This window comes from Cnephaeus nilssonii (genome assembly GCF_951640355.1).
Source record: "Cnephaeus nilssonii genome assembly, chromosome: 20".
NCBI lineage: Eukaryota > Metazoa > Chordata > Mammalia > Chiroptera > Vespertilionidae > Cnephaeus > Cnephaeus nilssonii.
This window is the reverse complement of record NC_137091.1, coordinates 1,606,607-1,670,000: the sequence shown is the minus strand read 5'-3', so window position 1 is coordinate 1,670,000 and position 63,394 is coordinate 1,606,607. Positions and strand designations below refer to the sequence as shown.

Below are 63,394 nucleotides of genomic sequence, written 5' to 3'. Positions count from 1 at the left end.
GGATGGTAAAAGCATTCGAGGCCTTCACATCTCAGCCCCCCTGGGCAGGCAGGACGAGTCTAGCTTCAGCTGTGAGAGGATGGAGCCGAGTAGACAAAAGACTAGATCCTTACCAGATGCTACCTGAGACCCCGGGGAAGTGCTTGCACCCGCTGGAGCCTCGGCGGACACGGCCGTGACCTGGGGCGACAACTTTTGCCATCGCAGTGACACTGTCGTGTGCACTTTGAAGATGATAAGTTGCTTCCACCCCAGCAACCCCAGCAGTGCGTCCCCTGCTCTGCAGCCTGGGGCGAAGTTCTTGGTGCTGTGACAGCAGCACCCCTGGTCCCAGCCCAGCCCACAGGAGAGCCGGGGGTGGGGCAGGAGCCCCCTCCCTCCCTGTCAGGGGAAAGGGCCAGGCTGAGCGGGGTGGGAGGTGGGGGTGTGGACTCCCACCGGTCAGAGGTGTTGAGACAGGGAGCCCATGGCCGCTTCCTCCCACGCAGACCCAGTTCCCCTGTGACTGTTCTAACCGCCTGCGCCTGTTTGTTTCCCTGCCTGTGCCCTTCTTTCCCCACCAGGGGCTCCCCATCCCGGGAGCCCCTCCACAGAGCTCTCCTCCAGGGAGCAGTCCTGGTTCCCCTGCCAGACCTCCGGGTCGCGGAGTCCACACCGCGGCTCCGATCACGGGCCCAGGCTCCAGGACACCACCTGGAAGGTCCCTTAGAAGCCGTTTCACGGCGGGAGGAATAAGCCGGTTAATCCCTGTGAGGAAACCACCTGAAAATGTCCCTGGTCTCCAAGGGAGGCCGAGAGGTGTGCTGGCCTCCGCGGTTTCTCCACCGAGGCCCCTGCTCAGCCTCACCTCCTCCTCCTTCGGTCCCGTGTTCGCTCTGCCAAGCCTCATGGGAAGCCCGGCGCCGTGCTGGGCGCGGGGACACAGGGTGGTGGGCAGAGAGACACGCCCTGTCCTCTCGAAGCTTGCTCTCCTGGGGTCACCTCCAGGCTCTTTCGCCCTCCAGCGTTTCGCGCTGTTTCCCTCGTTTATCTGCACATTCTGTCCTCTCCACCTTTGCTAAGCCCTTTGCTCGTAAGGAACGCCTGGCCCTCCTTCTCTTGGTATAAATCCTCCTACCCACAACGCCCAGCTCAATGGCTTCCTCCTCCAGGCAGCCTTCCAAGTTGTCCGGTAGCATCCTCTCCCCACTCTGGGCCTCGCCGCCCTTTATCTCACCCGCACGTCCCTATGTGGACCAGGCCTTGCTCCTCCAGCCTCACCAGCTTCGAACTCCCCAGGAGCAGGGGCTGCATCTGACCTCTGCCCGCCCCCCAGCCCCGGCCCAGCCAGGCAGACAGCAGGTGCTCCCTGGCACTCTTGCTGCTCTGCCCCTCCTCCCTCCCCGGCCAGGCAGCCTGCACCCGCCCAGAGCCAGTGCAGACTTCAGTTCCTGCTGCCTGGCCCGTTCCCCAGAAGGGACAGGGGAATTTGGGTCCTTCCAGAGAAAAGTTCTGAGTCTTTGGCAGAACAGGGGGACTCACAACCCACTCGGGAGTTTCCCCAGCTGTGAGGGCCGGGGCCTCGCCATAAACAAACTGCTGCTCCATCGCAACAGCCCCTCTTGTCCAGCACAGGGCGCCGGGCACAAAGGACCCGTGTGGCGGTGGAGAAGCCACAGGTGGTGGGCAAAAGCCGCTGGGCAGAGGCCACGGGGAACAGAGAGGTCAGGAGACACTCTGTCCACAGGGCGGCATCAGCAGACAGACTCCCTCTGCCTCCGCGTGGGATCCAGACCCTCCCCACGCACCTCTGCGCTTTCCTGTTTCCTCTGGGCCCAAAGCTCTGCCTCCGGCCCGGAGCTTCCCTCTCCCCAGCCGGGGTCTCCAGGACACCAGCACCCCTTCCCTGTACCCCCCAGCCAGGCCTCCTCTGCTTCAGCAGGCTGGGGACAGCTGGGTGCTCCTGTGCAGGAAGCTGGTGTCAAGCATGAGCACAGGCAGGACTCCCTCCCCTCTCCTCCATTGCATGTGCAAATGGACAGCTGCCTGGGGGACAGAGGCGAGGCCCAGCCAGGCGGGCAGGGGCCAAAGAGCCGGCCCAGGCTGTGGCTTGAGGAGTGGGTGAGCTTAGGGGTCTCTGGCAGGTGATGAGAAAAGCAGAGAAATGCAACCATTGTGACGGGGCCCCTGGGACAGGCCAAATGCCCCTCTACAGATGGTGAAACTGAGGCCCAGGGAGGGTCTGTGAGCCGTGAGACCGAGGCCGGGAGAGGGGATCCTGCCCACAGGAGGCTCTGCCATGGACGGGGCGGCTCCCTCCCCATAGGGACTGAAGCAGCCCCCGCCTCCCAAGGTGCCCTGGGGGGAGGAGCACCTGGCTCTCCCGTCCATGGTCCAGTCCAGAGTCACGGTTTCCTCTCCCAGGTTCACAGCTGAGCACCTGGTCCCAGGAGTGGGGTTTCACAGTCAGCACCTGCCGTTATCATCTCTGGGAATGGAATGTGACTGCAGGGGCGATGCCATTCCAGGGGTTACCACCACTGGGAATGGAATGTGACTGCAGGGGCGATGCCATTCCAGGGGTTATCATCACTGGGAATGGAATATGATTTCAGGGGCAATGCCATTCCAGGGGTTATCATCACTGGGAATGGAATGTGACTGCAGGGCCGTGTCATTCCAAGCTGCCCCCAGTCCCTCAGGGACAGGGTGGAGCCAGGCCTAGGTCCCAAGTGTCAAAATCAAAGTCCAGAGCTGCCCACCTGGAGGTAGGCGGGACTCTCACCTGATTAAGGGGCTGTCATGATCTGGCCCGGGGAACCCTAAGCAGACGATTGGCCCTTTTCTCTGCTGACCCGGTGCACTGATGCTGTGGCCATTGGGTTCCTGGGAAGTCTGCTCCGGGCCTGGCCAGGGCTGGACCCTGACCAGGTGTCCCATGCAGACGTGGCTCTGCTGGGAGCCAGAGGAAAGAGCACCATCCTTTTCCCAACCGGAACCGAGGCATGAAAGGGTCCTCGCTCAGGTGAGATGCTGCATTTGGGGGAAGGTGCCTTCCCAGGAAGACAAATCAAATCTGGGCTAAAGGATGATTAGAAACTGCCAGACCCTGGCCTTCTGTGGCTCAGGGGAAGACCCCGAACTTGAACTTGGGAAAGGAGCCACGACCAAAGTTGTCTGGGCCTCGGGCCTTTCTCAGAACAAGATGGAGCTGGTCCTCCCTGCAGGGAGTGCCCGTGTGCCCGTGCAGCCGGCCGGTCCCCCAGGGGAGGAGCCCTTTGTGCACCCGGAGCTCCTCCGGTCCCAGGTTCAGCAGCCTCTCTTGGCCGCTGCCTGGCTGTCCCCCTCCCAGGGCACCGTGCACACAGGAGGCTCGAAGCAGGACGATTCCAGTCTCGGATCAAGCTTCTTCTGTCCTAAGAGGAACCAAGAAATACATCTACGAAAGGAGAAGTATGTTTCCGGGGCCCCGGATGAATACCCCTCCTCTGTCCCCACTTGAGCCCCTGTTCACTGGAAAGCCACAAACATTCCAAGCCTGGACTTCTACAGAATCATCTCCAGTTCTTCAAACTCCACTGGTCTAGGGAAGGATGGGAGGAAGAGGTGATGGGCGGGGCAAGATCCCAGCGAGGCTAAATAGGTCACCTCCTCCCTGGGCTCCCATCCTGTCTCCCCGGCAGAGAGACCACACGCAGAGACCTTCTCCTGGGCTCCAGCACCATGACCCCATGGAAGATGCTGCTCCTGCTCACCCTCCTCCTGGGGGCTTCCCTGCAGGACGCCCGTGCAGGTGAGAGTGGGGGGACGGACATACGCACACTTGTGTGTTATTTGCAGCTCACTTATTCCTGCAAAGATGTGAGAGGTCAGCAGCAATAGGATTTGGGGGAGGCGTTGAGAGAAAAATAATGATGAAGGTGAGGAGGAGGAGGTGAGGAGATTGGCTGAGGGCTCCCACATCTCACACTCCAATGGTTGTGAGCCGGTGGCTGTGGTTGTGTTTCAACAGGGAAAAGTGAACAATTCTCAGAAGAATTTGTCAGCATATGTTTAATGAATGGGTCTTCCATACCCCGAGGGAATTGGATAAAAGCAGGGGAATCGGTTCCCAGATGTGAAGAGAGAGATTTTTACATTCAGTTGGGAAAGGAAGGCTGAAATCAGACACAAGCTGGCGAGGGCCTGCCCAGCCCACGGGCAGCCTCGGAGGTTATCTTGTCAGGGGCCACCTTCGTGGCCGCTGTGCCTGTTCTCACTCCTGTGAGGCAAGCGCTGAGCACCTCAGCCCTGAGTGCGTCAGACCAGGTTACAGCCCCAGATGGTTGAGGGCAGTCGGGCTTCTTAGAAAACACGCTGGTATGGTGGTAACTAAGCCACACGTCTCCAGCCTGTCTCTGTATGTGCTGTGTCAGATATTTGTCATTGTGCAGAGAAGAGGGAACTGAGCCCCTGGCCTCCGTCTCACCGTCTGTCCAATGGGGGATGAAGGCACCTGTCTCAGGTGTGCTGGGGGACCGTGTGAGCTGTGCCGGGAGGCTCAGCCCAGAGCCTGGCCGAGTCCATGCGTGCTCAGAGCTGGCGTTGAGTGTGCACACACACACAGATGCACACACAGACTCACATACAAGTAAGCATGCACCACTCCCCCAAACACAGGTACACACACTCAGACATATGCACACACACACACACCCTCCCAAGCACAGATACATGCACATACATACACACACACAGACACGTGCAAGCCCTCTACATGCTCCCCTCACAGAAACATACTCACAGATCCCCCCATCAACACACCCATCAACACACAACCCCCACCCCTAACACGGACCCACCCTTGTCCCCCTCAGACACACACACACAGACAGGCACACAGACTCCTCTCCACAGACACACACACACACACACACACACACACACACACACAGGCACACAGACTCCTCTCCACAGACACACACACACACACACACACACACACACACACACAGGCACACAGACTCCTCTCCACAGACACACACACACACACACACACACACACACACACACACACACAGGCACCCTGCCCACAGACAGGTCTCACACCTGCTCCCGCTTCTTCCTCGCAGCTCGAGGGATCCATGTGGGCCGGGAGTGCTGCGTGGAGTACTTCAAAGGGGCCATCCCTGTGCGGAGGGTGGTGCGGTGGTACCGGACCTCGGAGGAGTGTCCCAGAGCTGCCTTCGTGTAAGCCCCCCCGCCCCCCCAATCCTGGGAGCCGAGCGTGGGAGAGGGAGGACTTGGAGCTTTCAGAAGGGCCCCTGGGAGGAAGAGAGGGGCGTGTGGCCTTCGTGCCCCTGTCACCCAGGCCCTGCCCCTGTACCCCACACTGCAATGGCCCAAGGCCCAGGCCTGGGGTCCCCCCTCTTCATTGACCAATGGGAACACTGAGGCCCTGAGAGAGACGGGACAGCCCCACGTCACATGGGCAGCCACAGCGGATGTAGTCTCACCACCCGCCCCCCGCTAGTGCCCCGGCTGTCTGGAAGGGACAAGTCCCCGAGTCACTGAGGCAGAGCCTGATGCTCCAGATTTCCTACTGACCCGTGTGACGTCAGCAGGTCCGGCAGGCGCAGGGCGAGGCTGCTGGGCTGTGGAGCCTTCTGCCCTGACGCCCTGCTTCTCCTGCTGTAGGTTTGTAACCGTCCAGGGCAGGTCCATCTGTGCGAACCCCAAGGAAGCCATGGTGAAGAAGGCAGTCAAATACTTGCGAAGCATCATGAGGTCACATGACCCCAGCATCCAGGAGTCCTGATTTCTCCCTGCACCATGTGGAAACTTCCGGTGCCTCAGTGTTCGCTACCCCAACCCCCAGCTGCCTGGGTCCAGTGGGCGCCGTCCAAGGAAAGAGGACCCCTCCTTTTCCCAACTGGAACCGAGGCATGAAAGGGCCCGATTAAATTCTTTCCTCCGCAGTCTGTGTCAGCGTGTCTGGTCCGCCTGGGCGGCCACACTGCTGGGCCCTCGGAGAACATCTGGTCCTGCCCCATCCGGGTCAGAAAGGGAGCCGAGGCTCAGAGGACCTGGCCACTCAGTGAGGGAGGCCCTGCTGAGAGAGGCCTAGGCAGGGGCGGGGCTGAGGGAAGAGCAGGGGGTGTGTTCGAGAGGCTCAGCAGACCCCCCTCTGCGGTGCATGAGCAGGGAGGGGCTCTAGGAAGCGCTGTCTGGGTTCTCTCAGGTCTCTTGTCAGACCCCAAGTCCCCCAGTCTCCTCCCAGACCAGCCTCTGTGCTCACCTGTGACCTCTTGTCCGGTGAGGGGCTGAGCACACTTCCCATTAAGTGTCTGATCCAATTCCGCAGACGTTCCCAGCTGGGGAGCTCCCTGGCCTGGGGGTTCCTGCAGCCCCACCCCCATCTTGCCCACCTCTCACTGCAGAACCTTTGCAAGACCCTCAATGGTCTGCTCTTGACTCCCAACAGTTGCCTGCAGGCCCTTGCCCGGGACCTCACATCACGGCACTGGAGGCCAGAGAAACCCTCGTTCTCCGGTTCTTCTAAAGGACCAGCACTCAGGCCAGGCCCCTCGGGACACCTCCCTTTTCACTGATGGTCCCTTAGGGACTTCACGCCTGCAAACCCCCTCACTTCCGCCACATAATGCAACCTCGCCATAGCAGTGAGGGCCCACCACGCTCACAGGCCCCGCTCAAACGCAAGGGCAGGCATCCACCGGGCGTGGGGAGCTAAGGGGCGTCATGGAACTCTGCCCATCACAGGGGCTTCGCAGTCAAACTAGAATCTAGCCACACCCGTAACTGAGCTCCACCCGCCGGGACCAGGAGAAGCAAAAGCAAGCTTTGAGCACTAATACCAAAGAACACTTTTATTTATTGGTAAGATAGAACAACCCAGGTCCCTCAAACCCTGACACACTCTCCCAACTATGAGCAAGATGCACGCCAGGTCTGCGAGGGCGGAAATGAGAAGGGCCTCCTGCTGAGAGGTGAGCTGTGGGCTCAGCTCTCTGTCCTGCTTCCTCCAACCAGGACTCTTCTAAAGGGGACAGAGCGGCCCGCTCCCTAGCAGGACCAGTCCCACTGTGCGGGGCACAAAGTCTCCAAAACAGAAGTTCTGTGGTGCAGGTTGAGTTTGCACGGCTGTCAGACACCCCACACACATCCCCTCTTCACAACTGATCTGTGGAAGTACAAGAGTTTAATAGTAACTGCAGATGAACAGAACACAGGTGCAACACACGAAACACGGGTGGGGGTGGATGGGTACAGGGACTATGATCACAGCAACCCCTGAGTGACTGACTCCCTTGGTGCCCTGAGGTGATGAATCACTTGACTCATGTCACTAGGAACTGCATGTTGAGTAAGCCACCAACTCTCTAAGACAAGTAGCAGCACCCGCTGAGCGCAGAGTAGGGGCAGGGCCCTGTCACGGAGTTAATACTCGGGGAGTCTGGGCGCGGAGTGTTATGATCAGCACGTTGACCCTGGGCGGGGGACCTCTACAGGACACATGCCAGTTCCCTAGCATTATGAAGAAACCGGCCCGCCCAGGTACCCGGCCCAGGACACCTCCGTCTTTTGATCCACAGCAGCACTACACACCCTGCACCCCACAGCCAGCTTCCCTCTGCCTAAGCCCCTCCCTGCAGACGGGCTTCCGAGAGAGAGCCGAGGCAGAGACAGGGTCTGAGGCAGAGGCGGCCGGAGGAGCCGTGTGCCGGCGGGTCCCTCCTAGGCGTCGCTGAGGTTGCTGTTGCTCAGGAGCACCTGCTCCCCGGGCTTGAAGGCTGGCATCCCGAGGTAGGGGCAGCTGGCGCAGCGGAAAGCGTCGCCCAGGTAGCACTGTGGACATAATAATATATACAACAGATACAATAACATATCGTGACATACTGGAGAGCCCGCCACACGGGAAGCTTATGCCAGGTTAGGGGCTAGACGGGATCCCTAATTTCAGGTTCCGGCCACAGCAGCCAAAGGAAACGGCGGGGTGCATTTGGAGGTCCCCGGGGGCCCAGACACTGGAGTTGTAAAGAGCTCTGGTCCTGTGAGAACAAGGGCCTGGAGCAGCTCCTTAGGCCGTACTTCTATATTCTCAGCATTCAATACCAGCTGAGCGCAGCCAAAGGGCTGATAACCTCAGGTCCACCAGGAGGTCGGAAGGGACAAAAATAAGAAACAAGAGCCCCCCGTCTGGGCATGAGCATGCTGACCCTCTCTTAAGAGATAACCTTGCTTCCACATGAAGACCTACATACATGTTCTCACGTAACCACCGATTACTGAAATATCGGGCAGGAAGTTCCTCACAGCGGGAGCTAGTGTGTGTGGAGCTCAGGACGGCGCTCGGTACCACTGAGGATCTGGGGAATACTAAGCCACGATATTTACGTTTCCACAAGCCGACTTGGGTTGGGAGCTTGTCTGTGCCCGGGAATTCTCCTTTTCCAGTTCTTCGGCAAGGCCACACGTGCTGGGGAGGCAGTAGCTGGTGAGCGGGACTGGCCACCACCCAGAACCCCCAAACCCGGCAGGACCAAATGCATGCACTTTCCTCTTCGGACCTTCCCACGGACTTCCCGGAGCAAAAGGAGCCAGAGCAGAGGACCCTATCGATCTTGTCCTTCCCTGGGAGCCTTCACAGATATGGAGTGTCCATCTTTCCTTGTCTGCTCAGGTTGGGCTCACCCTTCAGTTCTTCACAACTAAATACTATATTGTTTGGAGAGTCACATGTAGGTGGTTAAACTATCCACCTACATGTGAAAACTGGTTAAGCATCAACCTATGAACCACTTTGATTCCTAGTCAGGGCACATGCCTGGGTTGTGGGCTCGGTCCCCAGTAGGAGTGTACAGGAGGCAGCCGATCAATGATTCTCTCTCATCATTGACGTTTCTACCTCTCTTCCTCTCCCTCCCTCTCTGAAATAAGCATGCAGAGGTGGCTGTTCAAGTCCCAGTAATGTCTCTGGTTCTTAACCTGGTGAGGCGTACTTGGGTGTTCATTTCATTACTCTTTAAAATGCACTGCAGGAAGACTATGCTTTAATTACAGCAGAGCACTGTGACTGCAGACATCTGCTGCGGGCAGCACTCACCAGTTCTTGCAGGCCTTCCTCTTCTTCCCTTCTCCGCATGAAGGGGCCCGCAGGGAAGCTGGATCTGGCTTCTTTAAATCCTCTGGATCCAGCAGCTCATCTGAGTCGATGAGATCCTGGGGAGTGTTGGAAGCAGTTAGTGACATGGCCATACTGTCTGCCAAGGAGAGGCGGAGGTGGCCACAGGCGGAGGCAGCAGGGTTTCCGCCCGTGTAAGAAGGCACCCGCCATCCCCCTTCAGGTTGATGCTCATGTCCGAGCTGAGTACCACAGTGAAGTGACATGCACGAGGCTGTGAGGGGACTGGGAACCGATTTACACTGGGAACAGCTGATAGCTGGTAAATGAGAATGAAATGTATTTCAATAAACACTGCCTTCATAATTATTCAAAGTGTGTGGATACATTTTTGGGACACCCTGTATAAGAAGGCCTGTCAGGTGAAAAGGGGAATAAAATATTTTCTCTAGAATCCCAGAGAAAAGGGCCAATATGATACATATGCTGTGTAACGCTTTGATAAACGTGTGGACAGGTAACCTGGAAGTTCTATGCGGGCACAAACCCTAACCTGCGCTGCCTGCCACTATAACTTGGATAGCTGGAGAAGTGAACAACTTCGTGAGGAAAGCACCGACCAAAGATGGAGAAGTACTGCTTTGAAGACAGTGAGTGTCAGTGACTTGCCCAAAAGAGCCAGTGAAAACATTTCAGCTGACAACTCTTTCCAGGTGTGCACATGCCCACCAGAGTCTTCACTGTGTCACCTGGAGTAAGAACGAGAAAATCTGTGGGAAAAGATGCTGAAAAGAAATGCAAAGGCCACTAGTGGGGAGGTTCCCTCTCATGCAGAAATGCCGGTGACAGGCACAGCCTCAATGCGGGGCTTTAAATACCTTCACACCCACAAGGGCAGGGAGGCCCCTCCAAACCAGAAACACTCACCCCAACGGGGGCCTAAAGGAAAGCCACCGAGTGCCCCGGTGCCGACTCACCATGCTCCCATCCTCCATGTCACTGGCCGAGAGGGTCCAGAGTTGGGCAGCTGCCGGGTCCACAGCAGGCTTCACTGAGTCCAACCAACAGAGAAGAAGAGCTCTACCAAGAAGCCTTAAACAGACTAAAGCGAACCTAAGTGCTTTCCACTGAGACTGCGCAGAGAACATACTGGACTGAGAGTCAAGAGCCATGGGTTCAAGGCCCAGCTCTACCACTTACAAAAGGCAGGGCCTTGGGCCGATCCCCGTGATAGTCACAGAAGCCATCCTGTTTTAAACACTTGCTCTGTACCAGACACTGTATGAAGCATTTCGCATACATCATCTCATTTAACCCTGCTAACGACCTTAGGAGGTAAGCATCTGTCTCCTAACTGTATAGACAGAAAGCAGGTTTGGACACTTAGGCCAGTTACACAAAGCCACAAGTGTGATTCTGTCTAATGCTTTTACTTCCACTCCACACTGCTTTCTCCTCTTAGTTTCCATCCTCAGAACATGGGCTAATGGTACTCTGTACACCTACTGCAGTGATTGAAGATTAAATGAGAATGTGTCAAAAAGCACGATGAACACACAGCTTTAGCCTCACACACGAGAAAATAAGCTCTGGAGCTGATGCTGGCAGTGTAACAAAGGGGTGGCGGAAAGCCTCACACTTCCCGAGTTGTCTACGGGACAGGAGCCCAAGGAAGGGCCAGAAAAGGGCTGAGATCCCAATTCAGTGTGAGGCCTGTTCTCAAATGGGCCTGGGGGTAAGAGCACCCCCTAGTGATCACTGCCACAACTGCATGCTCGGACCTTCCACTGGGCAAACCGCTCATCTAAGCTGTTCCCACCCCTCGGGACTATGAACCCAAAGGTTAGGATTTCCAAGGGTTTCTTGAAGGTGTAAGATGGACAGTCAAAACAGAGCAGTGTGACTGGACCTATACACCTTTGCACACTTCAGAGCTGGGACAATTTTCTCAACTTGGGCATTAAAAAACAGGGACTGGAAATGCAGGGTGGGGAGTGTAATTTTCTGAGCAGAAGAAATGTTTTTACAAGTATCTTAAGATCCTCAAAGGAAGATAAGCTAACTTTAGTGGCACAAAAGCATGGAAAGAGGCGCAGGGCACTCCTATCTATCATGACACCACCATGAGGTCTTCTGAGGATAAATATCAAAATCCTGGGGCCTGGAAAGACTCACTCACTAAGCTCTGTGACTCAGGCCTCTAAAATCCGGAGGGGAGGCCTCGCCCAGCCGGTGTGGCCCAGTGGTTGAGCATCGACCTATGAACCAGGAGGTCATGGTTTGATTCCCCGTCAGGGCACATGCCCAGGTTGTGGGCTCAATCCCCAGTGTCGGGAGTGCAGGAGGCAGCTGACTGATGATTCTCTCTCATCACTGATATTTCTATCTCTCTCTTCCTCTCCTTTCCTCTCTCTGAAATTAATAAAATCTGGAGGCCTCAGTGTCCTCCAGTTCAGAAGGGCTGAACTAATATCTATGCGTTTTTTCTGTTGCGATCTGAAAATGCCTAGGACAATAGTACAATAAGCATTCTTCCATTTTTAGAGGATTAGTCCTTCCTTAATTTCTTCCATTTGGAAATGACAGAAATTAAGGAAGAACTAATCCTCTAAAAATCTATCACACCATTCAGATCTCTGGCTCCATTTCTAGTGTGTCTTTCAGGCCTATTCAGACAAGAACGTCCAGTCTTACCCGAAGGAGAAGACTTCTTGGCAGTAGAAAGCTTAAGTTGACTAGAAGAACCCACTTCAAAGTTGGGTTTTTTGCCTGTAATTTGCACAGAGACCAAACTGTCACTATGGTAACCCAGATGTTCTTGGACAGACTGTATCTCCTCAGGGCTCAAGGATTCTCGATGCAGCTGGAATTCAAGACATCAAAAGGATCAGGCCACACTCCTTCTACAAAATGATGTTCTAAGCCCACCTACCAGTATATGGGTATCAAATCCTAATTTCTGTGTTTTAAGTCAGCAGTCGCCAACCTTTTGGACCTCACGGACCACCAGTTGGCGACCGCTGTTTTAAGGAGTACACAGGATAACAGCGGAAGTAACAGACATCACCTCACGCTCACATCAGTTTCTCACTGATCATAACCCTAGAGTGTAACGTTTGTCTACATTTTTACTTTGAGCCTATTTTACTTTGTTTTAAAACTTTGGAAAGTTTTAAAACATTATCAAATATCTATTAGGCGTAAGGCACTGTGCGATTCATTGTGAGGGTTGGGTGATGATTGTGAAGATGAATCAGACATGGCCCTGTTAAACAGGATCTAAGCCTGTAGCGGGGAGCATGCCCACCATGGACGTAAAATTTAGATCCTGAGAGGAAAAGAGCCACAGCGGGAGGGAAATGCTTCCTGTGTGCCTTGGGAAGTAGCAGCAGACAGTAAAAGCGAAAAAGTGGGTGGGGGTGCTGTGTCATTAAAACAATAACCTTGTGTCTAACAATTATAGAATGGTTAAATGCATCACAGCCCACCTGTAGCACTGACTACTGTTACATCATAATGCCAACAAGGGATGATACACTGAGATGGGTAAATGTCCAACAAGCTAGTGACCTAACAATGTATACATATGACCTTACTGACATTAAGTAATGATGTGTGTGTGTGTGTGTGTGTGTGTGTGTAGCTGCAAATACATAAAAAATGGTTTCCCCTGGGGAGAGAAGTGTGAGCAAGGACTAGGATGTCATCACTTCAAATTCAATATTCTTCAGTATTAACTGAATTTTTGTGAGCATTCCTTATTTTAGAATAAATTAAGGTCTTCAGTCATGTAGCAAATCAGTGGTATAATGGCTCTCACTATATTATTCTTACCTCACACATAAGGAAATTTCAACATTGGAGAAGAATGTAGAAATATAAACACCTCTATTTAATTAAAATATTTCTACTGGACTGTCAAAAATGGGATTTCCCCTCCAACCTACACCAGCCGCCCCCCCAATATCCAAGGATGATCTCGGTGACTGCCCTTCCCTGGGGCCTAGGACTGGTGTCCACTAAGAAATCTGTGCTCCGCTCTGCCGGCTCAGTGGTCAGCACCACTAACCAGCACCGAGACCAGAATATGCCCCCACCCACCTGGGCCCCAGCTGAGCCTCTTCAGGGGAGACTATCCCAGAGGTTTTGTCCTTGTAGCTCACATGCAAAGCACTTCTCAACTTAGTTCCTAGTCTCCCCTTCAGGGCTGGTTTTTCCCCGGTTCTCTCTGTATTGTCTATGAAGATATAGTACTAGGTTAGTGACCCAGGGTTAAGTTCCCAGCAAAGAAGGCTGTCTACCAACATACCTCTTTTACTTCCACAAGACCAGACAGAGTCAGGGCCGAACACAGCTTAGATGCCGTCTTCACTTTGCTATCGTTAACTGCCAAGAGGAAAACCCCAATCAACAGCTTTATAGGTCAAAGCAGGAAAAATAATAAAGGCTCTATCCTGTTTGGGTCAATGGGCATTAAAACAATAATAACCTTTTCTGTTTAATGTATATACATTTTGGTGATATTTTAATTTGACTTGATTATTCAAAATTCTCTTACCAGTACTCTTAAGTTTTAGATAGTAATTCCATTATTGTTTCTTATAGCTCTCTGCTTCTTGGAAATACCAAGCCTTTCAGGGTTGTTAGATAATGATTAGAAAGAGGCTTTAGAAACTTTAACGTAACAAGTACCGTGTTCTCTTTTTATACTTCTGACAAAAGACACTGTGTTTAGTCACCCAAGGTTTACATTCCCAGCAACGTTTTTATATCTCCACATAAACATCTTCATACACTTCAAAATATTTTCATTTCTATTGGTGAAATAAGTCATCACATTTTGATGGAAAGTCTGGTTAAAAAATGCTAAAATTCAGAATTGAGTAACTCGTTGACACTTTACCACTTGAACAAAAAAAGAGAGGTTTTTATTCCCTGAGTTCCATCATAGTTTCCCATGAATCAATAATTACCTCTTCACTCCCACATTTCCAGTCACTATATTTCAACTCTAACTATGGACGCACAGGGTGTTTAAAGTTCAGGGATGTCTCAAGGACCCTTCAACCTCACTTCCCCCATGGTAACATCTTACACAATTCTAATACAATATGAAGACCAGGAAGGCGACATTGATAGTCCACAGAGCTTATCCAAATTTCATCAGATTTACATGCACGTGTGTGTGCGTGTGCATGTTAGTATGTGTGTGTGGTTCTAGGCAATCTTAGCACACGTGTAGCTTAGGGTAATCAATTACCACAATCAAGATATAGAATGTTCTCTGACCATAGGCGCCCCCATACTAGCCCTTTACAGCCTCACACACCACCTCCCAGGCAGTCACCAATTTGTTCTCAATCACCTGGAACTTTGTATTTCAGGAATGTTGTATGAGCGAAATCAGACAGCATGTGACCTTTTGAGACTGGCTTTTTTACTCAGCATGATTCCCTTGCGCACATGAAGTTTGTTCCTTTTTACTGCTGCATGGGTTTTCCATGGTATAGACATAGCAAAGGTTAACTGTTCATTCACCTGTTGAAGGACCCACCATGTTCAGATGGGCAGTTTCCTTCTATTTTACTACCTACTGGGTCAGAGATCACACATTTCTTCAGATGTGTTGCTTCAGATTTTTACAATAATGTATCTCTAATGATAAGATCAGCTGTAAGCATACTGATCTCCACATGGTATCTCCTGCTCAGAGAGATGCAGCAAGCACAGGTACAGATGCAACCCTGTGAAAGGCCCGTCTTTCAGATGAAGGTTTCCTTACCCACAGCTGTCTCTACTGGCTCCTTCAGAAAAAGACATCCCCCAGGCCGAAGGATCCGGGCCATCTCGGCCAGAATCTCAGCGCTGTGCAGAGTGCAGCTTCCAGGAACTGCACCCGCTAGAATAACATCAAAGCTAGATTCTTTGTGTGCAGCTGAAAAGAAGGAAGACTGTGTCAGCAATCACCTGGACCCCAGAAGCCGTCTCCCAAGCCCTCCGAGCCCCCCAAGGCTACGCCTGGCCCTGTAGAATGCACACCCACCCGTTCAGCAAATGCGATTAGACCACCGTTATAGTAAGGGGTATGGACATGCTGCCCTGCTCTCCCCCAGTCTTACTACTTTCATATCCTTTGATACGCTCATGGGAAGAAGTCAAAGAGGAAGCTGAAGAGTAGGCTTTAAAAAAAAGGAAAAAAAAGTGGCGTAGCTAATGAAACAAGAATATGCTGATATAAATCAACTACACGCCTGAGTCCATTGCATCTCAACTGAAAACAGCAGGGTGACAGGCCACTGCCATCATGTGCCACCCAAAGCAAAAACTCCGTTATCTTATCAGAAATGCAGCTCCCGTGGGAGTCTCACAACCTCCCCGCCCTGACCCTGTAGACAACCTGGGTCGGTACTTACATTGCACCAGCTGGTGGACGTTTTCCACTGACACTCGGCCCTCACTGCCGGCCAACGCCTGAAGCTTTCCCACCAGGTCTTTCAGAGCCCCCGGCGGGGAGGGCTTATCCCAGACCACCGCCACAGACTGGCCAGCTGAGACCCCAAACTCTGCCATCCTTGCTGTGCTGCACACCTAAAACCACCGGCCAAAGGAGAGTCAGGACGTAGCGAAGACGAAAGCACAATTTCACCCACGAGGCACCATCGAATATGTTTAGAATCACAACCTAATTCTGACCGGGAATTCGGACCACATTAGAGCATCTTCCTGTCAATACCAGAGTGTGAATAAATGAACGAGCCCATTACCCAAAGGTTTCATAACCCCAACATACCCGAAAAGCAGGTGGCTTCCTCGTAGCACCCTGACTTGGCAGTCAAGTAAGGAGCTTGAAGGCAGAAAGTTATTTCCTCTCTGATATGAAACAGCTCAGCTTGACCAGAATATATAACAGGCAGGACACTAATTAGGCAGAAGTATGACTCAGCAAGAAAGGCAAATAAATTGGCAGACAACCCAACCACAAGCTTAATGTGTTTTTTTTAAAGAGACAAGTTATTAAGTTTGGCAAACTGAGTATTTTCCCTTTTAGCAAAATATGATCAATGTATCAGTGATCAATAGTATCTACTATGCCTTTTTTTAACATTTAGTATTAGCCAGAGTGTTTAAAAACACTTTACATACATTATCTCAATTGAATCTCAGAACCACCTTAACCTAGGTATTATTCCCATTTTACAGCCAGGAAACTGAGGCCACTGACTTTGCCCAGGTCACACACCTAGTAAGTGTTGTGTGGATAAAGTAAGAGCTGGGGTTTGAATCCAAGTCCATCTGACTGTAAAGCCAGGGCTTTCATCTATGGAAATTTCCCCGCATGGGTCAACTTTCCCTTCCACTTGATACTCAGGCGAGTATAGAATGAAATCGGGTCAGGAGACAGCCCTCTACTCAGTTCCTCCTTTCTTTCTTTAATATTAATGCCACCGTTTCCGACGTGAAATAGCTCCAATAAATGACATCAGGACAGAAGCTGTGGTGGGGACATCAGGGTGAATCCGTCTTATGCTGAACCACTGTCTTCGGCAGAGGTGGCTAAGTGACAATTATACCACCACAGGCACTCTGGGACGGAATTTAAGCCATGTCCATACGTTCTTCCTTCTTTAAAAATGTTAACTTCAAATGATTGTTCCTCTGCTCCCAAAACAAGCCCAGGTTAGCCAGTCATCCTTCACTGCTACAGCACTCTGATTTTGTTGCTCACTTCCTAAAAGAGCTTTATCCTAAAGCAGTGGTCGGCAAACCGCAGCTCGCGAGCCACATGCGGCTCTTTGGCCCCTTGAGTGTGGCTCTTCCACAAAATACCACGTGTGGGCGCGCACGTACAGTGCGACTGAAACTTCGTGGCCCATGCGCAGAAGTCGGTTTTCGGCCTGGGCGAGTCTATTTTGAAGAAGTGGTTCTAACGCCGAGCCACACTCAAGGGGCCAAAGAGCCGCATGTGGCTCGCGAGCCGCGGTTTGCCGACCACTGTCCTAAAGGTTTTCTTTTCTAGAGCAAAATCAACTCCTTCGTCTTCAGGATTCAGGTTCTCCACAATCTGACTCCACGTGTGTCTCCACCTCTCCAAAGTGAATTTTGCAATTTTGCTCTATCATGCCTTTTATCTAGTTTCTTCCATGTGGAGTGCATACTCTTTACTATCCTGACCCAGCTGCAAAGTCGCAGTAAAAGGCTGCCAAGTGTTATTAGACAATGAGGATTTCCTTAGTCACTGAATTATGGTTTTCAAATCCCTAAAAAATGCACAATCATGAAAATAAAAACTTTTATTTTATTTACTTTTTAAAAGCTGACCTTTTTAAAATTCTTTTTTAAAATATGTTATTTATTTCAGGGAGAGATAGAAACATCCATGATGAAAGAGAATCATTGATCGGCTGCCTCCCACATGGCCCCTACTGGGGATCAAGCCTGCAACCCGGGCATGTGCCAACCAGGAATCGAACCCTGACCTCCTAGTTCATGGGTTAACGCTAAACCCCTGAGCCACACCGGTCAGGCAATAAATAAAAACTTTTAAGCCTTTTACTATCATATGATACACATGATACTGAGGAAGAAGCTTTGCAAATCTTTAAGGTGAGTGACTTGGGATCAATCTCACATTTAAGAACCAGCCAGGGAAGACAGAAATATGGATTGCTGGGGATTAAGTTATAAGAAACAAACGAACTGTTTCTAGAATGATGATGGTCCTGGCTGGTATGGCTCAGTGGTTGAGCACTGAACCATGAACCAGGAGGTCATGGTTGGATTCCCGGTTGGGGCACATGCCCAGTTTGCAGACTCAACCACTGAGCCACACGGGCTGGGCTCAACCTGTCCCTTTAGAGGTAAAGTCACTGTCACAGCACTGGACGTCTCTGTTAACCACCTCCCCAACGCTAACTGCTGCGCACACGTGCCCACGGCTCTTCTAAAACGATCCTGGCAGGCAGTGACAGCAGGTGTCTCAGAATAACTTCTGGAGATACACTTGCTTATTTTTTAAAAAATATATTTTATTGATTTTTTACAGAGAGGAAGGGGGAGGGATAGAGAGCTAGAAACATCGATGAGAGAGAAACATTGATCAGCTGCCTCCTGCATACCCCCTACTGGGGATGTGCCCGAAACCGAGGTACATGCCCTTAATCGGAATCGAACCTGGGACCCTTCAGTCCGCAGGCCGACGCTCTATCCACTGAGCCAAACCGGTCAGGGCCATTTGCTTATTTTTAAGGTACCAAGTTAACATAAAATCTTGAGGCATTTGTCTTCTCTTGAGGAGGAACGGGGCCAAAAGAAAAAACTAAGATTGACGTTTGGGTATCAGTTCAAACCAAAAATCAAATCCTTTTAAGTCAGGTGCATAAAAAAAACCCTGAGAATCCTTCCCAGGAGGTGTGGCTCATTGGTTGAACATTGACCTATGAACCAGGAGGTCACAGTTCGATTCTCAGTCAAGGCACCCGCCGGGATTGTGGGCTCAATCCCTAGTGAGGGGCATGCAGGATCAATGATTCTCTCTCATCACTGATGTTTCTCTCTCTCTCTCTCTCTCTCTCTCTCTCACCTGCTCTCTGAAATCAATAAAAACAATATTAAAAAAAGAAGAAGAAGAAAAACCTTAGCCAGTTTGGTTCAGTCGATAGAGGACTGAAGGGTCCCAGGTTTGATTTCGGTCAAGGGCACGTACCTGGGTTGTAGGTTCAATCCCCAGCCCTGGTCAGGGTGCCTGGGGGAGGCAACCAATCAATGTGTCTCTCTTACATCGATGTTTCTCTCTCTCTCTCTCTCTCTCTCTCTCTCTCTCTCTCTCTCTCTTTTCCACTCTAAACAATCAATGGAAAAGTATCCCCTGGTGAGGATTAAAACAAAAACAAGAACAAAAACCACCTGAGAATCCTGACAGTCACCAGAAAAGAAAATTTTAATTAAAATGAACTGACTGAAGCTCACAAATACACAGAGAGAGAGAGAGAGAGAGAGAGAGAGAGAGAGGATAATCAGCAAGGAAACAGGAAACTCAAAGGAAAAGGAAGACTGTCACCAGCGAATTAGGTGTGTGTCAAGAGTTAAGGGTTACAAGCCCTAGAATACCCACCTGTGGACGGAAGGGGCACATACTAAACCTGGACAAGCTTAGGGGACGCCTGCGTGGCGGCCTTGCAAACTTGGAGACCTAAAGTAACCACGAAGGATGGTCTGAAATGAAAACTTTTTAAAACCAAAAGCCGTTTGTTGTGGGCAGTCATGTGCTAAGGCAGTGTTTTTCCCTAGCAAAGGTTACCTTCACCTTAACTAAGCCAGTCTGTGTCTAGAATAACACGTCTTTGCAAAAACAAAGTGATTTCCCGTTTTCAGACCCCTCAAAGCACAGAGCCACAAATCCCCTCCTTATCCTTGTTATCATGACAGCTGTTGACTGTTAACTATCCCGCACCCCCGGCAGGAAAAGTGTGTCTATCATTTTACTTTTCATCCAATCCCAGAGGTTTCCCGGCTGTGCTTTCTCCCGCCACCTCCCGAATCTATCGCCGGTGGATTTCGTGGAACCACTCAGGACTCCTCCTTTACTGTCATGTATAAAACAAGGTGGGAACCCGCATTCTCCGGAGCATTCTCCCAATCCATTGAGAGTCTGCTTCCGCGCAATTGTCAACAGTTTGGCTCAAATAAACTCACAAAAATTCTTCCCAGGTTTGAATGTTTCTTACCTTAACACACAGAAGAGGCCCATTTGAAGAGAAATGTACAGAACTCAGAAAAAACAGCAACCACAGAGCAGTGCTTTATGGAACTCGAGATATGGGTATGACATTTTAACATTTGGGGAGTTTGGGCTTAGGAGGGCTTCGCCCACACTCAGGCAGGGGAGACCCAAGTGATCTGAAAAGATCAGGTTGGTAAGGCGTGTGCAGAACAGATACCAAGACAGGAGGGTCTAACTGCAAACACAGACTTGACAGAAGACTCCTTCGCTCCTGTCATCCCTACTCCACCCGGCGCCCTGCGAACGTGGAGCCTTCTCTGACGACAGTTGTTTGAGGCCAGGCCATGACCTTCCAGGGCCACCCAGGGCTTGGCACTCCATGTCTGAATGAGTGCGACCGGCCTTTTCCAAACTGGCAGAGGCTACAGATCACCCGGCCTTTGTGAAAACAGGACTCCGGGAACGGACCCACATGTAATCCATCAGCCGTCCCGGGGAGAGACCTGGGCGGCCGGCTTACCCACAGCACCCCGGCCAGTTTGGGAAATATCTGATTATCACCAACTCAACACCTTAGAGGTTCAGGGAAATCGCTGGCTCAAAAGTACTCCCTGGAGGTCCCCCAACGACCGGAACGTGGGCTCAAAAGTACTCCCTGGGGGTCCGAAACGCCCTCAGTCGGAGAAGCGGGACTGAGGCCCAAGGTCACAACAGCGGGCTGCGGGCACAAGCGGGTCTCAGACCCAGGTCTCCCGGACCCCAGCCCGGCTCTTCCTCCCGACCGCTGTCCCTGGGGCCTCGGCCCGAGGCAGGCAGTCCAGGCCGGACAAGGGCCCCAGCGCCAGGAGCCCGCGGCCCACAAAATCGGCCCGGCCCCTCAGCCGGCTTCTCAGGGCAAAAGCCCGCCTTGGTCCTCGGGGAGGGGGCCAAGGCTGTTCCCACCCAGTGACACGACTGGGACTGGGCAATGGGAGGGTCTGGGGACGAGGATGGGCCGGGAGGGGACGGGGCAGGTCGTGTTCTCGGGGAACCGAACTAGCGCTTACCTGGTACCCAGGACGCCCTCCCCGCCGCTCCGCAGGCGCCGGCTCCGCGCACGCGCTTCTCGCGAGAGGCGGAGGCTCCCGCGGAGCGTGAGGGCGGAAGTGGTTGCGCTGACGTCGGAGACGTGCCCGCTTCCAAGATGGCGGCGGTGTCCAGCGCGTTCGGCCGAGCGGGCTGGAGGCTCCTGCAGCTGCGGTGCCTGCCCGGTGAGGGGGCGGCCGAGGCGGGGAGCGGGGTGGAGCGGGGAGGGGGCGCGAGGCCGACCTGGGCTGGGTGCGGGGCGGAAGAGGCCGTGGCGGCGGCTCGCGAGCAAGGTGAGGTGAAGGACACGGGCGCGGGGCCGCCGGCGTCCCGGGATGGAAGGGCCGTCTGGCTGGCTTCTGCCCCCGTCAGCAGATGTGAGGGGCCCGGCCGCGGGGCAGGCCTCTCACTCCCGTTTAATGGGCGTCACGAAGCCCCAGAGCGGGCCGCGGGGGCCCAGGGCCACACAGCTCGTGCGTCGCAGAACTCGGCCGGTCTCCTAAGCCCCCGGCGAAGCCCCAGGGCCCGGCCCGGGGGGACAGCCGGCGACAGCCGGAGAGCACCGTGTCCTCTGTCTCCTGTCCGTCGTCGCCCGCCGCGTCAGTCATCCTGGGATGCCCTTGTACCGCCTTTGCACTGTGGAGGCAGTATTGTTGTTTATACATCGGAGTCCCTAACAACAGACGTTTACTTACAAGAGGAACCTCTGTGTCATTGGCGTAAAGGGAAAGCCGGCGTCACCACACGTAGTGCATGTGACACATCAACAGAAATATATAGCTAATGAAATAATCATTCTCCTGCATTTCACCTAAAATCTCCTAAATCACAGTGGCTCCTCCGAGTTTCTTCAGAACCTCCTTTGTCCTTTTCAAAGTATTATGAACATTCGCTCCATTTTTTCTATGCATACACTACAATACTGGTGTTTTCACACATATTGTGCTGTGTTTTTTAAATCATTGTTCCCTGAGTGGGCTCATAGATTTTTTTTAATGATGCCCTTTTTTTTGTTGTTATACAAAACTCCAAACTAAATACGATTAGTAAAAGTAATGTCTGTGACCCAGCAAATCCACTCTGAAATATTTACAAATACCAGAAGGAACGAAAGCGTGTGTCCACAACAAGGTTTGTACAAGTACGTTCGTAGCAACTTTGCTGATAAGAGCCAACACTGAAACAGCCCGGGTGTCCATCCACAGAAGAGTGTATCTTCATGGAATACTACTCAGCAGTAAAAAGCAACCTCCTGGTTTACACAAAAAAACATAGCTCTATCTAAAAAAATGTATTAAACAAAAGAAGTCTTACATTAAAATGACATGCTGTACGATTGTATTTAGATGAAATTCTAGGACAAGCAAAACTAGACTGAAAACTTCAGAACTGTGGGTAGGGAATGACTGGGAAGGAACGTGAGGGGACTTGCTGGGGAGGTGATATAAGTATGCATTTGTCAAGATTCAGAATTGGCATGTTTAAGACTTGCATTTCATTGTCTATAAATAGCTCAATAAAGGGACAGAAGATAAATATTAAACTCTAGTTTATGGAGGCATGGTGAAATGTTTAGAGATGAAGAATACTGAGGTCTGCAACAAATGTATCGAAATACAAAATGGATTAACAGAGTGATGGCGACATAGAGAGTATCTGGGTGGTGGGTATACAGGCGTTCATGCCACAATTCTTTCAACCTGTCAGTATGTTTGCAATTTTTTATAATACAATGTTGGGAAAGAAAAAAGTATGAGGTGGTGCTTTTCCAAAAGCCCTTTCCTAATGTGAATGAAGGGGTGTTGCAATATTGCAGATGAGAAAGCAGATTGAGGCATCATATAAACACGGGGTCAGTACTCAGACCTTCTCATTTCTAGTCCAGCGCTCTAGCCATGATATATAAACATGAAATATTTTCAAGTCACTGTCACTTTTTGCTTCAGCCTACTCACATGGAGCAAGTAGCAGAGATCATTACTCCTAATTTGCCTGCTCTAAAGTCACGCTCACGGGGACGAAACGGCTTGCCCATTACCACACCGCTACAAATGATAGAAACTGGCCCAGAAGCAGGTCTCTTTCTGGCTCAGACTTTTGTCTCCACATCCTGTCTGAAGTTGCCAGTTTACCCTGAGTTTTGCCTGAGACCCAACACTCGGATAAGTGGTTCTGGAACGGACTCTGCCCTCTTACCCTCCCCATCCCTTGTACCACGGTAGGTCTCAAAGGGTCTTCTCTGGTAATGTCCCCGACTGACCAGTCCCGTTTCTGCTTCAGTGTCCCGCTGCCAGCCCGCCCTGGCGCCGCGTGCCTTCCATGCTTCAGCTCTGCAGCTAAGGGCTTCCGATGAGCAGAAGCACCAACCGCCCCCTCCTTTTTCTCAGCAACATTCTGAGGCGCAGGGCGCAGAAGAACCCAGTCCAGAGTCTTCTCGTCCACCCCCCAGGTAGGCACCAGAACCCTGTTGACCCATTTCTGGCCACTGTGCGTGCTTGGGTACATCTGTTCTTCCTCTCTCCTCTCTTCTTTCTCACCTTGCATCATTATCACACGATCTTGGAAAGGAACCTCCTGTTTTTTAATGAAAATGGTGCCTGTACATTGTAAAACATCTAAACAATACAAAGAAGTTCACAAAAATTACTGGAAATCACAGATCCAGAAATAACTCTGCCAACATTTTTGTTACTATCTTTCTAGATGTTTCTGTAAGCATATTTCATATATAAACTTATGTACATAATAATGATTAATTATAGCCCTGGCCTCTATGGCTCAGTTGGTTGAGGCGTCATCCTGTGCACTGAACGGTTAAGGGTTCAATTCCCAGTCAGGGCACATACCCAGGCTGCTGGTTCGATCCCTCGTTAGGGTACGTACCTATGGGAGGCTACCAATGTTTCTCTCACACATTGATGTTTCTCTCTCTCTCCATCTACCTTCCTCTCTCTCTCTCAAATCAATACAAACATCCTTGGGTGCAGATTTAAAATAATAATAATAATGATTAATTACATTATATGTGCTCTTTCAGAATCTGTTTTTTCACTCTATATACATTTTTAATGTCTTTTCACAGTCATTATTTTAGTAATTGCATAATATTCCAGCAAATGGTGGTACCAAAGTTTGTTTAACCTATCTTTTATTGATGAACTAGAGGCCCAGTGCATGAAATTCGTCCACTTGGCGGGCTGGGGGGGGCGGGGGGGCGGGGCTCTTCAGCCCGGCCTGCACCCTCTCGCAGTCTGGGAGCCCCGCGATTGATCACCCTGCAGGGGGAGGCCCTGCCCACTGCCGCCAACCAGGTAGCCTGGGCTGCCTCCTTTGGGGCGATGGCAGAGCCCCCTGGCTGGTGGTCTGGGCCTCCCTCTGTGGGGCGATCATGGGGTGATGGTGGGGCCCCCCGACCAATCACATCACACCCACCTTGGCGGCGGCAGTCAGTGCTGGGTCGCCGCGGCACCCGCCACCCAGGAGGGACCGAGAGGTCAGCAGTTCAGCCCGCTCGCCAGTCCCCACCCACCCAAGGCTGCTGCATGCACAGCCTAGCGTTCAGTCGTCCATTCGGTCGTTTTGGACGTTATGGACCCTGGCTCTTTATATATTAGGATATTTAGATTTCCTTCACTGGTATGAAAAACAATGTGATAAAGTGTGTGATTCTCAGCAATGGGAGCACGAATCAAAGGATATGCACAGGTGGCACTTTGTTACATGTGTGCGGCCAAATTGTCCTCTAGAAACGTAATTTCCATTAGATTTTTTTTTCTCAATCCTACCACTGAGAAGTTCCTCTAGCTCTGAAATTAAAGTATCCCCAGTCATTATTCTGGTCTCCTGATTAACATACTTTTCATTTCAGTTCAACAAATATTATTTTGAGGATATACTTTGTGCCAGACCCTGTGGATAATATGACCATTGTTTCAGACCTCATGGTGTTGCCATCTGGTGCAAATACAGATAAAGAAACTGTGCTGAGGGCTAGAAACGGAACCCTCGGAGCTGCAGGAGCATGTGCTCCATGCATGACCTCCTCGCTCACTGCTGCCTTCTCTCAGTGAGCATACGGGAGGGGAAGGATGATAGATGTTTTACTGTGTTGGCATTGCAATACCAATACACAACGTAAATGTCCTCCCAACATGTGCTTACTAGTAGCTATGGTTTCTGGTCAGGCTCATTTTGCACTCGAGGCAGCAGGCAGTAAGATGAGGTGTGCAGGGCTCTGTCCCCATGTCTCCCTCGGGTTTGGGTCTCAGGTACACAGACCAGGGCGGCGACGAAGAGGAGGACTATGAGAGTGAGGAGCAGCTGCAGCACCGCATCCTGACAGCAGCCCTGGCGTTCGTGCCTGCCCATGGGTGGACGGCAGAGGCAATTGCGGAAGGAGCCCAGGTGTGTATAGGTGAGGGCGGGGCAGCCTGACCAAGATCAGCCGGGAGGGAGTTACATCAGCCAAAGTACAGCCCAGCTTGGAACCCCTCACCCCTGTTGGATTCTCTGGATGTTTTGCTTTTCTTTTTTTTGCAGGGGGCAGTTCTTTATTAGTAAGGTGAAACTAGGTTCATTATAAAACTGCTGTTTACTAAGAATATAAGATGAAGTTGGTTCTTAGGAGTAAGGTTCTAAAGCAGTGGTTCTCAACCTTCCTAATGCCGCGACCCTTTAATACAGTTCCTCATGTTGTGGTGATCCCCAACCATAAAATTATTTTCGTTGCTACTTCATAACTGTAATGTTGCTACTGTTATGAATCGTAATGTCGCGACCCACAGGTTGAGAACCGCTAGCAGGGTCGCCTAAGACCATCAGAAATCACAGATATTTACATTACGATTCATTAACAGTAGCAAAATTACAGTTATGAAGTAGCAACGAAAATAATTTTATGGTTGGGGGTCACCACAACATGAGGAACTGTATTAAAGGGTCGTGGCATTAGAGAGGTTGAGAACCACTGTTCTAAAGGCAGCCCATGTAAAGAATTGCCTATGACAAAAATGGCCATATTTCATTGGCTCTAAGATGCCAGTGGTTGTAAGAAGCAACATGGTTTTATGCATCACTGAAAAAGATAAATACCGCCTTTAAACTGGGATGCATCATCAGTTGTACAATTCACACTGATGGTTTAAAATGAAAAATATGTGGCTCTTAGACTTGATGAAATACGGTGTTTGAAAATGCCCAAGAAGGCACCACTTGGGAGAAGAACACACTCTATTTTTCTCAATGAGTCTAAAGCATCTGCTCCTGCATTGGAATAGACTGGCAGGTTGCCCTCCAAAATGGCTGTGTACTTCCACCAAAAGAGAGGCGTTTCCCCACTCCCAACAGTGGGAGTTTCTAGTTAATGTTTTTGTTTTGTTCCTTTTTCTCCTCTGTCTCTGCTGCTGTCAGGGTTCTGCCTCCAGCAGATGCACAGCAGTTGCTGTACATGGGGAGCAGCAGGGATCTTTGTGGCTTTAATTTCTGGACAACTCATTAAGGAAAGCTTTGTTGTTGTTTTTCATTTTTATTCATTGATTTTAGATAGAGGAAGGGAGGGAGAGAGAGAGAAACATCGATTTGTTGTTCCACTTATTGATGCATTCATTGGTTGCTTCTTGTATGTGCCCTGACCAGGGATCGAACCCACAACCCTGGCTTATCAGGGCAATAATTAACTGAGCTACCCAGTCAGGGTCTTGTTGTTGTTCTTTAAACAACTAAGTGACTCGATTTCCAAGAGATAAATTAGGTGAATTGGTAAGGGAAAGGGTTATGAGCGTTCTTCCCCAGCCCCTTTATATGTCAGTCAGGACTCCAGGTTACAAGTGTCAGAGTTCCACTCTGACTGGCTCAAGCAGGAAGGAGTGTTTTGGCTCATTTAGTAACAGAAAAGTCTGGAAGTAGCTTGGGCACACCATTCTTGGATTGTGGGGCTGGGAACTTTCTCTCCAGCATATCTGCTTCGCGTTCCTCTCTGAGCTCCATCCTCGGCAGGGGCCTCCCATGCAGGACTAGGAATGGCTCAGCAGCCGCCGTGGAAAGAGAGCGCCTCTTTCCCAGCAGTCCTAGCCAAAGTCCCAAGGCGGTTTCTCCAGGCCTGGGATTGCTCACGTGCGCATCTTTGAGATGGCGCTGTGAACTCCCGTCCAAGTCTGTGCCCCATGCGTTGCAGCACGCCAGGGGCTTGATGGAGTGTGGTTAGCTTCACCCAAGTCTCACGGATGAAGAGTGAAGAGTGGGGTGGCCCCTGAAAACGAAGCTGCTGTTACTAGAAGAGGCACTAGTGGCAAGCGGGCAACACATGTCCGCTGCACTTGCCGCCACCGTCTGTTCTTCCCTCTGTAGTCTCTGGGCCTCTCCAGTGCAGCCGCCAACATGTTCGGGAATGACGGCAGTGAGCTGATCCTGCATTTTGTGACCCAGTGCAATGCTCGGCTCACCCAGGTGCTGGAAGAGGAGCAGAAGCTGGTCCAGCTGAGCCAGGCCGAGTAAGTCCGATGGCGTTATCGCTCGGGGTGGCAGCTAAGGCTCGAGTGACTCAGGCCCCACCAGCTGTCCCCAGGAGGCCAGTCCAAGCAGAGCCAAAAGGGACATTCAGCAGCTGCCGCTTCCAGGGGACTGGCTGACAGGCAGCCGCCTGGCTCGGACAGCTGTCGACGGGCCAGCGTCCGGAGCTCGCCTGACTCCCCCGAGGCCAGCACCGAGCCATGCCTTTGACCCAGAGACGCATGTTTTCTTTTCCCTCTTCCAGGAAGAGGAAGACGGACGAGTTCCTGAGGGACGCAGTGGAGACCAGACTGAGAATGCTGATCCCGTACATTGAGCACTGGCCCCGGGTACAGAGTCCATATCCAGGCCCCCGGGCAACAATGTCTCAGATGGAAACTGCCAGCACCTTCCCCTCGGAGCCCTGGGCGCTGTCAGGCCTCGGCTCACTGACCCCCACAGGCCCAGGGATGCTCCGGGCATGTGGCAGAGCTAGGTTTCAGATTTGGGGGGTGCCAAAGAGAGTAACTCGGCGCCATCTGTGTCTCGGTCGCTGGAGATGTGAGTGGCCTGGGGACTGGACCGCGTCCTGGGTGGGGCCTTGGTGGCCCGAGTGGCCCGCGGGCGGGTCTTCAGTGAGGAGGTGTCCATGAAGGATCTGAGGAAAGTCAGCAGGTTGTGTGGCCATTGTCATGAACGGGCCTGTCGTGTTTCAGATCTCAGGGGCTGGCCTTCTTTTCAGATCGTCAGTGTGATGCTTGAGGATTGGAGTTTTCATCCAAGGGCTTTTCTGCCCTTCTCTGAAGCTTCCTTTTTCCTCTTTCAAAGCATGTCACAGTGGGGGCCCTTCTCTCAGTTAAGCAAGTAAAGTCGAAGCACATCAGAGGAGCGCACAGCCATCGGGGTCCCCCACCCAGCTGGGACCCTATTGAGCACGTCACTTCAGTCCGTCCGTGGACAGACACGTGAGCGCCCAGGCCGGGTGTGTAGGGAGCACGGCCGAGAGTCCAGCCCGCCTCCTGCCTGTGCTGCCACACTGGATTTCCAGACCCGGCGCCTGGACTCGCTCCGCCTCACAGCTCAGGGGACAAAAACGAGTGGTTAGGCCTGGCTGCCTCTGGCGCAGCACGTTTCCTCCTGGGCCCTGCACCGAGAGGACACTTCCCAGCTGATCCAGGGCCTCTCTGAACAAACCCCAGAGGCCCCGGCCGAGGACTTTACAGCTGACATAGTGGCAAGACCTTGTACTGTCAGGAGGTGGTGTCTGCTGATGGAGGAGTCTGGGTTGTGCCATTGCTTGTATTAGTTGAAGGATTTGGTTTCCGGTAACAAGTTAACTTGAGTTGAGCAAAAGGTCATGGGGAGGCACTTAGTGAGGCTGCAGTGGGACAAGAGGAGGAATGTGACCTAGAATTTGGACCCAGATTCCCTTCCTATCTCTGCTTCTTCCTCCATGTGACCTCCCCATCCTCTTTCTCAGTACTCAGACCAGGCCAGACCCTCTGCTGTCTGCATTCCCAAGTCCACAGGCTGGGGATGGAGAATCTGATAGGGCCAGGAGGGTAGGATGGGCCCTGGTCCCCATCGGCTGTGGTCAGGGTTGTTAGCCACCAGGAGGGGGTGGGCGGTGGGCTCAGAATGCGAGCTGGGCAAGCCTCCTTACATACGTCAGTGGAGAGGTGAGGCACCAGCCACCCATGCGCGGTTGTCACCTGTGTGCTATACCTATCCCTGTCATTCTCCCTGCAGGCCCTCAGCATCCTCATGCTCCCTCACAACATCCCGGCCAGCCTGAGCCTGCTCACCAGCATGGTGGACGACATGTGGCATTACGCTGGGGACCAGTCCACTGATGTGAGTGTTTCTGTAGGCCCACAGGATGCTGGGAAGAACTTGGGTTGAGCATTTCTTCAACACGTTTGTGAAATTTCTTTGATCACAAATCCCTTCAGGGGCCTGCATTGCCATTCCCCGCCTGGTAAGGAGAGGCTGAGGTATGAGGGAGGGCCCTCAACAAGCCACAGTGGGATCTAGGTCATCCTCATTCAGGAACCAATACTCTGTCACAAACCAGTGGTCCTTCTTCCGACCTGCAGTGGTGACAAAAGACGCCAGAGGGCCTTGTGATTGGGCTGCTATTTTATAATGCCCTCCTCCCCCCGCGCTCCCCCCCCCCCCCCGCCCCCAGTCTCCTAAAATTTATATTCTGCAGCAGAATTTCTCAGTGTGACTTTCATGAGACTGATTTTTTTTAATGCCATGGAGACACCATTGCTTTAAAAAGAAACTCCCACCCCCAGCCCATCATGGCCTGCTTTGCTAAGAAATCAATAAGCCTTTAAACAGGCACCAGGAAAGAATGTGACTTGTGAATGCTATTATATTTGTGTAAGGAAGTTTTTTAAAAAGTGTATCTTTATAAAAAGAAATTGATATCCTGGCTGGGGAGGCAAAGGGATGCTCCCACCCGGTTCTAACATAGTGCTTTAATAAACTTCCCCTGCGGGAATATACCAGCAACAGAGATGATAGCAAAATGAAATTAGAAAGCAAAGAAATTAAAGGAATAAAACACGAAGCAGCTGAGCCAGTGCTCTGAAGAGTAGTTCCCAGGAAGTCGGTGTCGCTAAAGGACTTGACCTTTCAGCTTTTCCTCGCCGTTCTCACTTGTCCGTGATTCTCTCAGCCGTCACTTGCCCAGTGGAACACACTACAGTTTGCTCATAACTGGCTGACCACAGGGCCTCCCCAGCACTCAGATGGCCTAAGACTTAGTCTTTTCACCAGCAGTTCCAAAAAGGACCAGACGTAGCAAAGTCATGCTTAGTAAACCTCCAGACTCCACCCACTGACTGAACGCTAAGAGGTTGGGTCCGGGGGCTTGGTTTTTTTAAAACATTTTTAAAAAATCCTCATCTAAGGATATGTGTTTATTGATTTTTAGAAAGAGAGAGAGAGGGGGTGGGCGAGAGAGAGAAACATCGATGTGAGAAAGAAACATGGATCGGTTGCCTTCTGTATGCTCTCCAAACCAGGTATCGAACCCACAGCCTAGGTATGTGCCCTGACTGAGAATTGAACCCACAACCTTCTAGTTCATGGGACGATGCTCCAACCAGCTGAGCCATCGGCCAGCTTGGGAGCTTGCGTTTTTAATCTCCCAGGTCATTCTGATGTACAGCCACGTGGTGGAACCATAGTGTTGTCCAGAGAGCCATATGCATCTGAGGGAAAGAAGAAATCGGGAGGAAGCCCATGCGTGCCTGTGGCTTTGGGCAGAAACCACCCCCGATTGCCCCCACCCGCAGCAGTAGTGCTGACCCACCTGCCTGGGGGTTTTCCTTGCAGTTCAACTGGTACACCCGCCGGGCCGTGCTGGCTGCTATCTACAACACAACCGAGCTGGTGATGATGCAGGACTCCTCCCCAGACTTCGAGGACACTTGGCGCTTCTTGGAAAACCGGATTAACGATGCAATGAACATGGGCCACACTGCCAACCAGGTATGGGGCTAGCCATTGGGAAGCCTCCTCACCAGGCACACCCTCCGCCTCGGGTCACAGCTGGGCACCGTCTTCCTCTTGCTCCCCTGTGGCCTCAGCTGACAGTCCTGCCGGCCTTCCCGGGGAGCTGGGCTGGTTCTTCCTCACAGCAGCCTCTCCAAAGAGCCACGCTTGGCCCGTTTGCGGCGGTGTTGTCTGTAGGCTCTTCCTCCGGTACACAGCCCTCTTGACTCCACCTGCTGGGACTAGTAGGCCTGCTGGTTTGTCCTACCTGCTCACCTTTGCTTGTGGTGGGGGCTAAGAGAACCTGACTCTGACTCCTTCTAGGTGAAGTCCACTGGGGAGGCACTGGTGCAAGGACTCATGGGTGCAGCAGTGACGGTGGGTACTTCCCCGCTCATCCCTGCTCTCCCCCATCCCACTCTGGCCCTGTGCTGTTTGTTTAATGTATCCCTGACCCCGAGTAGTTTTGTAGCCTTAAACTGGAAAACTAGTCATGAGACTGACAGTGGTGCAGTCCAACTCCCTTGATTCCAAATATCCCACCGCTTTACTGTTTTACTGGCTGACTCCCTGGACCCCGGGACATCAGATCACAGCCACGTGCGCTGCTTTGAAAATCCTGACCTCTCCCATTGAAGTCCTGGGGCAGGGCAAGGCCTCAGCACTCTCTCTGTTTCCACCCCTTTATCAGCTCAAGAACCTGACAGGTCTGAACCAGCGCCGGTGAGCAAGAAGGGGTGTAAGCTAGAGTGCCCAGAAGAAAAGCTGCGGATATATTTAAAGGACATGGAACAGTATGAAGTGCCAGCACAGGACAGGACTCCTGAGTCACCACCACAGCCGCCTGGAAGCCGCAGGGCACCTGATGACACAGCTGTAGCCCGGGAGCGGGCCACTTCCTCGGTTTCTAGTACCACGCCCGGCTTCCTGGTGTCTTTCTGCAGTGATTGACAGCTGAGGCTCTCATCCAAGCGTTCAAGCCACAGAAACCCAGCACGGCCTGTCATGTCTCACAGGCACCTAGGTCATATCGTAATGTTCCTAGAATGCTCTCTGGGGCTCCCAGGTCAGTCAGGGTCTGAAGCCACCCCTGTGGCAGCTGCTCCACAGCACAGCACAGGCACCCAGAGGTCTTCCTTGCGGCCATTTTCCTCCCCAGCAGCCTGAGATACTGCACCTGGGACCCCCTCAGAAAGCTGCCACATGAGACAGGTGCCTGCTGGACAGTGGTTCACAGCCCGGCCCGAGGTGTGATCTCAGGCCTGGTGTCGCATTACACCAGCGTGCGTGCAGGCTTATTAGTGAGCTTAGACTCTGTAAAAATACTAATAAACATGTTTGAATCCATTTACTGTTGTGTAGTTTTCATCCAGACCATGGCAGGTATCCAAGACCCCAGAGAGAGACAGCAGTGGTGGGAAGGTTTGAGGCTGGCAGCCAGGAGCCCCGAGTGGTCCTGGTGCTGCCTAGCCATGTGACGGCTCTCCGCTCTGGCCCAGCCTTCCCGACAGCAGAATGGGAGCAGCAGGGCCCTGTCCTCTCACCGTCAGCTCCTTGGGCTGTGCTTGTCTGTTGCTAACCATTTCAGTGGTACAATCTAGCTTTCATAATTTTTTTGGCCTCTACACTGGCTGGGCTCCTTTTGCAAGTGTGGTTAACTCTTGTATGGGTCAGCTCCGGCTGCGGTGGGAAGGGAAAGGGCATATACCTACCATTCAAGTATACTGGGCTAAAGTACACTTCTGTTTTTCCATAAATGTTCAAACTTCCTTCTTTTAAAAGACAGTATTCCTATGTTTGTATATTTCACCAGGCCTCTCAATGGACAATTACTTTTGTTTCTTTTTTGATGTTACAAACTGTGCTGCAGTGATCATCCCTGTAAATATATCTTTGCTTGAAATTTTAAGCATTTCTGCAGCTTAAATTCCTGGAAGCGTTATTGGTGAGTCAAGGATGTATGCGTGTTTTGCCAATCACCATCCTAGATGGTCCAACTGGTGCGTTGAAACCAGGTGGTGGGATAGAAAACGGCGAGCCCGGAGCAGTCCCGGCCTCCGAGCAGTAGGCGGTGCTGTGGGCGCGTCTCCGAGGAGGCGGTGGGGGCCACGCTGACCGACTTCCGGTGCCTTCCTGTAACTTCCGGTGCGGGGGCGCGCTGCAGGGTTGACGGCGGCGGCCCGCCGGGCCGCGGAGCACGATGCCGTATGCCAACCAGCCCACCGTGCGGATCACGGAGCTCACCGACGAGAATGTCAAGTTCATCATCGAGAACACGGACCTAGCGTGAGGCTGCGGGAGGCGGCGGCGGCTGCGGAGCGCCGGGGGCCGAAGCCGGGGGGAGGGGAGGGGAGGGGAGGGGGAGGGGGAGAGGGGGTCGGGCCGAGTCTGCAGGTCCCCGGCGCCGGGCCGTGGCTTTCACTTTGGAAGCCGGGGGTGAGGGCGGGTCGGTTTGTCGAGGCTGCGGTGCCCTCACGCCGCCTGTCTCCATCCCTCAGGGTGGCTAATTCCATTCGGAGGGTCTTCATCGCCGAGGTGCCCATCATAGGTAAGAACCCCCGCTTCCTCTTAGCCAGGGCCTCGAGTCTCCCCAGACTCAGCCCACCCTTCGGTCCCCCGACCACGCACCCTGGGGCTTCTGCCTGCAGCCCTGGTTGGGGGAGGCGGGGGGAGGGGCAGGGAGCGCCGCTGAGAAAGCAGCGATGCAGGAAGCTTGATCGGACCCTGTGCCCTTGGCCCAGGGCCAGCTCTGGCCACCTCCCTGGCCCCCCACCTCCCTGGCCACCTCCCTGGCCGCGTACTCTCAGGTCCACTCTCAGTTTGCATTGGTGAGGAGCATGGGTGCAGGAGTCTGCGAACTTGGGTTCGAATACTGGGTTCACTGTGGGCTGTAGTTTTCTGTAACATTGGGACGCTGTTAGTACCTATGATGGCGGGGATGAAGTAAGGTAACCACTATTAAGTGCCTAACGTTTGGTGAGTGTTCAGTGCGGCTAGATGTCTTTATTGTTGTTAATCCTCACCCAAGGACATATTTTTCCAATGATTTTTAGAGAGAGTGGAAGGGAGGGAGAGAGAGAAACATCGAAGTGAGAGAGACACATCGATTGGTTGCCTCCGCCTCGCAGCCCAACCAGGGCCAGGGATTGAAACAACAACCCAGGTATGTGCCCTTGACCTGGAATGGAACCTGAGACCCTCCAGGGCATAGGCTGGCGCTCTAACCACTGAGCCACGCCAGCCAGGGCTGCTAGGTGTCTTTTTATGAATCTGTTTCTTCGGCTGCATTTATGGAACATATAAGTGCCAGGCAGCAGCTGGGCACTGGGAATGCAGAGCTAGCTGTATAGGACAGGTTCTTGCCTTCGTAGAGCCCACAGTGAAGTTGCAGGGGAAAGAGGAGCCCACAGACAACATTAATGCAAGGTAGCCTTGGACCAGTATTGGGAGAAGCTGGGCTCCAGTGCTGTTAGCTTAGACTCGCGACCCACAGGTTGAGAACCGCTGCTGTAGAGCCTAAGACCACGGGAGAACACAGATATTTACATTACGATTCATAACAGTAGCAAAATTAGTTATGAAGTAGCAACGGAAATAATTTTATGGTTGGGGGTCACCACAACCTGAGGAACTGCATTAAAGGGTCGCGGCATTAGAAAGGTTGAGAACCACTGGCTTAGAGGGAGGATCTGTTTTTGCTTTAGTTCCAGCCTCAATGCTCCAGGTATCTTGCAGATTTGCACACATACTACCAGTATTTCCTGAGTGTCAGCCTAGTTTGGGAAAGCGAAATGTAAGTCGGCCGCTGCATCAGGTGTGCCTACTCCTAAGGGAATAAGCAGGCCAGATGGGTAAATGGGAGGGTGTTGTAGTTGATCCTCCACCTCCCCTGTCAGGTCAGCTCAGGGCTTGGTGTGCCGGTCCTCCCTCTGCCTAATCACTCTTGTCTCCGGGCCTGGGTTTCAGCAGGAGTAAAATGAGGGCGTTGCACTTTATGATGCAGCCCTGACGTTCCAAATTTAAATGCCACTTTTCCCATTCAGCCCCGCAAATAAATGAGAACCTGCTATGTCCCAACCTAGAGGTAGGAATACAAAAGTTAAGATATCTGAAGACCCTGCCCCAGGGGATTTTCGGAGCTTGAGGTAGAAACAAGACCCATGTGAATGTAACACAAGGCACAATATGACAAGTGTCTTAAGAGAAATCTGGGCAGGGTTTTTTAGGGAGGATCTTACAGGGAGGGTGAACCTGAGGAGGGGTGGTGAAGGATTAAAGAAGACAGAAGAATACAGTTGGGGCCAGGTAGGATCACTGCCTGGATGAGGAAACTGACCCAGCCTGTAAGCCAAAGCTTTTATAGTCAGATCACACCAAGCAAAGCAAGGGGCATGGTCAACATGCTTACATGTTCTTGTGAGTTTCAAATCTATTTCCTTACTCAGGCCTTGTTTTGGCAGCACTTGCTGCACCTCCCACAGCCCATTAGCTACCTAGGAACAAGGGAGGACTGTAAGGTCAAGCTTAATTGTGCTGGAGGGCTCTCCCCTCCAAGCTGGAACTTGTATGTGGCTCTGCCAAAGGTCGGTCTGAGGCTCCCTACCGAGGGAATGATCTTATCTGTATCTTGGAGGCTCAGAGGATTTTAACCTTCACTGGAGAGGGCAAGGGCGTGCCAGAGGGAGGTGCTGTGAAGGGACAGAGACCGGAAAGCTTAGCTTGTCCTTGTTTGACTTGGGTTGAGAGAAGGAGGCAGTAGGAAGCGTAGAACCAAGCAGGCGGGGCCTGGCTGCGTCTGGTCCTCCTCTGACCTCCATTTCTAGTATTTACACCTCTTGTTTGACAAGTGGGCTCCAATGCCATTTGCTTTACGATTTTGTTTACATGCAGATGTGAACGAATGAATGAATGTGTGCGTAAGTCAATCATGTGTGTGAGCATGCAGTCCTTCCCCGCCTGCTAGCTCATTGCTGGTGGGGACTGGGTTTTATACGGAGTATGCCTTGCCCATTGAAGGAATTCTGTCAACATTGGTTGATTGAGTGGTAATGTAGTATTAATAAAGGGTATCTGGTCATTATCCCGTAAAATAAGATATGGGCTAGACGTCTGTGTTGCCTCGAGGCTTTCCCTAGGATTTAAGTACCCAAATAGTTTGTGTTCTTGGATTTCATGTTGGCATGAGGAGCAGATGTACGTGCTTCTTGGGAATATTCCGCTCAAACGTGCTCCCGCTCCGGTACTGTTCGCTAGTCGTCGTTTTCCTCTGTGGTACAGGGACCCTGCATTAACGCCTCCTGAGTAGGGAAGGGTGTGTGGGGTGTGGCGTTTGTGGTGCTGGTTAAGATGCAGGTTCCGGGGCCCTGTTCTAGAGCTGTGTGAATCAGTCTGGCGGCCGGGCCCAGGCCTCTGCACCATACGCATCAGGTGATTCCTACATCTTGAGAACCACGGCCGTAAGCCTTTGGAATTTGGAGGCTAAGCTGCATGTCTGCTTCCTTCACGTTTCAGCCATTGACTGGGTCCAGATTGACGCCAATTCCTCAGTCCTTCACGACGAGTTCATCGCTCACAGGCTCGGTGAGTGCGGGTTTGGGACGGTGCAAGGGTGGGGCTGTGTCTGGTGTCGGAGAGGAAGCTTCCTCACTCCCACGGGGTCTTCTAGGTTCTCCTTTGGCTTGGCTGCCTGGCCTCCTTCACAGTGCTTTTCTGTGTCTTCCAGGATTAATCCCCCTCACTAGCGATGACATCGTGGACAAGCTGCAGTACTCCCGGGTACGCTGGGGGTTGGGTGGCCAGGGAGGCGGGGCCTTCGGTTCTCAGCAGGATTCTCCTGACATCTTGCTTCTGGCTTTTACAAAGACAATGTGGAGATGTTGTCTAGAGCCCACGGCAGCATTGGTCCTGGGTTCTGATGGGCCTCAGACTGATTAGACTCACAGGGCATCAGTCACACGAGAGGGGGAATACACTAGAATGCCCGTGTGTACAAGCTGGGAGGTACATTTCAGTCTGTTCTGTTCTGATTTTGCTTTCCAGGGCATCTATTCCCAGTGACGGGGGCCTATGAGGTTAAAGGGAGTCAACCGAAGGTTGGGGAGGGTGGAGGACAGGAGAGGGAGTGAGACCTGTCCACAGAGCAGCACCCAGAGACCGGAGTGCTGGTGGCTGCCAGATTTGTGACTCACCCAGTAGGTGATGCTAGTAAATGTGGCTCCTTCCTCCAGGGAGAGAATGGGACAGGATAGGTTACCGCATCTCTTCACCAGGACTGCATTACATAGTAGCTTGAGACTATTCCCTTTGATGGCTTTGCTCGATCCTGAATCAGCCCATCTAATTCCCAAGAGCATGTCATTTTTTGTGGTGGCTAATTTGATATGTCCTATGAATACAAACTTGTGTGTGTGTGTAAGTGTGCAGCTAATATAACAGATACTATGCTCTCATTTTGTCACATTTTAACACTTTGCCATATTTGCTGCTCATCTTCAGATTTTTGATTTTAAGAAATAAAGCATCAGATATTGGTGGGGACAGGTGTGCAGCCTGTCAGCTGAAGAGGCGTCTGGCAATATCTCATATAAAGATAGGCACGCCCTATGGCCTAGCTGTTCCTTCCATTGATTTGTTAATATATTGTTAATGATTTCAGAGAGGAAGAGGGAGAAACAATCAGAGAGAATCATGGATCGGCTGCCTCCTGCACGCCCCCTACTGGGGATCAAGCCCACAACCCGGCACGTGCCCTGAGTGGGAATCGAACTATGACCTGGTTCATGGATCGACGCTCAAACACTGTGTCACACCGGCGGGGCTATTACATTTTCTCTAGTGTTGCATTTACTGAAAGGTGGTATGGTCCTTTTTTTTTATTCTTTTCTGAAAATCTGCAGAAAAGTTGAAGAAACAATAATAAATTTCCATTTACTTTTTTACCTTTGTTGCCAATCCTACCTAATAATAGACAAATATGCAAATTGACCATACCTCCGCCACACCCACAAGCCACACCCACCATCCAATCAGAGCGAGCATGCAAATTAACCCAAACCAAGATGGCTACAGCCACAGAGAGCAAGGTTTCCTAGGTAACAGAGGAAGCCAAGCTTTCTGCCTGCCCTTGCCAGGCCTAAGCCTCCACTCAAGCTACAAAGTTTCAATTATAGAAGGTAAACAAATTCAAACAAATGGCGGCAGAATGGAGCTTGAGAGAGCAGGCCAGGGTTGCTGCTGGCAACAGGGGAAGCAAAGCTTTCCGCACACCCTGGCGGGGCCCACCTGCTTAAGGCAACAAAGTTTCAATTATAACCCCAACACAAATGGCTGCGGGCCTCGGAAGGAGCCCCAGGCTTGGCTCTGCTCCAGGCTACAAAGTTTCAATTGTAGAAGGAAAATAAATTCCAGATACCAGGGCCTCCGCTTGCGTTGCCAGGGGGCGTGGCCCGCCTGCAAACCACCATAGGCCCCTCGCTCAGGCCGCCCCACGCCCCAAGGGAACCCTCACCTGATCCGGGACACCCTTCAGGGCAAACCAGCTGGCCCCCACCCCTGTACCAGGCCTCTATCCTATCTAATAAAAGAGTAATATGCAGATTGATCATCACTGCAACACACAATATAGCTGCCCTCATGTGGTCAAAGATCCTGCCCCCATGTGGACACAGGATGGCCACCACAAGATGGCCAGCAGGAGAGGGCAGTTGGGAGGCACCCAGCCTGCAAGGAAGGGCAGTTGAGAGGGACCAGGCCTGCAAGGGAGGGCAGTTGGAGGTGATCAACCCTGCAGGAGAGGGCAGTTAGGGGTAACCAGGCCGGCAGAGGAGGGAAGTTGGGGGCAAACAGGCTGGCAGCAGAGTGGTTAGGGGGTGATCAGGCTGGCAGGCAGAAGCGGTTAGGGGCAATCAAGAAGGCAGGCAGGCAAGCAGTTGGGAGCCAGCAGTCCTGGATTGTGAGAGGGATGTCCCATATTGGAGAGGGTATAGGCTGGGCTGAGGGACAACCCCCCTCCGTGCACGAATTTCGTGCACCGGGCCTCTAGTTGTTACTATTTTGTTACGTTCGCTTTATTTTACATATGTATGCATGTGTGTGTGTGTGTATAGAAAGTTTTTTGTTTTAAGAAAAGGTCAATAGCCTAGAACTTGAAAGGTACTTCTTCCTAGTTCCCTTTTCTTTATTTAAATGATTCTGGTCCCGAGCTAGTCCACCTAGTCCATGAGGCTGCGCTGGAGGACCGCCGCGGTTCTCTGGGAGGGACCCGCCCAGGGCCAGGCCGAGATGTGAACAGGGCGTGTCCCGGTGGCAGCCTGGCAGCTGACGGTGTGGAAGGAGCGTGGGTGTCAGCACGCACGACTGTTTCTGAACTGGGAAGTGCCTGCAGTGGAGAAGGTTACCAGATTGACACAGCTCCCCAGGGTCTGGAGACTGGTCAGCCCTTTTCTAGACGAAGAAACAGTAGGAACTGGGGATCGCAAGCAGGGAGCTCGGGATCCTCCCTCTCCACACTCACCCTGCTCTCTCCCTCCTCAGGACTGCACGTGCGAGGAGTTCTGTCCCGAGTGCTCGGTGGAGTTCACTCTCGACGTGCGGTGCAACGAAGACCAGACTCGTCACGTCACGTCTCGAGACCTCATCTCCAACAGCCCCCGGGTCATTCCAGTCAGTGTCTGAGGACAGCCCCCTGCCCAGGCCCTTGGCTCTCCTGCCTCTGCATGGGCGGGACGGGGGAGGATTCGCCTAAGGCACCACCTTGCCCTGTGTTACCCCCGGTGCCTGGACACACTCATTCTGGGCTCCTGCTGGGGTGGGCGGACATTGTTGGTGCTGTGTGCCCTCTGTCGCCCAGGCCCCTTTAAAAGGCCACAGTATAGCCCTAGCCCCGTGCTCGGCAAACTGCGGCTCACGAGCCACATGCGGCTCTTTAGCCCCTTGAGTGTGGCTCTTCCACAAAATACCACGGCCTGGGCGAGTCTATTTTGAAGAAGTGGCGTTAGAAGAAGTTTAAGTTTAAAAAATTTGGCTCTCAAAAGGAATTTCAATCATACTGTTGATATTTGGCTCTGTGGACTAATGAGTTTGCCGACCACTGTCCTAGCTGGTTTGGGTCAGTGGATAGAGTGTTGGCCTGTGGACTGAAGGGTCCTGGGTTCGATTCCAGTCAAGGGCGTATGCCAGGGCTCAATCCCCAGTAGGGGGCATGCAGGAGGCAGCCCATCAGTGATTCTCTCTCATCACTGATGGTTCTATCTTTCTCTCCCTTCCTCTCTCAGATCAGTTTTAAAATAAAAGGCCACGGTGTTGTTGTGACAGAGGACTGTCACGGCCGTGGAGCGGGGGTTGGAGGACAGGCACCAGCACAGATGGGTCCTGGTGGGCACTCCTGCCCTCACTCGTGGGCATCCTGCCCTGGTTGGCAGGTTGCGATCTGGAAGTGCTGGGAGGTACTTGCCAGAAGAGCGTGGGAGATGAGCGGCTAATGTCTCTGTTTGGGCTCCGGCAGGTGACGTCCCGGAACCGAGATAACGACCCTAATGACTACGTGGACCAGGACGGTAAGGGGCTGGCGTGAGTGCAGATGGCTCCCCGGCCTGTTACTCGGCAGAACGGGGCGGCAGAGACCAGACAGCCTTGTGCCGCCTGGTCACCTCGGCTGGCCTTTGGTCCGTTTTTCCAGATGTGTGTGGCCTTCCAGTGGCACTCCAGGTCAGTGTGGGGGGACCGTGCCTCTCCTGCCCCGCCCCGACTCCCCCTCTCTCCACAGACATCCTCATCGTCAAGCTGCGGAAGGGCCAGGAGCTGAGACTCCGCGCCTATGCCAAGAAGGGCTTTGGCAAGGAGCATGCCAAGTGGAACCCGACTGCCGGGGTGGCTTTTGAGTATGACCCCGACAATGCCCTGAGGCACACGGTGTACCCCAAGCCAGAGGAGTGGTAGGTTCCCGCTGGGGATGAAGGCGGGCGGTTAGAGGGGATGGGGTGGACATGGCTCCTAGTGACCCAGATGGGCAGACTCACTACGGGCACAGGTGCCCGGAAGCAGCAGTAACAACCGGGTGCTGACCTGTGTTTGACCTCAGGCCAAAGAGCGAGTACTCAGAGCTGGATGAAGATGAGTCCCAGGCTCCGTACGACCCCAATGGCAAGCCGGAGAGGTAAGCGCCTGGGCCAGTGCGGACGGTGAAATGTGTAGGAACGTACAGTTTTGGTGCAGGCTCTGAGCTAGGGTGACCCTTGCCCTCATGTCTGAGCTTCCATAAAGCTGAGGAGGGGCTGAAGACTGCTGAACCCAGGATGGGTGCACCCCCTTTCGTCACTGAAAGAGGGGCCTCCAGTTACCCAAGCTCTTCCTGTTCTGGTTCGCACATCCAAAGATGGGGTCAAATCAGGGCCAGAAACTGACCAGTCTCCTAGTGAGGAAAAGACGCTGGCCTGTGCGACCCGCTTGTTTATTTTCCCCTTTCTCCTCAGCTATACAGAAGTGTGGGGGGGTTCACAGGATCTTTGTGAGGTGGCTGCAGCCTCTGAGGTCCTGTAAAAAGCACTCTTTGTCAGAGGGTGGAGGTCAGCCCTGGGCAAGGTTGAGCTCCTGGTGGGAAAGGAGTTAAGCAGGACTCAGGAGGGAAAGAGGTGGCCCTGGCCAAGCTCAGCTTCACCAGCTCCTGGGGTGGCTCTCACTGGACTCCCACCTCTCAGGTTTTACTACAACGTGGAGTCCTGTGGCTCTCTGCGCCCTGAAACCATCGTCCTCTCAGCCCTCTCTGGGTTAAAGAAGAAGCTGAGTGATTTACAGACCCAGTTGAGCCACGAGATCCAGAGTGACGTCCTCACCATAAATTAGCCGCAGCTCATCCGCCTGAGCGGAAAAGGATCCGAGCAGCAGCTGTGTGCAGGTCTCCTGAGACCCTCCTAGCTCCAGAAGTCCCGACAGCTGTACTTAACTTCTTAGCAAGCCATCAGCACCAACCGGAGAGGTAGCAGAGGGGAAGGGTGCCCCCATCCTTGCTTGGTCCCAGGTAGATTTTGGGGGTGCCCCTGGTATTTGAGGCAGGACAGTCCTTCACTGAGCATGCAGCATCCCTGGCCCTGCCTGCTGATGGCTAGTCTCCCCAGGACCCAGACCTCCCTTCCCCCTGGTCTGCTTGTAGAGGTCCTACTGCTTCCCTGTTGAAAACCAGTGAGCTAGACCCTCCTCATTTGGCCATTTCAGCTCTCGACTGACTGTGTGTGTGGAAGTTAGCATTTCACAGTTGTACCTTAGGTTTCCGTGTTAGGATTGAGTGTTAGAAGTCTCACTCAGGCCGCCTACAAACCCAGCCCCTGCCCGAGGTCAGCCTACACTTCGCTCAAATTCCCAAATGTCTTTGGATCCTGGCTGCTCCTCTCCCCCCGACCCCCCCCCCCCCCCCCCAATAAACCCTGTATTTCATTCTCTACCCATCAGTTATGACTTCACTGCCAGTGATCTGCTTAATTAGTTTGAGGGGGAGGGACGAGGGTGGGGTGGGCAAGGGCCTTAATGAAGGTCTGGCCTTGACCCTAGTCCTGTTGGTAGGAACATTCCCAAAGCAGTTAATGAGGCAGCCTGGCGGGGGGACACAGTACAGAAAGGAAGGGGTGTTATTAACAGCCGAGTGTTTATTTTTGGCAACAAAGAGCACAACATCATCTCCATGCGTCATCGTGCTGCTCCCCTACAGGCCCCAGCGGCTCTCCTGCAGGCCCAGGCCTCTGGTGGTCAGTCCCTGCTCGCTTCGAGCTGAGCTTGCTGTGGCCACCTCCTTGGCTCCAGGCCTCTGCTGGAGGGGCCTCCAGCTTTATCCTCCTCCTGCCACAACTCTGAACAGTGGTTATTTACATCAGGGTAACAAGGTCTGTTCCCACAAATCAGAACCCTAAGTATTTAAGGGGAAAAAAAACACTAAAAAAACCACACACCCGAAGGGTTGATGTGGCTAGAAAGAGAGCCCTCTGCCCAGTGGTCAGTCAACACCAGCGCTAGGAAGTCACCTGCTTTACCTGCGTCTCAGCACCAGGTGGGGAGGAAGGAGAAGGCTGGTTTCGGAGTACTTCTGGCCAGAGGGCGGCCAGGCCAGAGGGGCCTCCTCTCCGCAGGGCACTGCCAGCCCAGGTCAGTGAGGGGGGGCCGCAGGGGAGCTCCCCACAGCAGCCCTGTCGGCCCTCCCCCCGCTGAGGTGACCAGCACTCCTGCCCACAGGAGCTTCCCAGCCTACAAAGCGGGAAGGAGCCTGGGCAGAAATTTTCTTTTTCAAACCAGCTTTTCACCTGAGGGGTCAACCAGATGTCAGCAAGTGGCACCGCGTGAGTTCGGATCCTTCCTGTGCCACTGGGCCCAGAGGAACTAGAAGCCACTTGCTGTCTTAGCCCTTGGCTCCTGGGAGAAGCCTGCCAGCAGCACCAGCCTGGAGTCCTGGTGGTCTGCCTCGCCCCGGCAGCTCAGGCGAGTCCTGGCAGCGGGAGGGCTGTGCCACGGAGGACATTCAGAACCAGCCTTGGTGGTGGCCTGGTCATGGGATGCAAAAATGTATGTGGTGGCGGGGAGGGACGGGGAAATGTCGTTAATAGAGGATGTGTCATAAGCCGTATATATTAGAATCGTGAACAGTCACGAGTCCCACGGTAGCTCTAGCCCCTCGCACATGCTCAGGCAGTGTGGCCGGCCCTCTGCCTTGGTCCAGCCTCCCCGTGGGGGCAAGGAAGGGACAGCGGCTCCCCTTGTCCAGGCGCGCAGCCAACAGCCCCCGAGGCTGTCAGCCCCCCCGAGGCTGTCCTCGTGCGCAGGGCAGCCGCAGTCAGTGGTGCACGCCAGCCCGGCTGTCGCTGGGCGGGGTCCTGGCCTCGCTGCGGTCCCCCGGGCTGGGCTTTGGCTTTAGCAGGATGAGCCTGCCGAGGAGGTCTGTTTCCGAGCTGGCCTGGGCTGCCCCGGACCCCTCACCTGCGGACACACAGGCAGGCTCAGGGCTCGGGTCCAGGTCGGAGGGTCCCTGTCCAGAAGGCCTTGTCTTCCACAGAGGCTCGTGGCAGGTGGCCGAGGGGCGCTGCAGGGACTCACCGCCACAGCTGGAGGCCTCGGCGATGTTCTGGGAGCCCGTGATGTGGTGCCAGTAGGCACTGCGGGGCAGCATGGTAGTGGGTGTGCAGGGGTAGGAGTAATGTTCCGTGCCCTTGTTCAGCAGCTGTGGGCCAGAAAAGGGGGTCCCCCATTAGCCCTGGGGACAGTGGCTTGCCTGCAAGCAGCCAGCCCGAGACCCTGCCTGCCTCTCCTGTGGACATGCTAAGAGGAGACGGCCTGGCACACTCCGGTACTCGGCCTGCCCGCCCACCAGCCTCCCCTGTACCCTGGGCGGACACGCACTGCCTCACCCTCACATTCTTCTCCATTTCTAGCAGGACCCGCTTGTGCTGCTCGGCGATGGCCAGGGTGGCACTGTGGACCCGCTGGTAAATCTGTTCCCCTTCCTGCGTCTGGAAGGTGTAGAGCCCTTCCCCAGCGTCACACATCCTGGGGACACAGTGGCATGGGAGGCAAGGTGGTGGGACCCCGTGGCACCCACACGTGCTTGGTTGGGCTCTCCTGTACCCTGGGCCCTCTGGGAAACAGGCAGGCTGTCACCCTGGGCTCTGCCCCCCGGCTCGAGCATTCTGAGTGGTTTCGATGCCCCCGGGGTGGTCTAAAGGCTCTACAGGAATGAGCCCCCCTCTGCTCTGTACACGATTCGTTTCCTTGTTTCTAGGGGTTTTCTCAAACCCCTTTGCGATGAGGAAACAGGCATACAGAGGGTAAGAAACTTCAAGGTTACACAGAATTCAGGCCTAGGTACTAGGCTCCGAGTTCACGCTATGGAACCCAGTCCTCACCACAATTCCATGAAGTTAGGTCCTTTCTCGTCCCCTATGTGACAGATGAGGAAACTGAGGCTCGGGTCCACAATCTCAGAGCTGGTGTCAGTGCCAGCATTGGATCTAAGCCCAAAGAGTTTGATTTTGGTAAACTGTCTCACTTGACCTGCTGGCTGTGAGCTTCAATTTGTTCATCTGTAAAAGGGGAATATTACGTTCCCTTTGGGGTTGCTACACCAGTAAATAACTCCAGCTCCCAGCACAGTGCCTGACCCAGAGTGGATGTGGCCGCCGTCATGGCCGTGGGGAGACGGGGCGGGGAGGCCAGAGGGTCCTACCGGCCGGCCTCGAAGGTGAAGCGTGTGGCGTCCCGGCCATAGCGGCGCAGGGAGCAGAGGGGCCACGAGACGAGCTTCACGCGGGGGCTGTGCGTGTCCCAGAGGTAGATGTTCTCGTGGGTGATCTGCAGCTTGCACTCGCCGTACACGTCCAGGTTGGGGCAGGGTAACAGGAAGACGCTGAAGCGATCTGGAGGGAGAGGGCGCATGGGCCGGGGCTTCCCGTGCGGGGCCTCCTGTCCCCTCCTCCCCACCGCCAGGCCTCACCTGTCTGTTCACACTGCACCCCTGGGGCCAGGAGGTCCGGCTCTCCCAGACTGATGTCGTTGAGCCGCGACCCCAGACACTCCACAGACAGGGTCTTGTACCACTCCTCCGCCTCCAGCTCTGGAGAAATGGGGCCTCGTCATGCTGCAGGCTCGGGGTCCCCCGGAGCCTACCCCATCTACTCGGCCTGCGTTATCCCACCCTGTGAGGCAGGGAGGCAAGGCCTGTGAATTCAGCCTGTCTACCCCTCATCCTGGGGGCCCGCTCACTCACAGGCACCCCAACCCTCATTCCAGCCAGAGCTAGCCCTGCTCTGCCTTCTCCAACTGGCCCACTGAAGCACGCTGGCCCAGCGGAGGCTGAAGTCCTCACCTGAGTCGCAGGTGAAGGTGCGGGCCGAGTCGTCGGTGAATATGATGGCCACCGCCTGCCGCTTGGTCTCCTTGGGGAGTCGCGTGACACACTTGACGTTACTGATCTCGGTCACCTGGAGCCGCATCCACAGACAGCCAGATTGGAGCCCCTCTCCGCACCCCGCCTTCGGCCACCCCAGGAGGGTGCTCTTGGACCCACCGCTTACAGGTCAGGGGAGCTCGGGCCCAGGCGCCTCACCTTGGGGCAGCCGCGGAGGCACACAGCCTTCTCGTCCGGGTACTTCTCCAGCCGCTGGGGCCCCTTGCTGGAGGACTTCCGGAACACCAGCCAGCACCTGCGGTAGATCTGAGGGCGAGGCGACAGGACCAGGGATCAGGCTTCCTTCCCACCCAACGTGGCCCTGCAGTGACCCCCGCCTGCCGCCGGGGGCGGTGCCGCACAGCCGTCCGCGAGGCCCCAGCCCGGAGAAAACCTGGGGACGGCTACACCAGCATGACAGCCCCTGGGGGAGAGTCCCCCCCCCCCCCCGAAAGGCAGTTATTTCTTGGCTGCTCGGAAAGGCCCGTCCACGGGTGCACTCCATTCACTGTGAGCGGGGTCGCAGTGCAGTGACCCTTGAACCACACAGGTTTGTAGCACGGGGTCCACTTACACGTGGATTTCCCCCCAATAAACAGCCTGTGTATCTGGTTGGGAATCGGTGCAGAGGCCGCCTGGAGGCATGTCCTCGGCCCTGTTACGTAAGGGACTGGAGCACCCGTGGATTCGGTGTCTGCGGGGCCCTGGGACCAATCTGCGGATACCGAGGGACGAGGAGGAGTCCGGTTTTGTCCTGTGACACAGAAGCCAATGTGTCTATGGAGTGCCTCTTATTGGTGCTTTTTGGTATTAGTACTCTACAGTTACTCGGGGTCACTCTTGAGGTCGGTTCTATTATCTCCACGTTGTAAATAAGGAAACTGAGGCACCAAAAGGTAAAGTAACAGCTGGTAAACGGTAGTTAGTCTGTAACACAGGCTGTCTAGACCCAGGGCCAGAACTCGGAGCCCACTGCACACCCAGCTCTGCCCAGGCTCCGGCAGCACCAGCCACAACGGCAGGCGTCCCGGTGCGGGGATCAGCCCGTTTCCACCGCCAGCCTGCACATCACGGCCCTGTTCTTGGTGCCGCAACACCCCCTCAACTCCGGGGGCTTCCACTCCATTCTCTAACCAACCTGGGAGGGGGCAGGGACAGCTGCCTGTCCAGCTGGGAGCCAGAGGCCTTCAAGGTCTAGGAACCTGGGGTGACCGGAGCACAGTGCCTTCCCCATCAACGTTCCCTCCTGGTCCAGACACTGCCGCGACCCTGTGCCCAGGAGCCAGGGGGAGCGGACCAGTCTCGAGGGCTACAGGGCAAACTGGCTCAGACAACGCGAGGGGTGGCCCTCGCCACCCGCCCGGCTGTGCCTCTTCCTTCCACGGCCCCTCCCTCCTGGCTCGGGCTCTCTTATGGTCCAGAGTCTGTCTGGAATGTCCCTCCTCTTCCAGTGGGCACTCCAGCAGCCTGCGGACCCACTCCCCAGAAATCTCTGGTCTCCTCTCACTGGCAAACAGTAGCCCCAAGCCCCTGCCCCCTCACCAGCCCTGTTCTGCCACACAGGCACCAGGCCTTTGTCAGGCCGAGTCCAGGGTACAGGGGGCCTAGGCGGCCCCCATCCCATGATCCCGGCTCAGCCCCGGGCCTATCTACCTAAACCACAGCCGGCCTCCTGTGGACGAACACTGTTTTATTCTCAGAATCCTCACGCACATCCTGGTAGCCTCGTAACAGCTCTGAATGGCCATATGACGGGACCCTGAATGAATGGACGGACGGATGGATGCATGCATGACCCAGATATGCCCTGCCAGGTTGGGCTCCATGCAGCCTGCAGCGTCAGGGGCAAAAGGCCTGGGGGGCCTGAGCACCCTGGTTGCCTGGTTACAGGGACACACACACAGAGCCCCAGGGAGCCACTGTGCTCAGGAGCCCTCCTTCCCCACCTCTCACGGGTCTGTGATCAGTACTTCGGAAAGACTGCACCGTGGGCCTGGAGGGAGGCCCTGGCAGGAAGGGGGCTCCTGATCTCGTCCAGCCCCTCCCCCTCACCTCGGGGCTGAGACCATCATGGCTGTCCTGAGGGGTGACTGCAGTCCCTCATATCAGGTCTGCATAGGGAAGCTCAAATCGCTGAGGGGGGAGACCCCAGATTGGGCCTAGCCATGTCCCAGCTCCCAACCCCCCTTCCCCGGCTGTGCCCACCTTGGAGGCTCCCAGACTCCCAGAACAGGCCTGACCCTGAGCCCCGCGCTGCCGAGTGGCTTGCCCTCCAAGTGAGCTTTATCCTGAAGGCGCCCCAGCCCAGCTAGTGCCTGGGGGCCTGCTAGGTCTGGGCCCACAGGGAGGAGGAGCCACACTAGAAACTGGGCCCCGACCCACTCGGCCTGCCCACCTCAGCCTCAGGCTCTCCCTTCGTTCTGTGCTCCACGTGGGCGCCAGCCCTCTCTCAGGGTAAAGGCAGTGGCTGAGAGCCACCAGACCCCGTCTCCCGGGCGGGGGCCCAGGATGGGACACAAACCCAAATTCCAATAAGGCTGCAAACGCCCACCAGCTCAGGTGCTGGACAGTCAGACATACCCCCACGGGCCCTCAGGCAGGAGGGGGATCCCCTCTCCAAGGCCGGCGCTGCTCAGTCCAGTCCCCAGGCAGGGGAGCTGGTATGAAGCCCTGCTCCTCCCCCACCCACTCAGGCAGGGCCAGGAAGCCTGGGGCAGTCTGATCCACCCCCACCCCATCAAGGCCACGGGGAGGAAGAAGGGAGGGACCAGAGGCCCAGGTAACACACTAAACTTGGGCCACTGTCACCAGGGTTTCCACCCTACTGGGAAGGGCAGCTGCCAGGTGGGGGGGCGGGCGGTTCAGAGGAAGAGGGGAAACTCCTGGACAGCCCCACTAAGATCATTAAGTTGGTCCTGCGGTCCCTGCTCAAGCCCTCTGGGGGGTCTTCACAGCAGGGCGTGGAGAGGGGGCACACCCAGGTGCCCGAGGCTTCATCTCCACCAGCCCTCCAAGCCCCAGCCCGGGCCAAACACCGAGCACAGACGAGCCACTCGGAGCCACTCGCCCCAAGTTCTCATTCACGAACCACATAACCATCAGCCTCTGCACCCCTCACACCAACGCGCACCCCCACAACCAGCCCCTCTCCTTTTCAAACACTTTAACGGTGAGAGCGACAACTGAAGATAAGTAAGTAAATTCCCATACACAGAAAGCAGTGGGGGGCAGCGGCCGGGGAGGCCAGGGGAGGGGAGGGGCGAGGCAGGGAGGCGGCGGCGAGGGGACTGAAGCTGGTCTCCGCGCACACAGCCCGGCATTTCCAGCCTCCCGGCCCCTGCCGCTGCCCTGGCGACAACTTCAACAATAGCCAGGAGCTGCCGGCACCCCGGCCCATCGGCTTGCCACCACGGGCCCAGCCGCTGGGATGCCAGCCATCCTGCTGGGGCGGGGGCTGCAGCAGGCAGGGCAGGGCCCAGGCACATGCCAGGCAGCCCACTGGGCAGAAGCCTGGAGGCAGATGCACGATGCCGGGCTGTGTACCCCAACCCGCCAGGCTCCAGAGCAGGTCCTCCGCACCCCTCCTGCGCCCGTCCCTCGGCAGGGCCCCAGGAGGGGGGCTCACCCCGAGCTTCCTGCTCTTCATCTTCACGTAGCCTTGCTTGACGATGTCGTTGAAATTGGTCGCCATGGTTTCCCCACCTTCTCTGGGGGGCAGGGCCTGGCCGGGGAGAGGGGAGGGATGCCCAGGTGGCCTCGGTGTCCGGCTCCTCCGATCACCTGTTCGAGACACTCCTTCGGCGCTTCCTCTCGGAGGCAGAGCCCTGCTCCTCACCTCGCCCGCCTCAGCATTGTTCTAGCAGCTCCTCGCCCAGCGCCTGCTGGACACAAAAATGACAGGGAGATCAGGCCGTGACATCTTTCTCTTCCCTGGCTGGCTCGCTCTTTTTTCCTTCCTCTTCCCACACTCCTCCCTCCCTCCCTCCCCCCACCTCACCCGCCCTTCTTCCTTCCCTTCCCTCCCCACCCCTGGACGACAGAACCATTCAGGAAAACCGAGGTGGAGGCGGCAGCGAGGAAAATGGTCCGGCCCAGTCCCCTCCCTCAAGGCTGGGGCTCGCCGTTAACCCCTTCCTGGGAGGACCGTGCCGGGTCCGCACGGAGGCGGGGCCAGAGGAGGGGTGGCCGGGCGCTGCTGTCCCGCCCAATCTCCAGTTACAACTTCGGGGCGGACGCAGGAGGCCCACGGGCACCTTTCCAGAGATGGGCGTGGGGGTCCCCCAGAAGATGGCACAGAGTCTGGGGTCTGAGTGACCCCACGTTCCCTGAGGTTGAGAACAATTTGCCTTGCCGGTCTCAGCAGACCCCACCTCCCATCCCGCCTCCCCGCCCCCCCTATACCTGGTTCTCCCAGCCCACGGGGCCCAGCCCCAGCCCGGGAACGGGAACGCTTCAGCAGTCCCCCGGGTGGGAGGGCAGAGTCCAGTGGGCGGCCCCAGACAAGCCTGAGGCATGTGCGGGCCTGCTGGAGGTGGCCACTGTGGAGCAGATGCCACGCTGCTGGGCCGCTCAGGGTCTGGCCAGGCCAGGCAGTGCCCCAGGCCCTGAGCACGGGCAGAACTAGCCTGGGCCTGGGGCAGAGGACACTGCCAGATGACAGTGAGGGTGCCAAGGGGAAGTCGATATGGGGCGGGCAATGCGAGTGCCAGCAGGGGCCACTCGGAATCAGATAATTAAGATAATGAAGACTCAGGGATGACCCAGTTCAACACCCATCTTACAGATGGGAAAATGAAGTTGCTCAGAGAGGCTGAGCGGCATGGCTGTGGTCACACAGCAAGCCCGGGCACAGCCAGGGACAAATGAGAAGTTTCGGGGTGGGCGACCACCTCTGGCTGCTGGCCACCACCTAAGCCCTTCCTGCCATCCAGGCTCAGGCGCAGGGCTGTGCCAGCAACATGGCCCCCACGTTTCCAGGGCTGCCGGGTGGGAGGGCAGCATTTCTGGGGTCAGCTGGGCATCTGTGCGGCCAGGACAGAGCCTGGGGCAGGCATGCTGTGGATCTGCCGGCAGCTTGGCATTAATTAATCTCCGGGAAGCCTGTCTGTTAAGTCCCTAACAAGGGAACAGATGGGACGGCCCCACCGGGCACACGCGGACAAGGCGGGCAAAGAGGGTGACGCTCCCCAATCCTACCCTCTTACCCACACGCTGGCAGCCTCTTCAGCCCCACCTCAGCGCCTCCCTGCCAGTTCACTCCCTCTCTCCCGGCCCCGGATCCAAGACCCTCCCAAGTGGTCTGCTTTCCTCCTGCAAAGTCTGGTCTGGGGCCCCCTCCCTGGCACTGGCCCCCATCAGCCCTGCCACACCGGGCTCTGTCAGAGATGGGTCTCCGCTGCCTGCCCCTGGGGCTGCCTTGCCCCCCCAGCAAGGACCAGCTCTACAGAGTTCCCCTCCAAGATGACAGCAGGCGCCCCCCCCCCCCCCCGGCCGAGGGGCCACAGCAGGGAAGGCCCCTTCCAGAACACACCGACAAGGAAGCGCCAGGCCCGGGGTTCCCTCGCGGCAGCCCGCGGTGGGGCACAGCCAGGAGCCTGAGTCCAGCTGGAGGGGTAGCTGGGGCAAGCCACTTAACACCTCTGCGCCTCAGTTTCCCCGTTAGTAAAAAAAAACAAAAAACACGAGGATAAATCACCTACTTTTGTTGTTGTTGATCCTCACAGGAGGATATTTCCCAGTGATTTTAGAGAGAGTGGAATGGAGACGGAGAGAAACATCGATGTGAGAGACACATGCATTGGTTGCCTCCCGCACACACTCCTGACCGGGGCTGGGATCAACCTACAACTGAGGTACGTGCCCTTGACCGGAACTGAACCCGGGACCCTTCAGTCTGCGGGCCGATGCTCTACCCACTGAGCCGAACCGGCCGGCCAAACCCACCTGCTTTAAATGAGAAAATAAATCCACTTGCCCACTTTGGAACCCGAGCTTCTGCCTCGGAAATCGGGCTGTTTTCACTTCGGGAGCCGCTGCCCAGCCAAAGGCTGCGGAGCCACCATACCCAGCCATGACCCACCTGCCCAGCGGGCCTCTCCTTCCTGGCGCCACCAGCTACCTGCCCAGCGGCATCCCCTCAGTGACTGGCTGCCACGCTCTCAGGAGCACCCCTGGGGTCTGTCCCTGGGCCCCACCTGACCCTAGGACAGACCCACAGAAATACACCAGCAGAAGAGCAAGCTGCCATGGGGAGCCTGGGTGGCAAAGGGCACGGGCAAGCACAGCCAAGGGGACTGGGGAGGTCGGGAGGGAGGGCGAAGAGCCGACAGACGGACCACAAGTTTGGCAGGCAATGGGATGAGGTGGGCCAGTGGGGGGCCGGGCCCCAGCCGGGCCCCAGAGGGCAGGCGCTGTGTGAAGCTGGGGAAATGGCCCCAGGCTGAGCTGTGCAGGCCGGAACTGCGCCTCTCACCAGCCTGCAGCAGGGAAGAAGGTCTTGAGCCTCTGAGCACCCAGAGAAGCTAGGCAGGGTGACCAGCAGCCCCCTCAACACTGCGGGGGGAACAAGGGCCCCATTTCCCGTTCCAGCTGCGACAGCACCAGCCGTGGGCCAGGCCACCTCGGCTCCTTCACAGAGGGCAGGGCTGAGCCGGCCTCTCCCCAGGAAAGGGCAGGTGTCCTGTGGGGAGGGGCAGGGGGTCTCTGTGGTGCCCAGCAGAGGGAGGGCGGGGCTCCCCTGCCCACCTGCCCCATGGGGCAGTCTCCCTAAGCACCCGCTCTGAGCACCGGGATTTTGCCCGAGGCTTTGGCTCCAGAACAAAGCTACTCCTGCGGTTGGCAACCAATGACAGAGCAGGAGTGCTGCCTGCCTGGCTGGGCCTCCACCCAGGAGAGAAGGATCTTATCGGGGCTTGGGGACATCCCTGCCTGGACACCTGGCCCCGGTGTCTCACTCTCCACCCGCCACAAAGACCCCGTGGGCAGGATTCTCACCAGCACCAGGGAGAGTGTGATTTCTATCAGATCCAGGAGGGGTCCCCTACCACCTCCCCCCCCCCGCCCCCTGCAAATTCCCACCAGGAACCACCATGTGAAACTGCAGGCCTCATCCAAGGCGGGTGGCAAAGAGATCAAACACCCATCTGGGCCGAGGAACCATGGGCCCGGGGACATTGCACAGTCCCGTTTCCCGGGCCCTTAAGAGAAAAGTGTGCTGTCTCCCCACCAGCCAGGGCCCCTCGGCTCTGCTCTCCCCTAGCCCCGCCCACCCCAGCCTGGTCTCCCCTGCTCAGTACACCTGGCCTCTCTTCTTCTTTTTTATTTTTATTGATTTCAGAGAGGAAGGGAGGGGAAAAGGGAGTGATAGAAACAATGAGGAGAGAGGATCATTGGTTGCTGCCTCCTGCACGCACCCCCCACACACACTCTGGGGATCAAGCCTGCAACCCGGCATGTGCCCCTGACCGGAACTGAACCTGGGACCCTTCAGTCCACAGGCCGATGCTCTATCCACTGAGCCACACCGGCCAGGGCCCTGGCCTTGCTTCTTTCTCAACCTGCCTAACTCCTGCCCACGCAGACCACTGCTGCTGTTCCCTGCCTACAACACTGTTCCCTCAGAGGGTCCCAAGTTCGTTCTGCCACTTCATTCAGGCCTCCACGCAGAGGTCGCCTCTGCAGCGAGGCCTTCCCTGACCGCCCTGACCGAAGGAGCCCGCCGACCAGCCTCTGACAGCCCCCGTGGCACCGTCCACGCCGCGCGTCATGAAAGGATTTTCTTGTTCCAACAGTTCAGTGGCTCCTCGGCAGCTCAGTCTCCTAGAACGCCCTCGAATGTCCGCTCCCCATGCTCGGCCTTGTTCTGTCCAGTTAACAGCTCCACCCAGCACCTAGCTAGGACGGTGCCTCGTGCGGAGCGGGCGCTGGATGTCTGGGGACCGAAAGCATGCTTCTCTCCAGGACTTGGCCTCCTCATCCTTTCGCCCGCCACCCCTGGCCATGCAGCTCAGGTGTACCTTGCAGGGGGTGTGACCGTGGCGGGCCCACCTCCCGGGGTCCCGGGGCTTCCCCGGTGCCCATGGTCATGGCCAGCAAACTCGTTCCTGGGGAGCAGCAGGGCACCAGACCCACAGCTGGCTCAGCGCTGCCTGGGGAGGAACCGCTGCCCACACTGCGGCCAGGCCGGGCTGGGAGCCTCTCCCCACCCCTCCGGCAGGGTGGTGGGTGAGGTCACGCCCAGCCCTGCTGTCCTGCCGGGAGGGGAGGGCTGGAAGTAGCCAGCTGCCAGGCACCGAGAGGCAAGCGGCTGGCCAGGAGGGGGCCCAGCTCTGGGGCCCAGCCCTGGTGGGAGGACAGGAATGGCTGCACAGGAGCCATCTCCCTTGAAAGGAGCAAGCCCAGCCCCCACTGGCTGCTGAGGTCCCGCCGGGCCCCTCACAGCCCTTGACTGTCAGACCCTCCACCCCAAACCCTCCATCCCAGCGTCCTGGCAGCTGCGGCCTGGCACAGGCAGGCTCACATCGCCCAGGTGCCCCGACTCCACTCCTGTCCCTGTGCGGTGACAGAAAGCACTGGACTGGAGCGGGCCTTGGGGGACCTGGGGGAGAAGGTGGACAGGAACCCCCAGGGCCAGGGGAGAAAGGTCAAGGACAGCAGGCAGCTGGCCATGAGTTTAAGTTGTAGGGTGGGCAGTGGGGACAGGTGGGGTGGAGAAAATCTCTTGGGATTTGGGGGAGCTGAGAGAGCAGGAAAGTGGGGTGCAGAGAGTGGGGGCTGCCTGGGCTGGGTTATGCCCCTGGGGGGCGGCAGACCTGGGGGCCGGGAGCAGAGGGTTCTGGGCGGCTCGGGTGGGTGTCTGTGGGGCAGGGGTGAGGTCAGGCAGAAGGGGAGCTCAGGGGAGTTTCTAGGCCTGGGCTGACTTTGGGGGAGCAGGCCCCAGAGCTCCCCGCCCCCTGCCTCCCAGTAGGAGGGCGCCTGGGCTTGGAGAGTTCTCAGGTTGGAGTCGGGGCCTGGCCTAGGACCCCCTCCCGCCTCGCGCCCCGAGTTACCTGGGAGCCGCGGCCCGGGCCGGGGGCGCTTGCCGGGCGTCAAGGTGGGGCCGTCGGCGGCGCCGGGCTCCGGGCGGAGACGGCAAGGAGGCGCGGCCGCCCGGCTGGACTCCGGCGGGGACCGGGGTGCGCTCCCCCTGCGCCCCGCCCCGCCCGGCGCCCCGCCCCGCCCGGCGCCCCGCCCCGCCCGGCGCCCCGCCCCCGCCCGGCGCCCCGCCCCCGCCCGGCGCCCCGCCCCTCCCGGCGCCCAGCCCCCGCCCGGCGCCCCGCCCCCGCCCGGCGCCCCGCCCCCGCCCGGCGCCCCGCCCCTCCCGGCGCCCAGCCCCCGCCCGGCGCCCCGCCCCCGCCCGGCGCCCCGCCCCCGCCCGGCGCCCCGCCCCGCCCCCGCCGTATTCCTCTGAGCCGCAGGGCACTCGCCGCCGGCCTCCCCCCGCGCGCCTCCGCGACCCTCACGTCGCCTTCGGTACCGGGCTCAGCCCCCCACCCCGCTCTGGGCCCCAAATCCCCATCTCACATCGCCTCTCAGCCCCTGGAAGCTCCCCGCCCCCCAATTTCCTCTCCCAGCCTCTTCAGGAATCGCACCCCCATTGCTGCCCTGCCCCACAGCCCAGCTGCCCCAGGACCCCCAGGGACCTCCCCAGCGCCCCGTTCGCGGCGCCCCCACCCCACTCACCCCCACACACGTCGTAGCGTCAGCGCCTCCATCGGGTGCCAGCTCCCCGAGAAGTGGGCCCGCCCCTCCTGCCGCCGGAGCTCCCATTCTGCCCGCCCCCCATTCCCTTTGGTCACCCCGCCCACCCCACTGCCCTCCAGTCCCTGCAGGTGCCCGGCCTCTGCCCGCAGGCTCACACGCCACGGGCCTCTCCTGGGGGGGTCACCGGGCCTCTCCTGGGGGGTCACCGGGCCTCTCCTGGGGGGAGGCACCAGGCCTCTCCTGGGGGGGTCACCAGGCCTCTCCTGGGGGGTCACCAGGCCTCTCCTGGGGGGGTCACCGGGCCTCTCCTGGGGGGGTCACCGGGCCTCTCCTGGGGGGGTCACCGGGCCTCTCCTGGGGGGTCACCAGGCCTCTCCTGGGGGGGTCACCGGGCCTCTCCTGGGGGGGTCACCGGGCCTCTCCTGGGGGGGTCACCAGGCCTCTCCTGGGGGGTCACCAGGCCTCTCCTGGGGGGGTCACCAGGCCTCTCCTGGGGGGTCACCGGGCCTCTCCTGGGGGGAGGCACCGGGCCTCTCCTGGGGGGGTCACCAGGCCTCTCCTGGGGGGGTCACCAGGCCTCTCCTGGGGGGGTCACCAGGCCTCTCCTGGGGGGAGGCACCAGGCCTCTCCTGGGGGGGTCACCAGGCCTCTCCTGGGGGGAGGCACCAGGCCTCTCCTGGGGGGGTCACCAGGCCTCTCCTGGGGGGAGGCACCAGGCCTCTCCTGGGGGGGTCACCAGGCCTCTCCTGGGGGGTCACCAGGCCTCTCCTGGGGGGGCACCAGGCCTCTCCTGGGGGGATGCCTCGCCCCTGGTTTCCAGCCTGCGTGCCCCTCGTGCACCCGCCTCCTCACGGCGCCAGCACCACCTGAAGCCGGTTCGAAAGGAAGCTCCCGGCCCGGCCTGGCCCGGCCTGCGCCCCGCGCCCCGCACCCCGCACCCCGCCCCGCGGCTGCAGACCAAGCGCAGGACAAAGCCGGTGCTCGGAGGGACCGGCCTCCCGCCGCCGGGCCCGAGAGCTCGCACCGCCGCGGGTCCAGCCCGCTGCCTGAGCCCGGGCTCCGCCTCGCCCAGGGGGCTGCTGCTTAGGGGGCTGCTTCTCTCCCCACATTTCCCGGGACCACGAGGGGAGCCCCAGGGACCCCCGAGGCTCCCTGCCCTGGGCCCGAGCTCAGCAGCCCAGACTGCGGGAGGAGGCGGCCGCCCCGTCCCTGCCGCCTGAGCTGGCCTGGATCTCGACCTCCTGACCGCCCCGGATCTCGACCTCCTGACCGCCCCGGATCTCGACCTCCTGACCGCCCCGGATCTCGACCTCCTGACCCCGGGCCTCTTCCAAACCTGACCCCACCTGCTTAGCTTCAAACCACAGCCCGTAAGGCCCCCAGCACCTGGTCCATCAAAGAAAACGGTTTCACCACCAGGAACCTCTGGAGGAATTTTGGCCATCTCAACACACACACACACACACACACACACACACACACACACACACACCCCACACACACACACCACACACACACCACACACCACACACACCACACACACACACACACCACACACACCACCACACAACACACACCACACCACACAACACACAACACACACACCACACCACACACACACACACATACACCACACACCACACACCACACACACACACATACACCACACAACACACACACACATACACCACAAAACACACACACACATACACACACACACACCACACCACACACACCACACCACACACACACACCACACACACTCACACACACACACACTCACACACACACACCACACACACACACCACACACACACCACACACACACATACACACACACCACACCACACACACTCACACACACACACATTCACACACACCACACCACACACACTCACACACACACACAGACACACACACACACCACACCACACAACACACACACACCACACAACACACACACACACAAACACACCACACCACACCACACACACCACCACACAACACACACCACACCACACAACACACACCACACACACCACACCACACACACACACACACATACACCACACACCACACACCACACACACACACATACACCACACAACACACACACACATACACCACAAAACACACACACATACACACACACACACCACACCACACACACCACACCACACACACACACCACACACACTCACACACACACACACACTCACACACACACACCACACACACACACCACACACACACCACACACACACATACACACACACCACACCACACACACTCACACACACACACATTCACACACACCACACCACACACACTCACACACACACAGACACACACACACACCACACCACACAACACACACACACCACACAACACACACACACACACACAAACACACCACACCACACCACACACACACACACACACCCCACAACACACAACACACACCAAAAAACTGTTCTCAATAAAAAGTTACCTTCTCTAGAGCGGATTTCCCAAACTTCTTCACTCTCTCATCCTCATATTATTGCTCAAGCCACTCTCCATCTGTCCCATAGACACCTAAATATTTTTTTAATTAAACTTTTTGATATATTTGTAGATTCCCATGCAATTATAAGATATGATACAAAGCATAGAGGGGATAAATGGTGATGGAAAAAAAATTAAAAAATATATGTAATACAGCCGAAACCGGTTTGGCTCAGTGGATAGAGCATCAGCCTGCGGACTGAAGGGTCCCAGGTTCGATTCCGGTCAAGGGCATGTACCTTGGTTGCGGGCACATCCCCAGTGGGGAGTGTGCAGGAGGCAGCTGATCGATGTTTCTCTCTCATTGGTGTTTCTAACTCTATCTCTCTCCCTTCCTCTCTGTAAAAAAATCAATAAAGTATATTTAATATATATATATATATAATACAGAGAAATTCTGGATACCCTTTCTAGTCCCTCCAATGGTCATATCATGCAAAACTACGTAAATATCACAGCCCAGATATTGACATTGAAACGGTCAAGATATTGAACATTTTCATCACCACAAAGTTGCCCTTTTATATCCATACCCACTTCCCTCCCACTCTCACACCTCCTTAACCTCTGGCAACCGCTAATCTGTTCTCCATTTCTATACTTTGGTACTTTGTAACATCGATTTGGTCATTGGTAACATTTTCCCCGAATGGTATAAAATTGGGGTTGTAAGTGTGTAATCTTTGGGAGCTTAGCTTTTTTGCACTCAGCATAATTCTTTGGAGGTTCTTCCAAGGTGTCACATGTATCAATAGTTCATTCCTTTCCTAGCCGAGTAGTATTCCATGGTATGGACGTACCCAGGGTGCTTATCAGGCGTTTATTGGTACACCCACCCAAGGACATCTGGGTTGTTTCCAGTTTGGGGCTATTATGAGTGAAACTGCTACAAACATTCAAGTACAGGTTTTTTATTTTTTTATTTTTATTGATTTCAGAGAGGGAGAGGGGGAGAGAGAGAGATAGAAACATCAATGATGGGAGAGAATCATTGATCGGCTGCCTCCTGCACGCTCCCTGCTGGGGATCAAGCCCACAACTGGGCACGTGCCCTTGACTGGAATTGAACCCAGGACCCTTCAGTCTGTAGGCCGATGCTCTACCCACTGAGCCAAACCAGGTAGGGCTCAAGTACAGGTTTTGATGTGAACATAAGTCTTGACTGCCTAGGACAGTTACTGGGTCATATGGTAATTGCATGTTTAGTTAAAACACTGCCAAACTGTTTTCCAGAGTGGCCATACCATTTTACATGCCTACACACCAGACATGTGTGAATGATCCAGTTTCTCCACATCCTCGCCAGCTTTTGTTATTGTCGCTACATTTTTTCAGCCATTCGGATCAGCATGTGGTGATCTCTCTGGCACATCCCTAACGGCTAATGTTGTTGAACACCCTTTTGTGTGCTGATGTGCCACAGGTGTGTCTTCTTCAGGGATTATTTCTTCATGTCTTTGGCCCGTGTTCTAATTTGGTTACAGAATTTGCTGTTTTACTATTGAGTTTTGAGAGTTCTTTGTATATTCTAGATACGAGGCCTTTTTCAGATATGTGGTTTACAACTGCTCTCTCCCAGTCCATAGCTCATCTTTTCATCCATTTAACAAGGTCTTTCACAAAGCATAAGTTTTTCATTTCAATGAAGTCCAAATGATCAATTTTTCCTTTTATAGACTGGGCTTTCAATGCCATGTGTACGAATTCTTTGCCCAAACCTTATTCTACAGATTTTCTCCTGTTTTATTCTAAAAGTTCTATAGTTTTATGTTTTACATTTAAAGCCTGTGATCCCTTTTGAGTTAAACTTCGTAGGAGGTGTGAGGTGTGAGACTTGGGTTGATGTTCTGTTTTTTTGTTTTGTTTTGTTTGGCCTATGGATGTGCAATTGTTCCAGCACCGTTTGTTGGAAAGTCTCCCTTTCTCCCATTGAAATGCTTGTGCAGCTTTGTCAAAAATCATTTGGGTCCGCCCTGGCCGGTTGGCTCAGTGGATAGAGCGCCGGCCTGTGGACTAAAGGGTCCCAGGTTCGATTCCGGTCAAGGGCACATGCCCAGGTTGTGGGCTTAATCCCCAGTGGGGGGCATGCAGGAGGCAGCCGATCCATGATTCTCTCTCATCATTGATGTTTCTATCTTCTCTCCCTCTCCCTTCCTCTCTGAAATCAATAAAAATATATTTTTAAAAAAAATCACTTGGGTCTATTTGGGGTTCTCTGTTCTGTTCCATTGACCTATGTGTCTGTCCCTCAGCTAAAAGCACACAGTCTTGGTTGTAAGTTATGAAATCAGGCAAAATGACCCCCCCCCCCACCTTACTCTTTTTCCAAACCTTTTTAACTAGTTTAGTTCTGTTGCCTTTCCATATACATTTTAGAATCATCAAAATACTTAGAAAATCTTGGTAGGGTTCTGATAGAAATTACATTAGACTTATTTACCAGTTTGAAGAGAGTTGCCATTTTTACTATTTGAGTCTTTGATTTTTTTCATCAACATGAATGTAGTTTCATGCAAGTCCTCCAGACATTTTGTTAGATTTAAACCCAAGAATTTAAATCAATTTTGGCAAATATAAATGCTATAATATTTTTAATTTTGCTATGCATACGTGCATTGCTAGTGTATAGAAATAAATGTTTTTGTATGTTTATCTTGTACTCTGCAACCTTGCTGAACTCTCATTAGTTCTAGGAGTTTGGGGATTTGGGAGTAGATTCCTTGAGATTTTCTACATAGATAATCATGTCATCTTCACGTAGAGTTTTATTTTTTCCTTTCCTATCTGTATGTCTTTTAGTTGCTTTTCTTGCCTTATTGCAGTGGCTAGAGCTTTCAGCACTATGTTGAATAAAAGCAGTAAGAACGGACATACTTACCTTGTTCTTGATCATAGGGAAGAAACATTCTGTTTCTTAAGTGGAGTATTTTATCAACACCAATTACTCCATCTGCTAACTGTTCTATATTTTTGGTGATTATCTAGCTGTTCTATCAATAGTTAAGAGAGGGGGGGGGGTTGATCCTTCCAACGATGATTGTAAATTTGTCCATTTCTCCTGCAGTTCTAACAGTTCTTGTTTCACATATATTGTAGTTCTGCTGTTTGGTGCATATGCATTTAGGATTGCTATGTCTTCTTGATAGATTGTCCTTTTATTATTATATACTATCCCTCTCTGTCTCTGTAATTTTCTTTCCTCTGAAGTCTAGTCACTCCTGCTTTCCTTTAGTGCTTGATTAATGCTTACATGATATATCTTTTTCCATTCTTTGATTTTTAACCTACCTATATCATTATATCTGAAGTGAATCACTTGGAGATAACATATAGGGTTTTCTTTTCATTTTTTTTCACATACTTTTTTTTAATGTCATGCTTTTTTAACCCAATCTGCCAATATCTGTCTTTTAATTGGTATATTTAGACCATTTGCAATGAATATAATTCTTGACATGACAGAGCTTCAATCTACCTTTATTTTTTGTTTTCTGTTTGTTCTCTGTTTTTCATTTCTGTGTCTTCTTTTTGCTGCCTTCCCGTAAGCTACCTAAACATTTCTTGGAATTCCATTTGATTTACCTATTTTGGTTTTTAGTGCATCTATTTGTATAGCTTTTTAGTGGTTGCTCTAGGTATTACATTATGTCTACATAACTTATCACCGTCTACTGGCGTGATAATTTTGCCAGTTTGAGTGCAGTAGAGAAATCTTACCTCCCTTTAGGTCTCTTTCATTTCCCAAATTGATAATATAATGTAAGGTTTGCTCTCTGTACATTCAGAGCCACATCAGATAGTATGGTCACTTTGGCTGTAACTATTGAACATAATTTAGAGAACTCAAGAGGAGAAAGAAAGCCTATTGCATTTAACCCCATTTTTGCTTCCCATTTCCTTCACCTCTTCTAATGTTCCACGGCTCCTTCTTTCATAGTTCCCTTTGTTTGCAGCATTTCTTTGAGTCCTTTTTTTAAAGAGTAAATTCTCTTAGTTTTCCTTCATCTGAAAATTCCTACATTGCCCTTCGTTCCTGAAGAACATTTCACTGAGCCTGGAAAAGAACCGCCAGCATTTGAAAGATGTGTCACTTCCTCCTGGCCTCACGGTTTCTGATAGAAGTCTGCCGTTATTGAAATGGTTTCCCCTCTGTGTAAGGTCTTGTTTTTCTCTGGTTGCTTTCAATACTTTTTGTTTTATCTTTAGTTCTCAGAAGTTTAATGATAATGTGTCTTGGAGTGGATCTCTTTGGAATTTACTCAACTTCTCAGATCGGTAGGTTTACATCCTCTATCAAATTTGGGAAGTGTTCAGCCATGATTTCAAGTACTTTTTCAGCCCTGCCCTCTTTCTCCTCTTCTTCAAGGACTCTGGTGACACAACATTAGATCTTTTGTTATAGTCTCACAAGTCCCTGAAGCTCTTCGAGTCCCCCCTCCCACCCCTGCCCTGCCCCCAGTCTATTTTCTCTCTGTTGTTCAAATTGGGCAATTTCTATTGTTCCATCTTCCAGTTCACTGATTCTTTCCTCAGTCTCCTTTATTCTGCTGTTGAGCCCGCCCGCTGAGCTTTCCATGTCAGTTATTGTATTTTTCAGTTCTAAACTTGCCATTTGGTTCTCTTTATACCTCCTGTGTGTTTGCTGAGGCTATGTTTTCATTTGCGTCGGCATATTTGTAATTGCTCAGTGAAGCATTGTTATCGTGGCTGGTTTAAACTCTTGGTCAGAGAACATCTCTGCCATCTCCATGTTGGAATCCATTGGTTGTTTTTTGTGTTTTTTTTTTTCATTCAATTTGAGGTCTTTCTGATTCTTGATATGAGTGGTTTTTCAAAATCTGGACATTTTCCTATCATGAGACTCCAGGTCTTTTTTTTTTTTTTTTTTTTTTTTTTTTTTTTTTTACAGAGAGGAAGGGAGAGGAAGAAAGAGTTAGAAACATTGATGAGAGAGAAACATCAATCAGCTACCTCCTGCACACCCCCTACTGGGGATGTGCCCATAACCAAGGTACACGCCCTTGACCGGAATCCAACCTGGGACCCTTGAGTCCGCAGGCCGACGCTCTATCCACTGAGCCAAACCGGTCAGGGCGAGACTCCAGGTCTTGTTTAAGCCTTCTGTTTGGCACTGCGCCAGCAGGGGCAGGGGGCACCACCTGGTTGCAGCCGTGGGAAGGGAGAAGTCCAGGCTTTCTACGTGGCTTCTGCTGAGGTTGGGGCAGCTCATCCTTACTGGGCAGGTGTTCTCTGCTGACTCCACATGGGGTGGCCTCATTACCCACATTACCTGACTCTCAGCTAGACCTCC

The 63,394-nt window shown here is 54.3% G+C and overlaps 5 protein-coding genes across 13 annotated transcripts; 3 read left to right on the top strand and 2 right to left on the bottom strand.

The window, feature by feature from the left end:
* The first annotated feature begins 3,334 nt into the window (after positions 1 to 3,334).
* CCL17 (C-C motif chemokine ligand 17) lies at positions 3,335 to 6,461 on the top strand. The gene is made up of 4 exons (XM_079759987.1): positions 3,335 to 3,432; positions 3,663 to 3,772; positions 5,091 to 5,208; positions 5,656 to 6,461. Exons 2-4 carry the CDS (start codon positions 3,703 to 3,705, stop codon positions 5,774 to 5,776), a joined length of 309 nt encoding a protein of 102 aa, XP_079616113.1. The 5' UTR covers positions 3,335 to 3,432; positions 3,663 to 3,702; the 3' UTR covers positions 5,777 to 6,461.
* Positions 6,462 to 6,830: 369 nt separating this feature from the next.
* On the bottom strand, positions 6,831 to 20,994 carry CIAPIN1 (cytokine induced apoptosis inhibitor 1). Of its 5 annotated transcripts, none has more exons than XM_079799947.1 (10): positions 20,867 to 20,958; positions 15,891 to 16,018; positions 15,514 to 15,688; positions 14,883 to 15,035; positions 13,410 to 13,486; positions 11,795 to 11,963; positions 10,078 to 10,151; positions 9,083 to 9,198; positions 8,374 to 8,455; positions 7,581 to 7,824 (listed from the first exon to the last, which is right to left on the bottom strand). In XM_079799947.1, exons 3-10 carry the CDS (start codon positions 15,668 to 15,670, stop codon positions 7,714 to 7,716), a joined length of 939 nt encoding a protein of 312 aa, XP_079656073.1. In that variant the 5' UTR covers positions 15,671 to 15,688; positions 15,891 to 16,018; positions 20,867 to 20,958; the 3' UTR covers positions 7,581 to 7,713. The 5 variants fall into 5 exon arrangements, with proteins under 5 accessions (XP_079656076.1, XP_079656073.1, XP_079656074.1 ...); XM_079799948.1 differs by having other exon boundaries at positions 15,891 to 15,989; positions 20,867 to 20,903; XM_079799949.1 differs by lacking the exon at positions 15,891 to 16,018 and having other exon boundaries at positions 20,867 to 20,994.
* Positions 17,105 to 32,225, top strand: COQ9 (coenzyme Q9). Its single transcript, XM_079799945.1, has 9 exons — positions 17,105 to 21,070; positions 23,166 to 23,334; positions 25,154 to 25,289; positions 27,231 to 27,373; positions 27,637 to 27,721; positions 29,121 to 29,225; positions 30,720 to 30,875; positions 31,203 to 31,256; positions 31,570 to 32,225. The coding sequence occupies exons 1-9, from the start codon at positions 21,004 to 21,006 to the stop codon at positions 31,603 to 31,605; spliced, it is 951 nt and encodes a 316-aa protein (XP_079656071.1). The 5' UTR covers positions 17,105 to 21,003; the 3' UTR covers positions 31,606 to 32,225.
* A 793-nt stretch (positions 32,226 to 33,018) lies between these two features.
* POLR2C (RNA polymerase II subunit C) lies at positions 33,019 to 42,319 on the top strand. Its single transcript, XM_079799871.1, has 9 exons — positions 33,019 to 33,164; positions 33,377 to 33,426; positions 36,390 to 36,458; positions 36,601 to 36,653; positions 39,411 to 39,539; positions 40,381 to 40,432; positions 40,642 to 40,810; positions 40,957 to 41,031; positions 41,573 to 42,319. The coding sequence occupies exons 1-9, from the start codon at positions 33,079 to 33,081 to the stop codon at positions 41,715 to 41,717; spliced, it is 828 nt and encodes a 275-aa protein (XP_079655997.1). The 5' UTR covers positions 33,019 to 33,078; the 3' UTR covers positions 41,718 to 42,319.
* Positions 42,320 to 42,494: 175 nt separating this feature from the next.
* Positions 42,495 to 55,532, bottom strand: DOK4 (docking protein 4). Of its 5 annotated transcripts, none has more exons than XM_079799868.1 (8): positions 55,516 to 55,532; positions 49,421 to 49,676; positions 45,955 to 46,062; positions 45,715 to 45,829; positions 45,343 to 45,462; positions 45,076 to 45,265; positions 44,261 to 44,399; positions 42,495 to 44,073 (listed from the first exon to the last, which is right to left on the bottom strand). In XM_079799868.1, the coding sequence occupies exons 2-8, from the start codon at positions 49,484 to 49,486 to the stop codon at positions 43,690 to 43,692; spliced, it is 1,122 nt and encodes a 373-aa protein (XP_079655994.1). In that variant the 5' UTR covers positions 49,487 to 49,676; positions 55,516 to 55,532; the 3' UTR covers positions 42,495 to 43,689. The 5 variants fall into 5 exon arrangements, with proteins under 5 accessions (XP_079655994.1, XP_079655992.1, XP_079655993.1 ...); XM_079799866.1 differs by lacking the exon at positions 55,516 to 55,532 and adding an exon at positions 54,843 to 54,983; XM_079799867.1 differs by lacking the exon at positions 55,516 to 55,532 and adding an exon at positions 54,843 to 54,983 and having other exon boundaries at positions 49,421 to 49,673.
* Between the last annotated feature and the right edge of the window lie 7,862 nt (positions 55,533 to 63,394).

Bases quoted from the DNA above. Each gene is read 5' to 3' on its own strand.
- CCL17 (XM_079759987.1), top strand. From the start codon at position 3,703: ATGACCCCATGGAAGATGCTGCTCCTGCTCACCCTCCTCCTGGGGGCT. The intron at 3,773-5,090 runs GTGAGAGTGGGG...TCTTCCTCGCAG, and splicing joins CCTGCAGGACGCCCGTGCAG to CTCGAGGGATCCATGTGGGC. The intron at 5,209-5,655 runs GTAAGCCCCCCC...CTCCTGCTGTAG, and splicing joins TGTCCCAGAGCTGCCTTCGT to GTTTGTAACCGTCCAGGGCA.
- CIAPIN1 (XM_079799950.1), bottom strand. From the start codon at position 15,670: ATGGCAGAGTTTGGGGTCTCAGCTGGCCAGTCTGTGGCGGTGGTCTGG. The intron at 10,152-11,794 runs GTAAGACTGGAC...GGTTGGACTCAG, and splicing joins CAAGAAGTCTTCTCCTTCGG to TGAAGCCTGCTGTGGACCCG. The intron at 8,456-10,077 runs GTGAGTCGGCAC...CTGCCTCCCCAG, and splicing joins ACATGGAGGATGGGAGCATG to CACGTGTGGCCTTGCCGAAG.
- COQ9 (XM_079799945.1), top strand. From the start codon at position 21,004: ATGGCGGCGGTGTCCAGCGCGTTCGGCCGAGCGGGCTGGAGGCTCCTG. The intron at 23,335-25,153 runs GTAGGCACCAGA...TTTGGGTCTCAG, and splicing joins TCTTCTCGTCCACCCCCCAG to GTACACAGACCAGGGCGGCG. The intron at 27,722-29,120 runs GTACAGAGTCCA...TTCTCCCTGCAG, and splicing joins ACATTGAGCACTGGCCCCGG to GCCCTCAGCATCCTCATGCT.
- POLR2C (XM_079799871.1), top strand. From the start codon at position 33,079: ATGCCGTATGCCAACCAGCCCACCGTGCGGATCACGGAGCTCACCGAC. The intron at 33,427-36,389 runs GTAAGAACCCCC...TTCACGTTTCAG, and splicing joins CGCCGAGGTGCCCATCATAG to CCATTGACTGGGTCCAGATT. The intron at 41,032-41,572 runs GTAAGCGCCTGG...CCCACCTCTCAG, and splicing joins CCCAATGGCAAGCCGGAGAG to GTTTTACTACAACGTGGAGT.
- DOK4 (XM_079799868.1), bottom strand. From the start codon at position 49,486: ATGGCGACCAATTTCAACGACATCGTCAAGCAAGGCTACGTGAAGATG. The intron at 45,463-45,714 runs GTGAGGACTTCA...CCATTTCTCCAG, and splicing joins CACCTTCACCTGCGACTCAG to AGCTGGAGGCGGAGGAGTGG. The intron at 44,400-45,075 runs GTAGGACCCTCT...CTGTGTCCCCAG, and splicing joins TTCACCTTCGAGGCCGGCCG to GATGTGTGACGCTGGGGAAG.